We start from the raw sequence: 69,407 nt of genomic DNA on the forward strand, positions 1-69,407 counted from the left end.
TAGTTTTGATCATTCTACAATGACTGTTTGCCTCCCATGAAGGTATTCAGTGGGATGTGGTGACAGCACCCCTGGTCCTAGCCTGATGGTGATGTGTAGCCTCAATCACCATTGTCAGCCAGAGCTTCATCCAGGGAGAGGGAGAACTCTATATCCTGTTCTAGCTCACCTTCTGCTCCCATGGCTATGTGTGATCAGGAAAGCAAGTGCTAGGAATTAGAGTGGCTCTTGGTACTGTAACCAAAGGAATGAGAGGGAGGAAGGGAGGCAAGGAAGGAGGGAGAAGAGAGAGAGAGAGAGAGAGAGAGAGAGAGAGAGAGAGAGAGAGACAGAGACAGAGACAGAGACAGAGACAGAGACAGAGACGCAGATTAAGACTAAGAGAAACTGCCTAAAGAAGTGCTGTTTACCTTCCAGCTTGGTTAAATTCTTGACTTGCTTGTTCAAATAAAGGACAATGGGAAGTTGGGACCAACTGGGAAAAGGAGGATGTAACAGGTAGAGTGAATAAAGTTTGCGTGGAGAAAATAAAACTAGTTAAATAATCAGAGAATTTGTTATGGATGAAACTCAAGGTGGGATCCAGGGTCAGGTGGAAGAATTTTAAGGAAGGAATTGTCACCTTATTGTACTCTAGAAAGGTCAGTAAACAAAACAAACAAAAACCCCAAACAAAAAACCAAAACAAATGAACAACAACAAACAATTCTCTAAGTAAGAGGTAACAGTTGCCTGCAATACACACCAGTGCAGTGAAGATGAAAAAATAGCTTGGGGAATTTGAAGACATTGGAACACTTTGTTGTTGTTGTTGTTGATTGGTTGTTTGTTTTGCTTTTTTCTCTTATATAGCAGAGGAAGAATACGCGTTGGGAAACAAGAAAGGAATAAGCTTTGGGCTTAACCAGATAATCTTTGTTCTTCTCGCTAAGAATTAGACATTCCCACAGAAATCCTATCCCCAAATACTGTCCTTGTGATCACACTCTCAGAGCTCTGCCATCCACAACTCACTCCTTTTAGTAATTGTTGTGTGGTGGTCTCTTGTCAACAGGATATCACCCCTGTTCAACTCTACACACACTGTAGAGTAGAAGCCAGGAATTACACAGAAGCCAAAAATTACAGGCTGTAGACTCTCTCTGCTGCTGGAGTTCTAGGATAGCTTTTAAATTTTCAAATAAAAATGCATATTCAGAAGGACAAAGAGGAGATGTCGTTTTGAGATTCATTGTACCTTCCCAAGGAGCCTTCATAACCTTTCTCATTGTATTTGGGCTGACACAGTTGGGACAAACTTCTTGTCAGTTCTCTGGTGGAGTTCTTAGCAACACCCTTGAAAGATGTGGTCCTGATAGCATCAGTGTGGCTTTCTTGATTGCTACTGTACACTTCTAGCTGTTCCAAAGATTCTCTCAACCCTCAATCCCCATATTAACTTTTTATGCTCCAAGTACATTAAATGGTTTCTGTTTTCTTTGAAGAAAGTTGGATCGAACATGTGTCTGGGCCAAAAGTGTTTCAGAGAAAAAGGACAATAAAATTAGGCACAGCGAATGTTAGTTCTTGGATCTGTCTGGTATTAGGAGCCCAGTATCTATCGGCAGTGCAAGTAAATCATGGTATTCTATGTCATGGAATGGCTAAATGTTGCTTAAACTGTCACTTTCAACTGCCGCAGTCAAGTGTATACAGATAAGTTGGGAAAAAGTCCCAGCTATGGTAAAAGAACATCATTGTGTATAGAGAGGAGCATGGGAGTCAATGGCTGTATCTTCTTGAACTCAAGAGTATAGAGAGGGAGGCTCCAGCTAAACACTGCAGTTTTCTTCATTCTTACAGTCCCTCTGAGGTACAATTGATATAATACTATACATAGTTAAGGTGTACAGAATGGTGTTTTCAACTACTTACACACTGTGAAATGATTGCCATTATAAAACTAATTTACACATTTATAAGCACACACCGTTACTTGTGTTATTGTGGTAAGAGCATTTCACACCCACTCTCTTAGCAAATTTCAAGCACACAATTCAGTGCTATTAATTATAGTCACCATGTCCTCTATCAGCTCCGTGGCACGTCTCATCTAACTGAATGTTTGTAGGCTTTGACCTATGTCTTCTCATTTTCCCGTGGCGTCCCCTCCCTACTCTATCAACTATAATTCTAGTCTGCATCTTAAAGTTTGACTAAGTCCAAATTCCCTCCTATAAGTGAGATAACGTATTTATTTTGTGCCTGGCTAATAAAAAAATAATAATCATGTAATTATATTCTCCATGCTCATCCATACTTTGTCACACACGGCACACACTCTTGGTGGTTGAATAATATCTATTTACTCCATCTTCTCTATCCATTCACCTGCTAATAGATACCTAAGTTGAATCTATGTCTTGCCCATTATACTTTCTTCAGCCTGTTCTTGTGTCTTCAGATGCATAGAAGCTATTTAGTTTGATATTGTCTCATTCTCCCAGTTTTGTTTTTTGTCTGCTCATGCAAAGTTATATATTTAAAATCATTTTCACCTCAACACCAATAAGATATCACCATATATAGTGCCATATATATTTGAGGTCTTATGTGGCAGTTTTAAATATAACCTGACTTTATTTTTGTATGTGGTATGTGATGTGTCTAATTCTACTCTTCTGCAAGTGAATATCCAAGTCTTATGACACAGTTTATTAAAAACAGTCTTTTTTTCAGTGTGTGTGTGTGTTTAAATCTCCATTGGTTTTCAATGGGCAGGGTTTTTTTCCTTACCACATTGATTAAATCTATTCCTAAATATTTTATTCTTTGATGATATTACACATGGACTGTTTTCTTTTCCAGAAAGTTCATTTTGAGTTTACAGAAACACTACTAGCTTCATATGTTGATTTTGTGTCATGAAAATTTATTAAACTTGTTCCATTAGCTCTAAAGATTGTTTCTTTTTTATTGGTGAGATTTTTATTGTTTTCTCCATGTATGTTCATTGTCATTTGAGAACAGAGTTAAATTGACTTCTTCTTTTCCCAGTTGGATGCCTTTTATTTCTTTTTCTTTACTAACTGCTTTTACTGGAAATTCCAGCATTATAAAGTATGGAAGAAGGAGAGATGGGAAACCCTTGTTTTGCTCTTGATAGTATATAAAATCATATATGAACTTTTCTGTGTTGAAGAACTTCTGTACTTAATTCATTGAGATTTTTAAGTGTCAAAAGATGTTGAATTATTTGTTGGATGCTTTTTTTTTGTTTTCTGAGTCTCCTTAGATGACTATGTAGCTTTATATCCTGCATTTTGTTAATGTGGTATGTCACATTTTCAACTTGTATGTGTTGAGCTGTTTTTGAATCTTACAGATGAAACTCACTACATCATAGTGTGTAAATCTTTAATTCTGTTGTTGGTTGTGCGTTTTGTTGACATTTTTACATTTCCTCCTCTGGGATATTAACATATTATTTTCACTTCTTACAGAATTCATGCCTGGCTTTGCTATACTAGTATTATAAATAGTATAGGGTCAGAAGAAGCATTGCCTCAAATTTTTTGAATAATTAACTATTTAAATATCTCATAGAATCCACTATAAAGTCATTATTTCCTAAAGCTAGTGGTGGGAGGATTTTGATGACTAACAACCATTTTACTTATTACTCTATTTTTTTAAAAACTTATTTATGATATAGTCTTTATTTGTGGTGATTTTTAAAAAAATCATTTGTAATATTTATTTATGGCATATAATTAAAATGTTTTTGATAATCTTATATGAGTACTGGATTTACGTCATCACCATCTCCACCTCTTCCCTTCCAGATGCTTTCATGTATACCCACTTTCTCTCAAATTCATTTTTTCTCACTTAGTACTAGGATACTAATTAGGGGGCTTGCTCCTGGTGAAGACTGATGCTTCCTTTCTCAGTGATCACTGATTACTGCAGCACTTGATCTAGGGGTGAGAACTTGGGGAATTTTCCCTATGTATGTTAACTGGTGTTGGTCCTGCAAAGACTTTGTTTAGGATGTAATATTGTTGAAGTGTCATGGGTGCAGCTTTCCTGTCATATATAGATGACACTATCTCGCATCCGATGTCCTTGTTCTCTGTCTCTTACCACTTTTGTTCCATGGTACTTCCTGATCGTAAGTGTAAGGTGTCTGTTGTGGATGCATCAATTAGGCCAGGGTACCTCATGTCCAGTCAGTTGTTCTTAACAATTTGGCCACTTGTGGATTTCTGTATTGGTTTTGGTTTGACACAAAAAGGAGTTTCTGTGATGATTGGCACATAATCATATTTTCACAGTGATTAGTGATTAGATACATTTTTATTGTATCAATCTATTTGCACTTACTATTTTATTTATTTGAATCTGACATCTTTTTTTAATTCATAGTACTAAATATTTGTCAATTTTGTTTATCTTTGTTTCATTATTTTTATTATTTGTTTTAGTTCTTTGAGATGTAACTTCACGTTATTTATAAGGAATCTTTTATTTTTCTTTATGTAAACCTGTACCAGCATAAAATTTTGTCTTTAAAATGCTTCTTCTGTCTCTCATAAGTTCTAGTAGACTTTTTATTTTGTCTGTTTTCATTAGTCTTGAGATACTTTTAAAGAATTATTTTAATGTTTTTAATTGTGTGTGTACATGCGAGTACAAGTGCCTAGGGAAGAAAGCGGTTTTACACTCCCTGAATCTGGGGTTACAGGTAGTTGTGAACTGCCTGATGTGAGTGCAGGGAACCAATCCTTGGCTCCTCAACAAGATCAGCGTGTTTTCCTCACATTCGAATCATTTCTCTAGCCTGTCTTAGGATATCTTTTAATGTTTACTTTTGATTAACCTTATATTGTATTATTTGAGCCATTGATTGCTTATGAAGGTATTGTTTAATTTCTCTATACTTGTATATTTCCTACCTTTCCTTCTATCACTGTTATTTAGTTCATTCTGTTGTAGGAAAATCATTTGACTAAACCCAAATATTTAAAAATGTGTTTGAGCCTCTTTCATGACCTATTATTTTGTCTGTCTTAAAAAGCGTTCCATGTGTACTGTAAAAGAAAGTAAATCCTATTACTATTAAATGAATTTAAAAAAAAATAATATGTAGTTCTGGCCCATTGTTACTTATTAACTCTTGGTATCAATGGTCTATCTAGTGTTGACCTTGAATACCTGTGGTCCTTACCATTATTACGTTGTTGTGTATTTCTCCCTTCAGCTATGTTAGCATTTGTTTTATATATTTAAATTCTTCATATTGGGTAGATAAATATTAGCAATTACTATATGTTGTTTATTCAGTGTTTTATTTCTCAGTACATAATGAGCTGCTTTTCCTCCTGTGGTAGTTTAAATTTGAAATTTGCTTTTTCTTAATTGTCTTTGTTCCCTCCTGGCTACCATTTTTATTCTTCTCTAGCCTTTAGTTTTAGCCTAGGGATATTTTGAAGACCAAATAGTCTATTGCAGGCAGCATGGTGTTAATTCTTGTTTTTTTTTTTTTTTTTTTCTTCTGTCCCATGTCTTTTGATTAAAAAAAGAATCCATTTACATTTAAAGAAAGCAGTGACAAGGTTTTACTATTGTCATTTGATCATCCTTTTTATTTTTCTGTTCCTTTATTCCCTTCTTAGTCATTTACTGCCTTTCTTTATAATTTGGTAGATGTAAAAAAAAAATAGTAGTATGTCTCAATTCCTTTCTTGAAACAAAATAGAATGTGTTTGTGTGTGTGTGTGTGTGTGTACAACAAAACTTTTTTGTGCTTAGCATGAGATTTTCTTTATATTATACCTGTGACAATTTATATTATGCTGATTAAAAATACCATTAACTGAAATTTATAAAAAGAAACAGAGATAAACAGGAAAATCTTTGTGCCCAAAAAGTATACTGATGGGTTATGTTTAGAACCTGTCTGTTTTTATGATGTGCAGAAAACTTGGCACCATATTCCCGGAGAGATGGATATCATATCTCAGGCTTTCAGATGTAGAACAATAAATGGACGAGTGGTTATGTGGTTAGAGGTTTCCATCCCTTCATATTTCTTACTACTAATGCTACCATTTATATCTTTTATACTGTATATTCATTCCTAAATCACTATATTGATAAATATTGTAATACCCTTTTAAGCCTCTTATGCTAGAGTTAAATGTTGTTTTCATATGACCTTTACAGTAATAAGATATTCTGATTTTGCCTGTATTTTTATCCTTACAATGTATTTTGTTTTACTTGTTCTTATCTTGACAGTTCCTGTTACTTTGTTTCAAGCTGAAGAACCCACTTCAGCATTTATTTTAAGGCAAGTCTAAGGTGATGAGCTGCTATAGCTTTGTTGCCCAGTGAAAGATTTATCTTCCTGTATGAAGGACAGGGCAACATTCTTGGTTGGCAGGGTTTCCACTTGTCCCTAGGCAGTTTGAATATATTCATTCTTCTAGTTCCCCTTTGCCTTCAAATTTTGATGGTTAAATCCACTCATAGTATTTTGGATATTCTCTTCTATGTAAATGAATTGTAAATGAATTGTAATATCTTTTTTTCAGGTGTTTCTGCTATTCCTGATTTTTGAACAGGATACACCTTAATATCATGGATAAGTATGGGGGCCTCAGAGTTGACTGGAACAGGACAGCACTGTTGCTTGAGCTGTATAAGAAATTCCAGGGAGGAAACTCTTAGGTTGTCCTAATTCCTCTCTTGGAGCACCTGCTACTCTTAGAGGCCTTTTTTTCCTTTTCTAAATAACTCTATGATCACTTTGTTAAAAAATAAATAAATAAATAAAAATTAATGAAAACTTCCCCATATTGTTTCTTAGCAAAATACTCCTTTTAGTGGCATACTGTGCTTTGTTTCTAGTAATGACTAGTTATTTTCTGTCTAACCTATCACAGTGTCATGATGCATTTTATCTGGATATCTAGGGCTATGAGCACAAGCTTTTTTTCTGGCTCAAGGGTATAGGAAATGTGAATTAGCTGTAGCCCACTATGAAGAGTCCTGTATTTGTCCTTCCTGTTATTTGTATTCCAGTTTCATTGATGAGAGAAGGTATCACGTAGTCTATGTTAAACTCCAATTCTTTATGTAGCTAATCATGTTCTTGAAGTGCAGGTTCTTTTGCCTCTATCTCAGAAGTGCTGGGATTACATACATGCAGCACCATGTCTTTCTCAAATGCTCAGATGTTTAAAAACTCATTATTCTTTTTATCTATAAGGTTTCCTGAAGGTGTGTCAAGCCACAAATGCGGCAGTACTAATTCATACCCACAGACTGTTCTGTTGTCCAGTCAGTACACTGATATAAAGTTATAGCTGATGTAGACCTATCCTCATCCCAGAGATAACATAGTCTGTTGGACAGACAGAATCCAGATATGAAATTAGACACTTGGTGCAGGCACTTGAAACTGTACTCATGTGATGATTGTAGAATAAATGGAGCTTAGTCGATATATCACAGTACCTCTAGTTATGGTGGTGGGCTATTTTAAAATTATCTCCCTCTTAATTAAAATGCAAGGACAAATAGTACTGTATTTTAAAAAGTGTGTGTGTGTGTGTGTGATGTGTATGGCAACGTACATGTGGGTGTGTGTGCCAGTGTGCACTTGTGGTGGCCTGAGGAGAATATCAGGTATCATCTTTGATTGTTTATCACTTTAATGGCTTGAGACAGGGTCTGCCACAAATTTTGGAGCTAAATATGTCTCGTTAAGCTGGCCAGCTCACAGACTCCAATGATCGTCCTGTATTTAGGTTTTCAATTCTGTGGTCATAGGTGTGCATGGACCTCTTTGTGTGGATGCTGAGGTGTTTATGCTTACATAGCATGTTTTCCCATGGAGCCATTTCCCCTGCTCCCTCGTACCATCTTCGTGAAATATGTCATTTAGTCTTTTTGATTCAGAGCAGTGCATGAATGATTAAAAAAAAAAAGTGTCAGAAAGATCATCAGAACTTGGAGAACAGAGGAAAATCTCAACTGAAATCTAGAAGTTAAAGTCAGAGAGAGACCATTCAAAAAGAGCAAGCTCTGGAAAATAAAGTGGAGGCTGAGAAACTTATTTTGTTGTGTTTATGGGCCACATTTCCACCATCTATTCATCAGTTGATGGACATCTAGACTGCTTCTATTTGCTGCCTACTGTAACTAGAACATAAATGAATATAGGTACATTGGCATCTCCATATACCGTAGAGAGTGAATAGATGCCCAGAAGTGGATATACACAATGAAATTTTATTTAGCTGTAAAAGAAATTATGAGAAAATGTAATGAATGAAATTGGAAAAAATAATATACTGAGCAAGATGACTGATATTCATTCTAAAGCCAAGAAAAAAGGCAGGTTCAGAACTAAGTCTTTTAGTTAGGAGAGATGACAGAGGTTCTGGTTAGTCAACAAAATGATAGACTGGGTATTAGGTGTATCTTGCACCTTACTGACACAAATTGGTATAGTTATGCTCTAATTGTATTTTGAGAGAAAAGTTTTATTTTAACAGGAAGAGTGATATGTAGGAGGAGCTAAGGTGGGAGGAGTAGGAAGAGGAGGAGTAAGGAGAGGAGAGGAGAGGAGGAGCTAGGTGACAAGAGGGGATTGACATGGAGGCAGATGTTCACATGCTTCCGCCAGTCAAAGATAGTTGATATATCTAGGTTGAGTATTGGGTTACACTTCTGATTGTATGGGCATCTTGATATTGAGCATTACCAAACTTATAAAGCCTTTGATTAACATTAAAAAATTGTATAAAAGCAAAAAGGAGAAGGGGGTAGAATAGGGGTTTTCTAGGGAGGGGAAATAGGGAAAGGGGATGGCATCTGAAATGTATATAAAATATCCAATAAAAAATAAATTTAAAAAAAGAATTAAGAAATGTGCTTATAAAAAAGAAAAATGCTTTATGCTCTTCCTCAAATGTAGATCTTGATTGTACCTTTCAGTGTGTTTCTTTAATTTGAGGTATCTGTGAAGCCACAAAACTAGACATGTGAGACTGCCTTAAGTGAGAGAGCACAGTAGAGAATAGGTAAAAAAGAAAGCAGAAGGTGAAATATTGGTATTAGAAAAGTTTAAGCAAGGAGGGGTGTAGCTTTAATTTTTTTTAAAATCATGTTTTTAATGGTGGTGCGTAAATGATTTACCCTCACTGTTAGCCCACCACCTACCAGAGGTAGTGGAAAAGAAGGATACTAGGGAAATGGACCTGTTTAGAAGGGTTCTTTGGAGCAACTCCTGTCAGTGTTGTCTGGTAATTGGCAGTTCAGTTCACAGATCAGCAGCGGTAGGTCAATCCACTTGTGAACACTTCATGGATACAATAGCAGTCCAGCTCAGTAGAGTTGGGTTAGCAACAGTGGTGACAAGACATAACAGAGACAGCCAGGCCTCAGACTCAGCTCGAGTCAGCAGGAGAAACCAACAGGAACACCCTTGGCTGTCCATCTCTCAGGGAGGATGTGAGATCCACAAGTGTTGCACAGCTAGCTGTACCAGCAAGCCAAGCTCTGTCTCTGTCACTCCCTCGAGTCCTATTTATACCTTCCAAACATCACATGTCTTCCTTGTGCCTTACCTTAGCATGGGTCTTGCCTCAGTATGTGCATCCAATCAGCCCTGGTCCATGGAGTCCTGAAAAAAATGTAGCTCAACTATGAGATGTAAGGCAGACCAATACATGTGAGTTGTTAGCAAAGAATTCTTCATCACTTGTCCTTTCACATGCTTGCTTTAGCAGAACATCCTCTCTCCTGTGTCTGCTTCAGCAAAACATTCCTTCACCAGTCTGCCCTAGCCTTTCACACCTATATCCACTTTAAGGAAACATCCCTTCAGGTGTTTGCCTCAGCAAAACACCATCCAACTGACTTCCAAAGAACCCTTAAGTTCCCACTTTAGAGGGGGTGGGGATATTGGGGATACTATGGCACAAGTGTGGGCATTAACCAAAATAAAGGGTGTGTAAAACATAATTTGGAAAGGTAATGTCTTAAAACTCAAATAATAAGTACAAAAGGGCAACTGAAGGATGTTCCACTAGTTGACTAAATAACTTCCTCTCAGAGGCATTGAGCTACCAAAAACAATTTTCAATAAAACTTGTCAGGTACTTCTATAGAATTTCGTCAGGGAGGCTGTGGGGAATCCTAAGATAATAGAAACTCTTGCCAGTCTTCTTGGTTGTTCAGAAGACATAGGGGGTAAGATCCTATCAAAGAAAGCACAGTAAACCTCCATTGCAAGCTATAAAGAAAGTATTCTGAAACAGAGTTGGAAACTTGCCTGCTAATGACTAGCTCTCATCAGTTGAAAGATGCTGTGTAAGATGCAAAAGAGAGGAAAGCATCCAGCCTGAAGTAGAGGTTCTACTGTTGTGGGGGTGATTCTGCTCTGATTAGACTTGAGACCTGCTCCATGGGAAGGAACTCATTCTTAGTACTGGAAGTCCAGTTAACAACCCATGCCTGGGAAGATCTTAAGCCCAAGTAGGAGACAACTGTTGTTGTTTAAGTTGATATAGCAACAAACTGCCTTGTGAGGATTTTTGTTTATACTCATAGACAAAAAGCTTCTCCTAGTCTTAGAGAAGCTTTTCTGCAGTGAAAGACTGGATCAGAGATACAAAGCTGCCCAGGATGCTGAGGGTAAGTGATGGCTGAGGGCTCAGACATAAATGTGTCATTTATGACACCCCTCTCTAAGGTTTAGGGAACACTGGGAAAGAGAGGACAGGCAATATGTAAGATCTAGAAGGTGGGGTAAAGAGCTGCAATGTTCTATTTTGGGGTTCTCTTACTATCATGAACTCATGACAGCTGCTGTTATCTGCATTGGGCCCACACAAGACTTGCCCTGTTAACAACCATTTATGGGAGGGGAAGGGGCTCACAGGGCCTTAATGCTAAACTACTTGCTAGTGATGGACCAGACGAGGGTACATCATTATCTTTAGTTATCTATCAGTAGTATGCTACCAGGATGCAGTAGAGAGCTCTCAATTCATAGTCACATATAAAGCTCTAGTGTGTCACAGAATAAAACAGTAGACATGAAAATGCGGGCGAGAACTCCAGGCAATGAGGGCAGAAAAGGAGTAATCAGAGGGTGGCATTTGGGGGGGGGTGTCAATAATTATTATGTGCATGTGTGAAATTATCACACAATAAATTTAATTAATAAAAAGTTTGTTGATGCTGTTTCTGTTTGACCTGCATCTAATTGTCTAAGAGTATAAAGCCCTGTTTTCTTTTGTAAGAAGACATCAATGAGTGAATGTCATTATGTGTACATAAACTCCTACCAAGGTGACAGGTGACAGTGATTGACTACCTGCATGAGTATTCTGGAGAATGCTGAGTGGGGATGATGTATGCTATAGGCATGTGAGAGGGAACACAATTGTCCTTAAAGTCAGTCAGTCAATGGGTCTACTTTAAAGATAACTGTGTGGCATGATATGAGGGCACAACTATTTCAGGTGGGTTACTGCTCTGGGAGTGAGAAATTCAGAGGATTATAGGCAGGTCCTGTGGTCTTCTGATTATATTGTTGATGATGGAACAGTTGATCTATATGGTATCTGGAACAGTCTAAGTACCTCGTCAAATCTGCAAAAGATAAGCTGTTACTCTCTTCATGTGTTATGTGTTTACATATGAAATGAATGTGTGCTGTGTGGGAGTGTGTGCATGTGTTGTGTTGTACTGTGTGTGTGTATGCAGTATGTATATGTTAGTTTATGTTGTATAAAGATGAGTATATATGGTGTGTGTGTGTTATGGGTGTGTATGATATATATATGTGTGTGTGTGTGTTGTGTGTGTGTATGTGATATATATATTATATATGTGCATGTATGTGTTTATTTATGTGATATTTGTGTGTTTGTAGTATATGTGTTTAGTGTGTGAGCATGTGGTGTGGATGTGTGAATGTATGTGGTGTGTATATGAATAATATGTACAGTCTATGTGTATGTAGAGTGTGTACGTGCTATGTATGTGATATATGTGGTGTGTGTTTGTGTGTGTATTTCAAAGCTAACAGAGAATGACCAAGTAAAGCTCTAAGCTGGCAACATAAATGATTTAAGACTCAACGATTTTGCCAGGGAAACATTGAAGACAGATTCTAACCCTTTAATCTAAGCCAGTCCCTTTAAAGCGTCAAGCTAGGAGTTGACTCAGCGTGTCAGTGCCAAGAAGATCCATTGACCTGAGTTCAGTGCTGAGAAATTGAGAAATGTTCTTTTTAATGTCTATTCAATAAATACAGCATGCACCTTGCAAGGGGTGCACAATCCACTTCAAATCCATTATGGGATGTTCCTGTGGGCTGACAAGTTGTCCTGAGACAACAGTGACCATGAGATGAGGTTAACCCTTGCTGTGGAATGTAAATCATTGTGGGTACCACCACTGCTGGCTCCCAAAGACCTTGGAAAAAAAGATATTTGCATTGATATGAGGGGCCCTGCAGTATGCATTTCCCTCCAGACAAAGGCCTTCCCCTCACCCCCAGAATGGGTAAGCTCATACACAGAGACTGAAATATTACCATAAAACATAATTTAAAAAAAAACCAACACGAACAGAAATGACATGTTTCCTGTGTTCAAAAGTGGGTGCATGGATTAAATTTCTTTCGTCGTTTGTCACCTCATCTAGCACCACCTTTCATTATGAATATTTTGACTATATGAATTTCTCATCAAGGTGTGTCCTCTGAGGCTATTTAGATGGTTCATCAAATAGAGGTGCTTGCCACCAAGCCTGAAGACTTGAGTTTGGTGCCTGGAATTTACCTAGTAAAAGGAGAGAATTGCATCCTATAAGTTGTCCTCTGACCTCTACACCTAGACTTGTGGCATACACAGGCACGTGTGCATGTGTGTGCATGTGTGTGCATGTTTGTGTGTGTGTGTATACATACACAATGACTAAAATGTAACAAATTTTTTTTTGTTTTTGTTTATTTGTTTGATCATACATGGGAATGTCCTTATTTCAAAATACCAAAGTATACATTTAAAATATTACATTTTCTAAACAGCTGGCTCATAAAACTGTCACCATTTTTTTCTGACAAGTTCACCTATATTGATTTTAAAAAAAACTTTTTAATTGATTCTTCATGAATTTCACATCATGCACCCCAATTCCACTCATCTCTTAGTCTCTTTCTTCCCACTCTCCACCCTTAACCCACCCCCCCCCCAATAAAATCTCATTGTGGAAGCTGTAGTGTGTCACAGTGAGTTCCACAGTATACCTTTTTGTCCACAATACTTTACTTGCAAATGTTCATTGCAATTGAGTCATTGGGCTCAAGGCCTCTGGCTTCTGCTACACTATCAATACTGGGTCTTCACTAGGACTCCTCTCAGATATCCTGTTGTTGCCCTATGCATGGAGATCCTGCAGCTATGGATCTGTAGGTCCAGCCCCTTCACACACATTAGCAGTTTATAGATGGAATAGATGTTGGGGTGTGCCAACTCAAACCCTGGATCTGGGCCTGGGTGGTAGCTGAGCTGGTCAGCCAGCCAACTCTCCTTCACCCATACTACCAAGGCGAGCTCTCTAGTACTGTCCTGACCAGCTCAGTCTATGATGCAGTTGGCAAAGGGCAAAGACCAGTTCTATTGTGCTGGCACACAAAGTACAAGGCCTGCTCTCCTGAGTACTGCAGCAGGTGAGGGGCTGGGCCAGCCCTCCCGCTCTCATGCCCTCAAGGCTGGCTCACCCATGTCCTTGCAACCAGGGCTACCTCTACTGTGCTGCTCAGGTGTGCCTGCTCTCCCTGTAATGAAATATTTTTAACCAATATATAATCTGATTAACGGTAACTGTTAGTCCCAGGTAAAAAAGGAGATGTCTAAGATAGATATGCCTTGGATGAAGACATCAATTAGAGTTTGCACATAGTTTAGTGATTTATTGTTTTCACCTGGGAAACAAAATTGAAAATGAGGACATGAGGACGATCCCCCCCCCCCCCAAAAAAAAGTGTGATGCACAGTATTTTCATCTAGGGCTGAGAGTTGGACCAAGTTAGAACTGAAGTTCAGCTCAGTGCGCAGGCTGTCTTGCATTACAAGTTCTTTTATGTGAAACCATTCATCCGAGTGTACGTGTTGGATGGACATTTGTGGATTGATAGGTGAGTTGGTTGCATACAATCTAGCGCTAACCGACACAGACATAAAGTAATTGTCTATTATTTGTGAAACTGTTAATCAGTTGTGCAATTCACAGATGTAGCAAATATTTAATAAGCACCGTCTGCCAATCGAAGACCCACATAACAACTTATACAGAATTTCGGGAATTTGGGAGAATCGAGACTGTTTTCCTCATTGACACAATGGCTTCTTAAAAACTAGTTTCAGAGTTATTTACAAGTGTTATTTGGAAAATGGTTTCTATTGTTAAATTCTTTTGGGAAGCAGTTGTCAAAATACAAAGTTATTTTCCTGGACTCCCTGTAATAATCTCATGGTAACTGACAAGCAGTGGGTCATAACACGTAATATGTTGCCAGCCTTTGACCATAAAACATCCTTTTTTTCCCTTTGCAAATGTACATACCTTGGAAGCATTCTCCAGGGCGTACCTTGAAGAATGCTCTCCTCCGCGTTCAAGTGGGATGCCTCCACAAAGCAACTAGAAGAATTTTGCAGTCAACCTTGATTTTCTCCTTTGTGTCTGAGAAGGTGCTAGCAATTTGCCACAGTGGACTCGGAGGAGGCCAGATTTATGCTTCCCCACAGAGTAAAGTGACTTCAATGTACAGATTGCTGGGTGTTGAGAAATGTAAGCTCTGGGGATAAGGGGAGGGGATCTGCAGCCGGGGGATAGCTCAGAAGAAACAGATGAGCACAGGGCTCTGCCCTCTTCCATCGCTGGCGGCTGTGCTTTCCGGCATCTGCTTAACTTGGGTGTGGAACATTGTACCCTAGGTTGGCTGCCTCTGTGCAAATGCAGAGCAATTTCTCCCCCATCTTTCCACCTCCACATGCCACTCACTGCACAAATCCACACCCACTCGAGGAGTCATGTTAACACTTCCTTAACTGGCCGGTTTTTCCTTCGCAGAGGAAAGAGGTGTCTGTGTTAGCTAAATTAGTTTTACTCAGTAAACAAATGTGGGCAAGAGTGGAGAGCGGAAATTTATTAGAGTTGGTGTTTCCAGCACTAGGCATCCTATATATTGACCTCAGGGGCTGGAACTATTTCCTTCATCACAGAATCAACATTAACATATATAACTTGCCCAGGAGCCAGAAGTAGTAAATGACAGATGTGAACTCGAATCTGCGTCTCTTAGATGTGAACTTGAATCTGCGTCTCCTGACGACAAAGCTCATTGGGTCATTTGGCAAATGCACAGGCAGGAAAAGAGACCCACACAGATTATTTCACCTAAATTCTGGAGAGGTGATTTTAGATTAAAAAGAAAGAAAAGAAGAAAATGTGGCCATTTTGTCTCCAAGAGCCGCAACAAGTCAAAGGCTCTGGGGAAGTGACCTCATCTAAGTTTTGGCCTGATGATCCAGCTTCAAAGCAGAGATCTCTGAGATTATTTTTATGATAATCATTATCATAAATTCAGGATAATTTTTGGATTCAAAATAATCTCTAAGTAGCACATTCCCACAATTCTTTTTTTAAAACTTCTAAAAGCAGAATTTTAATTTTTATTATTTTTTGTTTACTCCAAAGAAGGAATATAAGGCCAAATGTGACTGATTTATCACTGTCAACATAGATACAATCTTACAGTTAGATAGCCTTTATTTCATTTAATCCCTGATGATCCTGTGAGGTTAGATGCTATATATTATTCTAACTGATGGAGGATGATGATAAAGTTTACAGCGCTTAACTAAAGAGGGCTGGTCCTTACCCTTTTCTGACCCTAGAGCCCCTGCTCTCATGCCACTGCCATCCCCTCAAATTAAGACTCCGTCTCAAGACTTCTGTCTCTCATTCCCATCCTCTTTTCAATATAGTCATGAACTGTCAACGGATATGGATGTAAAGTGAGAAGAAATCAATACCCCAAATTTCTTAGCCACGAGAGAAGTCACATGTGCGCATGTCAAAACATGCGTGAGTCAGGTCATAAATGGAGACACCGCAGACTGCGAGCGTCCTAAGCAGCTCATTTATTTCTGGCTGTAAGTTGGTTTTGTGTGTCCCATCGCCACAGCTTTTGCTCATGTAGTAGTGAAATCCTCTTATAAGTCAATCTCTGAATATCTGAGTAATGGTGAGTTGTTTTTTTTTTTTTTTTTTCTTCTTCTCCTGATTGATTAGGATGGAGTATCTGTACCTCCATCAGAACTGCGTATTGTGAAAGGTGTGACAACCCCGTGTATCACCCTGGGACTCCGTCATTGCAATAGCTGGAGTCCCAGATTGGATTGCGACTGAGCATTGACAATCCAGTATTGATGTTCATGTGACACCGGGAGCCACTGTAACAATCTTTATTTTATCTGTGGCTTTTGCTCTCAGGCTTGGGTTGAGTCCCCACAGGGTTACCACGATAATCAACACCTCTAATTAGCACTTAGAAATGTCTGACTCCCAAGGCTGTCATTAGAAGACAGGCTTGGTGTGCAGAATACGGAAGCCCTTGCATTTCCCGAGCAAAATCTTCCTCCCAGGCCTGTGTCATGGATCGTGCTTTCAACGCTCTGCCAGCAGGAGGACCCCCTCCCTGCTCCCTTCATTTAGGAAGAGCTGAATTCAGAGGATGAGGTCCGCCTGGGCAATTGGGAGGCTGGAAATTAGACATCATGTCACATGCTGGATTCTTCTGCTCATGAAAGCGGGTGTCTGATGCAGGGCCTCCTCCAGCTCTCCACTGCAGAGACTGAGATGATTATGTGTGTGCGGTGATCAATGCAAGGGAGAGTAACAGGGGCACTCCCTTCCCTTTGATCTCATTTTCCTTTTACAAATGAGATGGGGGAGGAAGAGCCCAGCGCTTGCTCATACCTCTGTACTCAGCAGGCCCAGGAGATCACCGAGACAGACAGACAACGTCTCCATCTCTTCCAACCCTGCTCTGAGCAGGGAGCCAAGTGATGAGAGGCACAGAATAACTGCTCAGCTGATGCTCCTGTGGGTAGTGAGGGAGTGGTCCCTGGCCTAGAGGAGCGGCCTGGCTGATGTCCTCCACGAAAATCAAGTCAGCTGTAAGCTAATACTGAGTACAGTTATTATTATTATTATTATTATTATTATTAATTGTTATTTATTGCTATTGTTATTTCTTGTTAGATAAACAGGACCTCCAGAGAAACTAGAGAAAGGGTTAGACACTCAGCTGCATAGGGAGAGTGTTAGGCACACAGCTGTGCAGAGTGGCTTCGATGGCCTGCTTTAAACATGTATAGCTCTGTAATCAGCTGAGGCTTAAGAGAACCTGTCCCTGACTTCTTAGGGGCTTGTCTCTATGTAACTTTGTTCATTTATTTTGAGAGACTGGCCCAGTGAGAGAGATGCAAGGGAATGGGGCAGGGGTATGAAGAAGAGAATAGAGGTAGGTGAGGTTGTCGTAGACATCCTCCCCCCACCCCATAGAACAAACACGTTCTCACCAGGACCCCCAAACACTTCTCAGGTCTTGCATCCATAATGAAAGGCTTCTCCCAGAGCCAGATCTGGGGCAAAGTGCTGCAGACAGAAGGTCGGAGAAGCCATTTATGACTGGCATGACTCTGTTAGGACCTCTGCTAGGGTTCTCAGCTCCTCAGAGCTGCACACTTGCAAAGTTGCTGTAGTGTCTTTTCCTTTTGTTCTACAGAAGTAATAAGATCTGCAGGCTGGAGGCAGCATGGCCTCTGAAGGTTCCCTTCTAGTTGAAGGATATCAGAACCTAAGGTCTGGTACTTTGTCTTTTTTTTCTTTTTTTCCCTTTTCTTTCTTTTGTTCTTTCTTTCTCTCTTTCCTTCCTTCCTTCTTTCTTCTCTTTCTTTCTTTCTTTCTTTCTTTTTTTTTTTTTTAAATAAAATTGGCTTTATTTCCATTTCTTTGCAGACTTGGATGGCCTCTTACCCATTTTCCTGTTTGTTCCCAAGGCTGAGAAGTAAGCAGGTGTTAGTAATGTATAGATCTCTCTCTAACACACACACACACACACACGCACACGCACACGCACACGCACACGCACACGCACACGCACACGCACACGCACACGCACACGCACACGCACACGCACACGCACACTTTAATTGAGATCCAGTAGTACTCTGACAATATTTAAGTCAAAGGTATAATAGCCAATTGTAGTTTTTTTTCAGCTTAGCTCTTATGAAGAGAACCAAATTTATACAAAAGCAAACCCTTTAGCACGTGTCAGGAACGTTTGTTGGCATTTTCATGCATATCTATCATATTTTTTAAGGGTAATTTAAACCCCAGGGTCAGTAGCTGGGACTGTCACTATGTATTTTTATGTTAGAAAGTTGACACTTAGGCTAGAACTTGCCAAAAGTCACACAGCCAAGTGCTTTGCTTTTCTTCTAGTTAAACACACTGAAAGTGGTCTCCTTCCTTCCTTCCTTCCTTCCTTCCTTCCTTCCTTCCTTCCTTCCTTCCTCCCTTCCTTTCATTATTTTTTTTCCACTGAGGCTGAACTGCCCTCCACCTAGGTGTTACCTGATGCTAAGCCTGAACTTCCAATGCTCTGTGTATCTGGCCACTAGCACAGCAGACCTTGGATACAGAGGGGGAAACAGTCTGGACTTCAAGCCAAGACAGTACAGCTGAGGACAGGACCAGTGCCATCTCAGTCATGAGTTTTCTCTGTAGAAATGGAAATGTATACCTGTTAAAATCAATGACAAGACGCCTCGGCACAAGCAAATAGACACTGTGAGTCACCCCCTTCTTTCTCGCCAGAGCAACATCAGTTCTCAACATGTATGTCATGTCATGATCCCTGACTCCTTTGGAAGTCAAATGTCCCTTTCATAGGGTCACCTAAGACTACTGGAAAATACAGATATTTACATTAAGATTCAGAACAGTAGCAAAATTTCAGTTAAAAAGTAGCAACAAAACCAATTTTATTGTAGGGGTAGTTGGGGTCAGTACAATATGAGGAGCTGTATTAAAGAGTTGAAACATTATGAAGGTTGAGAACCATCAGACTAACGTAAGCTTACCTAGCTTTCATAATGGAATTGCTGGGGCAGAAGAGATGGATCACCACTCAGTAAAATTACAAGCATGACGACTTAAATTTGGATGCTGAGAACCCATTTAAGAGCCAGGCACAGCGGCTGTGTAGGCATGTAATCCTAGGACTTTGAGAGGTGGGATTACTGGGGTTTGGTGGCCAACCCTCTACCAAATTCCTCAGCTTCAGGTTCTGAAAGAAACCATATTTCAAAAAGTAAGACAGAGAGTGACCAAGAAAGGCATCTGACATTCTCCTCTGGCCTCTACTCCAGCAAGTGAGAGGAAACACAAAGATTTTAACGTATAAAATATCTTTACGCCATCTTTCCTTTGCTACTTAGGCCTTTCTAGGCAGTAAATATAAGGTATAGTCAGAGATTAAGTATTTTTGTATTGTCACCTATCAAGCAGTTGGCTGAGAAATGATGACTAAGAAAGAAGGAATAAAGCTGACAGGGAAGTGAGGGAGTTGGTGCTTGCTTGTGTTGGATGAGTCCCTGGGAAAGCCTGAAGATGGAAACTGGCTTTCTAGCATTTAGATGCGGTTTGGTTCCACACCTGCTTTGTCAGTGTGACCAGGATGACTCCTGTTTGGTCTGTTTACTTGCTGTTTACCCAAGTCTGCGATCAACAAGAAAACAGACCTCGGCACCTCACTTGGCAAGAGGAAGGATTGAGGCAACACAGCAGCTGTCGTATTTATTTCAGTGGCAAAGCAGGTCAGGAAAATTGATAAAATTAATCATATAAACTACAAAACATCAGGAGCGAGAACAGGAGGGGACAGATGAGTTTTTGCCTCCTCATTCCAGGCTGCACCTGCCCTTCGTTCTAATGGCGTCTGTGCAGTCAGCTGACAGAAGCAGAGAATCAGAGAGGGGGCAGGGGCATACTGTGGCAATGGAAATAAAACTGGAAGAGAAATTGGAACATGAGCAGTTATTGAGGTAGGTCTTAGTCTGTAGGCCTGTGGTGCCTGTGAAACTCTATTAACTTCTCCGAGGCTGTCGGAAATCCATCATCAGCTGTCCTGTGAGGAGAATAAGTTCAGGGCCTCATATTGGCTTGGATCTATGGCCCAGAGATCCTAACTGGTTTGGGCAACATTTCTTTCCTGTTACAAGAAGCATCGTGACCTTTCCTGATTCCGTTCTTGACTCTGGGTGTGCTGTGACATCACCTGGAGAGCGTTAAAAACTACAGGTACTTAAGCTGAAGCAGTGGCTCCGTGGTAAGGTGCTTGTTGTGCAAACATGAAGATGAGTGTTCAAATCCCCAGCACCCAAAGAAAAAGCTGGGTATGTGTTGGATGACACTTTTCATGGGGAGGGTGCAACACAGTTTGATTTTTTTAATGACAGACCCAAGTAAATATCACATTAAAGTCCACCTTGGTAACTTACAGGAGTATGACGTAGTTACAGAGCGTGAGGGAAGCCCACCATGGCATAGGTGATGACTCAGGGAAGCTCTACCTTTGGAGTTGTCTATAATTTATAGGCAGCTCCCCAGGTTGGAAAGCCTCTTCTAGTACCCTAGCTGCTAAGTGTTCATTCCTCCAGCTTTGTTTCTGCTTCTACAGCCTTGGGGAGGGGCCTGTGAACCTTAAACTTCAGCTTTCCCATACACATGATTTCTATCTGTTCTTCAGTGAGTCTCAGGAGCCTCCCTCCAGGATGGGAGGTGTCAGCTCAGAGAAAATTGCTACCCACAGTGTGACAGTGTGTGCCCATCAAGCTAGCTCTAGGGATGGTGGAGACAGGCAGACTCCTGGAGCTTGCCCTAGCATAATTGATGAGCTCCAGGTCCGACTCGGTCTCAAAAAATAAAGTGGAGAATCAACCGAGGAAGACACCTGACATTGATTTCTAGCCTCTCCTGTACATGTATATAAATGTGTTCACAACACACACACACACATACACACACACACACACACACACACACACACACACACACACACACACACACACACACACATACTACAAATTCCAAACTTGAGCTTAGGAGAAACAAATCAAATTGTGTCTGAGTTCCAGATACTGAAGATTTTTGCAATTGCTTCAGACTGAACCTAAGATGAAGTTAGTTCTGAAACCAATGGCCTTACAGTGGTTATTCTCAAATATTAACATTTGTCAGAATCACCTACAGAAGGCTAGTAAAGCTGGGAGGGTTTACTCCCAAGACCAGGAGTTTTCATTTAGCAATTCTGGGATGCTTGCATGGGTATTCCTAAGATAACTCTTAAGAAACCCCTGGCTTGAGGAAATAGCACTAGAGTCTTGTTTTCACCCTGTCATTTATTGACTGTAATACTTCTGCACATTGTATGGAGATTTCAACCCACAAGAATTTTATTTGTACTTTGATAATTTCATATAATATATTTAGTCATATAACATATTTAGAGATCCACCCTGATTTCATACCCATCCAACTTTGTGTCTTTTCCCCACATCAAGAATAATTTGCATTATCCAAATATGTCCTTCCACTGATGCAAGGTCTACATACTAGGAGTTATACTTTTAGAAAAAACTCCTCCACCTCCCTCTCCCTCTCTAAGTTGCTAACAATTGGCTACACTGAGATTACGTGACTTACTCACCTCTCCATTCTCAGATTTGGTCTGGCTTGAGTTTGCATTGATCTTGGGCATGCTGTCCCAACTACTGTAGGGTTCATGTGGGAAACTGCCCTGCTACATCCAGAAGACATTGTTTCTCTTTAGTCATCCACTGCCTTTGGCTCTTATAGTGTTTCCACTCCATCATCTGCAGTAATCACTGAGTCTGAGAAGGAGAGAGTACAGTGTACATGTTCCATTTAAAGCTAAGCATTCTGCAGTCTTTTATTTTCTGTGCCTTGACCAGTCATGGGTTGCTATGTTGATCACCAACTACTACAAATAGAACCCTTCTCTGATGAGGGTTGAGAGGTCCATTAATAATCTAGGAGTATAGTGATAAGTCTTCAGGTGTCAGTTTAATACTGTGTCTATTGGGAATCATAGCAGTAAATTTCCATTAGGGGCTCCGATTTCTTTATGCATAGACTATTGGCCTAATAATGGTTCCAATTACAGGTTTCATCTTTTGGAACGGGCATTACCAGAAAGTAGTTGATTATTTCTGTGACACCCTTACCACTATTGCACCTGGGAGCACATCTTTCCAGGTCAGTCACCACTTTAGCTCCCAGGGTTCACAAGTGAGAAAAAAATGGTGATTATTTTTTTCCTCCAGTAACATGCATGTCATCTTCCAACACTATAAATGCTAGACAGTAGGGATAACGAGTCTAGGTCAATACCAGCATCATTTTTCTACGTCTTCAGCAAGATAGTTTTATTGTCAAGTTATGGAGGATACTTGGCAGCAGCGTGTTTGGGGTCTGTGAGACTTCATTGGCCAACAAATTCCAAAAGAAGTAATCCATTCTTGATGTTGGGCTTTTTATTTATTAGTTTTTGATGTCTTGTATGGGCATTGTTGCCTCTTTATAGGGTAACTTCATTTTAACTCTTTTATGTAGATATGTAAATAAACACTTGAGTGTCACTTATCCCTCCCCATATTGCCTTCTCTCCCTTGTTCTTCCCTCTTTCACCCAAATGTGTTGCATGTCTTAGTTCAAACTTTGTTAGGGGGACAACTGAGACAGTGCACATTGAAATACTTTTCTTTTTCGAGACAGGGTTTCTCTATGTAGTCCTGGCTGTCCTGGAATTCACTCTGTAGACCAGGCTGGCCTTGAACTTAGAAAATCCACCTGCCTCTGCCTCCCAAGTGCTGGGATTAAAGGTGTGTGCCACCACTGCCCAGCTTGAAATACTTTTGTAAACTATAAAACAAAGCATGACAATGTGTTTTATTAATTTTTATTTGGCTTTATGCTTTTAGATCTTGTTATAATTTTAACACTTTGCAGGTAGGTCATTCTTTCACTAAAGTAAACTTACAAATACATTACATATCGAGTCTTGGGTTGGATATTTGGATATAATAAGCATTTTGCCCCCATGAAGCTTGTATTCTGCAACAGACCCAAAATCCACCTGTTTTCTATGCCCTGGGAGCTAAGTGTGTGTGTGTGCATGCGTGTGTGTATGTGTGTGTGTGTGTGTGTGCATGCGTGTGTGTATGTGTGTGTGTTTGCACTTTATTACTAAAACATGAATATGCTTAGTTGTTGCTCACATGCTTCAATGACAGAGTGGAGTAGTGGTGGTGACACAGGTGAGATGGAACACAGGGTGTCATCATATCTACCACCTGGTCCTTTAATAAAAAAAATTGTATGATCTCTCTTCCAGTAGAAGAGAAAATTTACATAGTCAAACATAAGGCTAGGTAGTGTAAGGGCATGGGAGTCTGCTTTGATATGAAGATTCCCCCAAAGTTATGGCTTTATACAGAACCTAAGGAATGAAAGGTGGCAGTGATTGTAAAGAAGGGCAGGGTAACATGATAAGTCACCTCATTGGTCAGTGCTTTGAGGTTCTGTAAAACAAAGCAAGTGCACTGGAAATGTAGATGTAAGGTGATGGGTTCTTACTGGTCCAGCATGAGGACTCGGGGAGGTAGAGGATGCATCCACAGGGCCTTTCATTACAGATGAGGTTCATTTTATTCTAAGTACAAAGCCATTCTTTTTAAGACCTTGTTGACCAAAATAAATAATTTTAAGAATAAAGGGTAATGGAAGATTTAGGTTGAGGCAGGAGGATACTAATTTAACTCTAACCCGACCTAGACAATGAGTTCAAGGCCATTACAAGCTTAATGGCTAGACCCTGGCTCAGAAACAAATAGACAGACAGACAGACAGACCGACAGACAGACAGATAAACAGAGAGACAGGTGTGACTTCATGGAGAGAAGCTGCCTGGCATGTGTAAGGCCCTGGGTTCCATCCCTAGGACCACAACTAAGAAATAAAAAGAGCTAATTCTGATGTCGTGCTTCATTACTAGGTATTATTTTAAAGCTACTACAATCTTCGAAACCAAACTAATAGTTGTTATTATCCTTATTTTATTGAAGATAAGGGAAAGGTAGAGAGATGCTAACTGCCTAATGTTACCCAATTGGTAAAGTCAGATATTAGATTTAAGTCCATACACTGTAGCTTCTTAATTACTTTGAAGATACAGTAAGAGGAGAAATGTACCAGTTGGGACCTGGTTAACAACTAAACAAGAGAGTATGTGTACTAGTCTATGAAGTGGAGAGGTGATGAGTGAAAGTCAACAAGGCTGCGATATGGACCTGTAATGGTGAGCGACAGAGGAGGGCCAAGAACTCCTTACAAGCTTCAAGTCAAACAACGGGTTGAGCTGCTCGCTGACAGTGATGCCATATGTGATAGACTTCCATTTGGGCCAGGAAAAGCAAAGGCATATGGATACATATGTATCTCCTACTTCTTCTAGAACCATGAAGACCCTCTGAGAGCAGAGACAGGCTCCTGTATCCTTCTGTTCCATCAGGTAATACAGTAGATGAAAATTGAATTGTTTAATGCAACTTTCAAAAGATTGAAAACATTTAGTTTTTATACACATTATACACATATGGCTTTTTAAGGCTATGCTGATTTAAAATTTAACCAGAGAACTTTCATTTTTATATGTGCCAATATGTCTGTGTGTGTGTGTATATGTGTGTGTTAAGTGTAGAGTATGCTCATGTGTATAAGTGAGTGTGCCTATGTGTGTACTCACAGTGGCCAGAGAAGAAGTTAGGTAGTGTCCTGCTTTGCCACTCTTGGGCATACTCCTTTGAGACAGGTTCCCTCAATCAACTCAGAGCTAGGCTAGGGGCCTTAGGCCTCAGCAGTCCTCCCGTCTCTGCTCTCCTAGTCCAATCCAGAACAGAGTTGTTACAGAGACACATCACAGCTAGGCCCAGAATTTTACACAGGTACTGGATATTCAACCTCATGTCCACAAGCTTGTGCAGCAAGTGCCTGTACCCATTGAGCTGTCTCCCGAGAATTACAAACTATTATTTTGAGAGTTTGAGCCGTGGTAGTTAAGTGAATTCATGTATTTGGGTGATTTTTTTTTCTCTTTCATTCTTTGGCTTTGTAATTTAAGTTCTTTGGGATTGGACTTTTTCTAATTGTGGTTTTTAGAATTAAATATTCTTTACCCATTTTTATTTTTTTAATTACATTTACTTGTCTTCTCACTATGCTTGTGGGGGTCAGAGGGAAGCATGCAGAAGTTACTTCTCTCCTTCTGTTATAGAGATTCTAGGAATTGAACTTAGGTTCTCAGGCTTGGTAGCAAACACATTTACCCACTGAGCTCTCTCGCTGCCCCTAAAATACTTGTAGATCTTACACTAAACAAACAAATAAACACCCTAAAAGTAGCCCAGGAAAAACTTTTATAAATGTGTGCATGTACAAGTCCTTCAAATTCATCTAACAGATGACAACCAATATTCATTTGATACAATCAAAATGAACTCTGTAGAGACCTTTTTGAACCCTTTGTGCTTCTGTGGATTTCTTGATTCTGGAGGAATGACATCATTAGATGCACTGGATCCCTTCACCTTCTTCAAGATGGCACCCATATGCTGCCAGCCAACAGTGACAAGTGTAGACATCACCCTGCAGTCAGAAAGCAGTGGTTGTCATCACACGTTAAGTTATTATTACTATTTAACAAAATAATGGCTAAGGCTTTCACAGAAGCACCTTCTCTGGAGCAAATACTCATGTAGACTTCCCAGGAAATGAATTTATGTTCTTTTGTTAGAGCAATAAAGTCAAGTCTATGGAAGATAGAAACTGTCTACAGTAGGGTGGAAGGCAGCACAGTGCTAGACTGATGGAAAGACATTTCGAATGGTCTTGGTCAGAATGTGCAAATTATGCATTGAATAGAAGATACAGTTGCTGAGACTACCACTGTTTTGGAAAATTCTTGAGCATCTGCTTGCAGTTTAGTCATCAAAACCACGAACTTTTTTTTTTTTTTTTTTTTTTTTTTTTCTGAGACAGCGTTTCTCTGTGAAGCCCTGGCTGTCCTGGAACTCACTCTGTAGACCAGGCTGGCCTCGAACTCAGAAATCCGCCTGCCTCTGCCTCCCAAGTGCTGGGATTAAAGGCGTGCGCCACCACCGCCCGGCAAAACCACGGACTTAGAAGCCCACTTTTAGTAATAAGGATGGGGCCCTTCAGAATCAGTGTGTTCATTTCTCAGTGTTTTTTTTTTTTTTTTTTTTTTTTTGTTTTTGGTTTTTTTTTTTTTTTTTTTTTTTTTTTTTTTTTTTTTTTTTTTTTTTTTTTTTTTTTTTTTTTTTTTTTGCCAATAGCTGCTGAGTTAACACAACCAAGACTCCTTGAGCATGGTTCTTACTGACAAATATTTCCAAGTTTCTGTTGTTAATATAACAGATTTATTCTGTTGTGCTCAAAGCTTAAATTTATCAATTGTTCAGCCAGTCAAGCATCTATTAAGCTCTTCGTCTTTAAATAGTTTTTCATTGTGACTAAAACGCTGACATTATAACATAACTATTTAACTGACCTTTATCTAATGTGTTCGAGACCATACTGAAGATAATAGTTACTATTTAGTGAACTCCTACTATGTGTCAGGCAAAACTATAAAACACAAAGAATCTTGTTGTTGGAAAAGTTTCATTTAGATAGGATGTGTGCACTGTGCATGTGAGTACACAAGTATGCCACGGTGCATTGCACGGTGTGCATGTGAGTACACGAGTACGCCACTGTGCATAAGTGGCGGTCAGTGGGCAACTTTCCAGAGTCAATTCATTCTTTTTCTTTTGTTTTTTTTTTTAAGGCAGGGTCTCTGTTGTGCATTGTCGCTTCAACACTTACTTCAGTGTAGCTGACTCGGAATCTTTGAGACAATTCTTCTGTCTCTGTTTCCTTTCTTGCTCATAGGAGCACTGAAATTAGGCAGCATAACTGGCTTTTTATGTGGCTTTATGGGATGGAATTCAGATTCTCAGACTTATACATCAAGTACTTTTACCCATTAAGCCATTTTCGTGCTTCCAAAGTATAATTTTTATATGATATTTTCATCCTAACTTTGTTTTGATTTTGACCCGTTATTTGAGCTTAGGTATAGAAATTAACACATTTCTGATTTTGGTTTTTTTCCACATTATACATTTTAGGGCCCTGTCTGTTTATAATATGTGTGTACAGTGTACAGAGCAATGAAGAAACTAAAGCTGAATGAGAAGGAAGAAGTCAAGTGTTCCAATTGTTCCTATTATAGATGCAAAGATACAGACTTCGAGTCCAGGGAACTTTCCAGTTCATGATTTTCTATGAAGGACAAGATCCTTCAATAATATCAAGTTCTCAGTATGAATTTAAATTTATAATTCATTAAATGTGTCCCCTCTCTCACCACTGTGCAATATTCCATTTTGAGACCAAGACAAATAACTGGATTAGGAGGTAAAAGCACTATTATATCTCTGTGCTTTCTGTTTCTTAATCTCTTTTATTCTGCTGTGATAACAGAACACCTGGAATTAGATAATTTGTAGACACTATTAATTATCTTAGTTCTAAGAGCCACAAAATCCAGCAGCATGGTTCTGGTACTTGGGGAGTACCATTTTGCTACCTCCTATCATGGCGGGAGGTATGTGCAGGAAGAGCAGCCAACTTCCCTTTGTCAGTCCTGTGTTGATGGCATTAATCCACTGAAGACCCCAGAGCTCTCCCAACATAGTCACCTCTTGAAGCGCTCTTTCCCAGCTCTTTCACGGTGGATTTAGTTGTCAATATGCAATTGGGGGGGGGGGCATAGCCAAGCCAGAGTAATAAATAAAACCATATGTCAAATTACCACAAGCCCATTCCATTTGACTAATACTGATAACATAATAAAACAAAACAAAAAATCATAAAACAAAAAAAACACATTTGATCCTGCAGCACTAGTAAAAACAACAAGAAACAAAAACTTACTTCTCTTAGTGTCTTAGGACTCTGAGGGGAGAAGAGGCACTAATTAAAGTCTTTTTAAATTCTGCTCCATTTCTCTCTACATCCTTCACCCTGCCAAATAATGCAAAATTGAAAGTAGAGAGTAGACAGACATCACTGCAAATGCAAAGACATAATTCTAATATTAAAGCCAACCAGGAAGACACAACCACTAACAAGCATTAAGAAGAGGCAGAACAAACCCTTGTATAGAATCTTGCTGACAAGTACTATTAAATATTAATTCTATAGACCGTGGAGACATCATTAAACAAACATATATACCCTGATGCTGAGTGCGCTCTGGTCCCAGCATTTGTTTTACATGTGGATGTTGGCTGGGTGTAGTCTTTTGTGTTGTTTTACAGGCAGAAGACAACCTCCCCCTCTAGGCTTCTGTTAATTGTTTCTTTCCCTATCACTGGGATTCTAGTTGCCTTTCTGGCTATTTGTCTTCTCTTTGCCTTTCATTTAATTGGGAAGACAATTTTTAGGGAGAATGAAAGAAATTGACCATTTTTAAGGCTCTCCTGCAGGAATAAAAGCTCATCATGTTTAGATAGGCAACTAGATTTAAAAAAAAAACAAATAAATAAAACAGCACTACTTATCCAAAGGGCATTAGAGAAATGACAGCCCTGGATGACCCTTTCCAGGTAAATCTTGTTTTCTAATTTCTTGTGTGTGTGTGTGTGTGTGTGTGTGTGTGTGTATTATATAAAGTATTATATATATATATATAATGTGTTAGCTCATAGAAACTAATAAAATTCATCTATGATTGTTACTTCTAAAACATGTATAAGGTATGGGCTCTCTGAATCCACAGTGGATTGATACCAGAATGAGCTCTTATCCCAGATACTCACAAGCTCAGGTGCTCAGGTCTCTATATAAAATGGCTTAGTATTTGCATTGCCCAATTCTCCCATAGACTATAAATCATCTCTAGATTACTTATAATGCCTAATACAATGTAAATGCTATGTAAATAGTTGTTAGACTGTATTGTTGAGGGAATAATAATGAGAAAAAAGTCAGTATTTGCTCAGTACGGATGTAATTGTCTTTCAAAGATCTTTCTCTCTCTCTCTTTTTTTTTTCATCTGCAGTTGATTGAGCCTGCAGATGGGGTACCTGACAAGCCTTTAAACTGTGGCAGAGAGGAAAACACAATCATGGAGCTGAGGAGGAGTTTAGGAATTGTCTAGAGGTTCTTAAAGGTCAGTGACATCCAAAGATCCCCCCCTCAATTGGAGACTGTTCATTTCTTTTCCCAGAGTTTCTGAGTCACAGGGCAGAATTGAGGCCTGAGGGTTTGGTCAGCTAACCTGTTGGCTACACTCTCGGCATCGATGGTCAGGTCTAATGATTACATTTTACAGGGTAGGAAATAAAAATGAAGAGATGGGCAGTATTCCAGGCCCTGTCTCTGGCCCGAAGCTGTTCTGGACAGAGACCCGGGTGTAGATGCTGCTTTTCTTGTGGCAGGGTGGAGACCGGGTGCACAGGTACTGTGAGAAGACTGCAAGCAGGTCTCAGGAAGTCACATTTATTTGTCATTCCCTCCAGGAATCCGTGCGATTATGGTGCAAGAGCCAGTGAGCTGGGCTAAAAGGAATCTACCAGGCCTACTGATGTCTAAAGAGGGAGTCATTGAGCTCCCAATATAACATGCATCACCAACAGCAACTTTTGGAATCAGAATCTCCCTTCTCAGGGCTGGCTAGAGCTTTTCCTGTAGGCTCCTCAGAGGAGGTCACTTTTGCCTCTTCACTGCAGGATTCTGGAACCAACTAGAAAAGTGATGCCACAGCTTGCCTACTCTCAAGAGTTCATCCAAGCAGGACCATGGACAGAGAATCCACTTCTAAACCTCCTACCTGTACATCCCGCCTTACCAAACCTTTGTGGGTATTCCCTTTGATATCAATGAAACCTTTCTCCACTGAAAAATAATAAACATTTTTTTAAAGTTACAGCATTGGCAAAAGTAAAAAAGAATTTAGTCTTTCTTCGTAATTAAATATACATCATTATTATTTCTTCTGATTAAAAAAAATAATAAATGCAAGGGTTTTTCTGGTCGGATCCACTTTTGGTGGGAACCTGTGATGCTTGGGTATGAGGGTTAAATGTGCCCTGAGTAGTAACTGGTAATGTAGCTCCTGACTTGGCGTTAAAAAGAAAAAGGCCTGCGTGGTCCCAAGTTGAGACTGCTGACTGTCTCCAGGCAGCCCAGGTGGCCCCTGGCACAGGTGGATGCTGGAAGTAGGGCGGTGGTAAGGCGCTGACAGTCCCTAGGGTGCTGGGATGCCAGCGGTCAGGTGGTCCCCAAGCTGTACCCTGTGTGCATCAAGGAGGCCCGCCCAGGCTCCCTGGACACGGTGCAAACAGAGGGGAGTTCTGAGTAGCGTTCTTTTGCATACAATTACAGTGATGGCATCATTTTTTTTGAAACAAACTGTCCATAAATGTCACTGAAAATCCGGGTCTCCTTTTATTAAAACTGAAAAATGTGTATAAATGTAAATAACGGATGACTGATACAGGGATAAGAACGCCACAGCGGCTGCCGGCGCCTCTCTCTTTCTCTCTTTTTTTCTCTCCTCCTCATGTAATTTGCATTAATAAAGAGGCTGTTCCTTGTCGGAATGTGTTTCATCCGGTTTAAAATCCCAGGGCGATCCGCTAGGAAGAGCTCTGGGAGAATCCAACTGTCAGAGCCGACAAGACAAATGAATCCCGGTGTCAGGAGCGTGTGGTTCAACGATGACAGATTGAGAAGAACTGTCCCCCTCTCGACAGGCGGGCTTCATTTTCAAATTAATAAATCTGAATAAAATATTTTTCCTTTCATTACGAGCGGAGCCTGTTTGACAGTTGCCGTGACAGGAGGAGTAGCAGTGTTGATGAGAACAGTTTGCATGAATCCCACCTGGGCTTTTTCTGTTTTATTTTTACCTGCAATCTCTTCCCTGTTTGCCTCTCTGCTTACCCCTCCCTCACCTCCCAGTGTCTTCCTTTCCCCTCCCTTCCTTTCCTTCTATCTTCACTCCTTATGCACATCCCTGCCTCCCCATCCTTGCTTTTCATTCTCCCATTACTATTTCCACTCTGGGAAATCTCTCTCAATCTCTCTCTCTCTCTCTCTCTCTCTCTCTCTCTCTCTCTCTCTCTCTCTCTCTCTCAATCTCTGTCTCTGTCTCTCTCTCTACCTGAAAGCCAACATCCTGATCATCATTTTTCTTTAAAAAAAAAATGCCTACAATGAATTATTTTGAAATGTATAATTTACCTGTATGGACTGTGGTTACAATCCAAGTCCAGCACAGGACACAGTAAAATTTCTGTAATTTCTATTTTCTCCTTAAGAGACACTCTTCATCATTTTCTTTTTACAAAAATCGAAAAAAAAAAAAAAAAAAGAATGAGTAAATAAATAAGCAAGCAAGCATTCCAAATGAACAGGAAAACATATAGAAAACCTTTGTTGTTTATTTTTTTCCCAATGCTGAAAGAATGAGATCAAGTGCACAGTCAAGTCTTAGTGTGTGGGGTGACAGGCTGTTCCTCCTAAATAATTGAGGAGCACTTCCTGGGAAACAATATGTGATCATTAGAAAAATACCATTGAGAAAAACGACTTCTTGATAACAAAGGGGCCTTTGGTTTTGCATTTGGTAGAGAATCTTGTCACAGCAAGCAAATTGCAACGACCTACTTCTCAGTGGAAGAGTCACAGAGCTAGACAGAAATCACTCTGACTACAGTACTTAAGTGACTCCTGTATTCCCAACACAGAATACAGCAGTCTCTCTCTCTTACCTCCTGAACAAGGAAAGAAGGAAAGAGGGGGAAAAATGGAAGGAAGGAGGATGAGGAATGAAGGAAGCAGGAAGGAAGAAAAGAAGAAAAGAAGAAAGGAGAAGTAGAGGGAAGAAGAGAAGGCAGAAAGGAAGGAAGAAAGGAGGAACGGAAGGAAGAAAAGAAGGAAGGAAGCAAGAAAGGAAGGAAGGAATTCTGCAAGAGTCCCTGGAATAAAGTGGTGTGGACATTACAAGACCCATAATTCCAGGGTCTGCTCTCTGTACCTGATTTGCTACACTCCACCCATCTGTGGTAGCTCTTGTCTCCTTTCCCTCAGGGTTCTGACTCTGCAATATTTGTATTCTAACTTTCTAGGACAACTCTAGTTCCTATCATTTTGCATACAATGGGCTTTGTGCAAAGTCAGCTACCCACGCCCTCACTAGTCTGACAATGCAGCCACAGAGATACCAGTTATGCATGTTCGGGTGCATGGATGTGAAGTCTTCAAGCAGCAGGTATGAGAATGTGCAGCCCTGAGGGGAAGTCGATCTATCTGCTTCATGTTTTGGAGAGGTTGCTTTTTAGTCATTTTAGGTGTGGAATTTTGGTCTAGATAATAAATGTACTGCTTGCATTTCTCGGGTAGGTGAAGCCCACATTTAAATTTGATGAATTCCGGAGGTAATTACTCTGATAGAATATCCAGCTACTAACACATCAAAAGCAAGACTTCATTGCTAAGATTGGACCAAGCTCCACAGTGAGTGTTAAGACTCTCGAAATTCTTACCTGGGTTGTTATAGTTCTTTAGCATACCTTTCGGGATTTACAGTTTCCCATAGAAATCAGAAATACCATTCTGCTAATACTGTCTACTGGTAGGCCCCAAACTCAACTTCAGATGAATTTGATTATAATGTTTAAGTGGTTATTGTGAACATATAAAAATGAAATTAATTTATTTTTTTGACAACTTTATAAATGTCAGCAATACATTCGGGTTACTTTATCTCCCACCCAGTTCCTCCTAGCAAGTCTTCATCTTTTTATTTTATTTTATATTTTTAGCTTCATGTTTTATTTTACTTTTAGCTCCGTGAGCCATTGGGTTTAACCATGGCCACATGCACAGTCTATTCTAAGATGTTATTTTTCATACATTGATGATTTTGAGTTTTACAACAGGTTTGGGAGGCAGGATGAATATTATAACAACCATGTAAAGAGTTTATAGGCAACCATTAAGATCAAGCGACTTAAAGATATAATTATTTGGGTCTCAAATAGAAAAGGGGACATGAAATTTTTCCTGACTTTACTTAGCATAACATTTTCACTAATTGATGTCCCCCTGACCCCCTGCTCCATGTGTAGAGAAGTCTTGGGGCAAATCATACAGTAACAGAGAGGATTTACTATTAATTCTCTAATGGCTGGGAATTACTGCTCCTGACTCACTTCCAGCTTGCAGAATAATTTATAGCTGCCTCTCAAAATCTTTTTATTTTCACATCCTGTCTCTTTTTAAAAAGTTTTCGGTACTATTCAGTGATTAGGAAAGGGTTGTGTCAAGACCATTACTGCCTTAGGCAAATGGTGATAATGATTACTAATGGGAAAACCTACAGAAATCTGAACTCTTCACAGTAAAACGATATGAAGATCATAACGGATAAAACGGTTTCTGTATTATTTTTTTTAAGATGTAGTTCACTTGAAATTATGTGAAGATTGGGAATTCTGCTGTATCACCATGGCTCGGTGAGCTGGTTAGTTATCGAGTACTGAATTTTTTGGACAATCACACTTCCTAGAGCTGTATTAATAAAAACGGATAATAATTATTTTTATAGGAACACTTCAAAGACACTTGAGGATAATATAACACCTTACATTTATGCCTTAATAAATTCAAACTATCACAAGACATCATCGCTTTTCGTATGTGAATCAGACAGTTGTGGATGAATGAAAGCATACATGTATACGTGGATACATTACCTTATTTTCATAGAGTAGCGAAATAAGCATGGTTATTCCACTTAGCTGATAAATGGGAAGACACAGAGATGAAGTGCTTAGAATATAAAGCAGAACCACACTGAAACCCAGGTTATTTAAGGTTTGTTTTTGTTTTTTGTTTTTTGTTTTTTTTTTTAACTAAACCATAGGCACCCTAAAAGTCCCATTCTGGAAGGTTAGAAAACCTTTCACCTTGTGATTGGCTCTCTTATGTTACTAGAATAAACAAACTGTATGACTTCCTAGACATGGCATTGAATTATTTGGCATTAACCCATGCTGGCTGATGGGTAGGTATTGAAAAGATAGAACAGGTTATTTCAATTCATGAGTCCATCAACATCAAGAAGATTTCTACCTCTTAGAATTTAATAAATGCAATTCTGGTTTAGTAAACAGTTGTGTTTGCAAGTTTGCTAGGCAGTTGTAATAATGTGACCCCAAGGCCACTATAGCATCCAGGAGAGTGGACACTTTGGGGTCCATGTCCAACAGAAGCCATCCTAGCCCAGAGCATGGTATTTCTCCTGTCATGTATCCTGAGTGTTGTTAAATAAAGTCTAACCACTATGGCTTCTCTTGTCTCAGGACATGAGGAGAGATCAATAGCACTGGAAAGCAAAGAGCTAAGTCAGTTAATGTCACATTTTGTGTGCACTGTTCCAAGAATAAGGCTTCAAAACTCAGAAAAACTTATAACTGTTTGAATGTGGTCAACAGCAAGACTCAGGGTTGTCTCTGTTAAGATCCTTTCATGGGGTATGGCCATGGATCTGATAGTTGTGTAGGGGGTTCATCAGAGTTTGCTTTTTTGCTTAATTTAGAACAGTGAGTGGAATGAGTTCACTACAAGGGACACATTGTGCATGGGAGGGATGTCAAGGCTAGTTTTAGTCATGTATTTCCATTATTCATTTATATTCATTATAGAAAGGTAATTATAAGAGTGGGCATAGAGTGGCTAACAATGACCTAAATATAATATACACATTTTTAAAAATATCATAATAAACCCTTATTTATGCAATTATATGCTGAGCATAATAATAGAATTGATTTTCTTTGGCAGTAATGATTATTGCCATGGGCACTATCACCTTATTATTCTAAACACCTACTGTGTATCACACATTGTTTTATACTTTCAATATGTTTTGTGTTTAACTCTTGCAATTGTTTTTTTTTTGTGTGTGTGTGGAATTAGGTCTCTCTTCCATTTTATAAATGAAAAAGTTAAAGTTTAGAAGCTAAGCAACTTGCCAATCATATGATTAATAGAGTGAAAATCCAGGCAGTGAGATCATCAGCTCAGAAGTCTCCACCAGTTAATGACAAGGTATTCCTGCCACTTATCTTGTTGACACAGTGTCTTCCTGACTTCCTTGTATTTACACTTCCTACAGATCTTGTGAAAATCTCACCCAGGGATCGTGTGCATGCCCATTCCACAGTGAAATCATTCCTGACTCTCTGATGCTCTAAGTAACACTGTCTGCATCACTCACATCTTTGACTTGGACATTAAGGTGATCATTTTAGGATGACTGTTTCATCACGACCCAAGAGCCAGTGCTCCTGACTTCAAAATAGACCTGATACACTCAGCCCCTCCCTCTAAAGATATGAACTTCTAGTCCTCCTTAAACCTCTCCAGGAATAGAATATCTACAGTCGAAGTGGCCCAGCTCCACATTTCCTCTCCTTAATCTAAATGCATGCTCCTTTGCTTGCTATTCTGCAGCGTTAGAGACTACCTGCTCATAGATAATGCATCCTGTGAAAGTCTTCCCTGGGCTGGGATGCAGTAACCAGGCAACCCTTTGCCTTCCCTTCTCTCACTAACCTTTTGCAATTCTTGTGACCTTTCCTCCAAAGTCTATTTTTCATCCCTTTAATCTTTTTGTCACTGCCCCTTCTAACCTCTAGCATCAACATCAAGGAGACCAGGTTCTGACACACAGAAATGCCACTCGCAGGTGGCAGGCAAATTGGCATGCTCAGCACAGCCCCGTGCTCCCTCTGGGGATTAATAATAAATACTATTTGATGATGAAATCGGAGTGCATTTTCTTTTCAATGAGACAGTGTCAACTGTTTTCTTCTGAAATAGAAATGAGCAGAATACAAAATTGAACAGCCTTCATTTCTCCCCACTCAGGAGGCTGTTATTACTGATCTGGTTGGCATTCCTCCTGGCTGAACTCAGACAGAAAGAGGCTTAGCAGGTGCCACTGCACCTTCCCTGGATAACTAGCTATTATTTATGAGAAATTGGAGATGAGTACTTTGGGTTCTTTGTTTTCTTGCCCTCTATTTCCTGATCTAACTGGTGCATCTTCAATTATTAAAGCAGGTGACTTTAACCATTATGCTACAGTACCAAGGCAGAACAGAAAAATCATGTGATATATATATATATATATATATATATATATATATATATATATATGGTGAGAGAGAGAGAGAGAGAGAGAGAGAGAGAGAGAGAGAGAGAGAGAGAGCGCAACTAAGCAAATATTTGAAAGATTAATTCTCGTGTCATTTGGTGGCATTTCATATATTCTAGATTTGAAGTGGTTTTAAAAGTGAGTGTGGTAAGGGAACAGAAAAAATAATCTAATCCAAAATTTAGTGAAATGAGTATGGTAAGGAAAGAGGAAAAATAATCTATTCCAAAATTTTGTATTTCCCAAGTAAAAAATTTGAGGTTTTGAGAGACTGAAATACACACACACACATATATATGTAACGCATACACACACACACACACACACACACACACACACACACACACACATTTATACATGTCCTGAATTTTCAGCGAGACAGTGTGGGTCAGACTTAGGTCTTACTATATTCATCCTGTGGTTTAAATGTGAATGTCCTTGTAGGCACATGTGTTGAATGCTTGGATTCCCAGTGCTAGCAAACTGTTTTGAGGACATGGAAAAATTAGGATTAGTGATTACCTGGAAGAAATTGGACACTGGGGACATTCCCTTAAGGCTAACCTTGGTCCCCAGTTCCATCTCTGCTGTTCCAAGGGATGAGCAGCCTCTGGAATACATACCCACTGCCTCACCTTGGGCTCAAAGATCATCAGATCCAGTGGCTGTGGGTGGAAATCTCTAAACTTCAAGTTAAAATAAGCATTGCTTCACTCCAGACATACTGATCACAGCTCACTTCCAGTTTGTAGCTTGCATTGACGTACTAACTCGTCTGTGCTCAAAAGGCACTAGGTCCTCTATGGCAAAAGGCAAAATGAAATGAAAATCATGAAACCCATAGAGTAAGCCCCCACATATGGTGAAATGAAAGGATACATTTATATTAGGAACAGAAGTCAGTAGTTTTGCCTTCCTCACCCCATGTCACTCCTTCCTGTCCTTTAAATATCCCAACTAAGAACATTGAAGACTGTAGAGCAAAATCAGTTCTTCATTGGGATGAAAAGAAGTAGAAAAAGAAGAAGAAGAAACAATGCTCATGTTGTATCAAGGAAAATCCACAGTAGTGTTAAATTTCAGAAAAAGGTAACCAGTAATAAAACCAAAGGTAAGTAAGCCACTGAAGTCTACACTAAAATATGAATGCCTTACTAATTACCAAATGAATGACCACAGAGGAAAACATACTTTTAGATATATCTACAAGAAGCTGTATTAAAGCCAAAAGTGAGGGAGGATTTCTGTGGAATAATACAAATAAGAAGGTTTAAAATAAGCCAGGTTTGGTAGACTAAGGCAGGGAAATCCAGAGTTTCAGACCAGCCTATGCTACACAGCCAGACATGTGTTTGGATAATAATGAACAAATCATTGGTTGCTGGAATACTTGATAAGGTGACTTGTCAGGGATAAAGAGGACACTGGAGAAGCAAGTTAGGATCTTCCATAGAAAAATGCTCAAAGTTAAACCAAGGAAAACTGAATTTATTTAATGCTTTGAGGTGTTTCAATATCACCTAGTAGCTCAGATGATAACATCCACATAAGCTCTCAAAATTGGCTTAAGTAACCTTCACAGAGACCCAAATTTGTCAACCACACGTGGCCTCCAATGCTTGTTCTAATTAAGTTGTGTAGTTTTCAGGAGTGAGCCTTTCAGCCCATTTTATTTCTATGCCATCACAGACATCGTCCTAGCCAATGACCACAAAGCACTGACTGCCCAACCTTCCACTCACTAGGGGATAACATGTGACAAGAAGAAATTTAAGCCAGTCCCAATGGAACATCATAAGCAATTCAAGACAAGTCTTCTCATCTTTAAAATGGATAGTCAGATTGTATACTCTTAATCTGTGGACATGTGGCTGTTTTGATAGAAAAACCTTAAAGGTAAATGCTATAGGTAAGATAATCAACAAGATGAGAAGCATTTATTGGAGGAATCCAGGACTCTCTGATATGTTATGTTAAGATATATTATGTTCTACAAAGTAGCAAGAAAGGCACTAATATAAAATTAGAAACTTCTAAATCTACCTATAATCTAGGGAAAGATATAGAAGATGCTAGTCTGGCCTAGAGAATTGATCAGTAACTCCAGAGGCAAGGAAGCAGGTTTAGGAAAATCCCTCAATCATGATCTAACCTGACTGACAAACTGGCAAACCCTGGGCTCAAGTTATAGATACCATCTCAATATATAAAGTGAAGAATGACCACTTTCTCTTTACAGGATGGCTTTCTGGAGTATTTTCCATGTAGCTCTGATTTTCTCCTGCATTCTAAACAAAGCAGTTGGGCAATTTTCACAGTATAATTCTTAAATAAATGCCAATAATTTTATTTGCACTATTTTACCATTTATTAAATGATTTCACCAAATCCCCATGAAATAACAGTAAGAAAAACACAGTAAGAAGATTTTTTATATCTTAAAGTAAAGAGACAAAAAAATATCAGCAGTCCATAGATGCTATGCTCAGATCTTGAATCTAATTATTAAGTTTCCAAATTCTCTGTGCTCTTCAGTCTATCACCTACCCAGTGTATCATGCATAATTCACGGCTGATAAAAAAATGGTAATTTTTAGTTGGGATTCTTAGCTTGTTCCACAGCTCGAGGATGAATGGAGAAGAGCCATCAACACTCAAGGAGAATTCACAATTTTCTTACCTAGGAATAGTGTCAGGGAATACCAGTAAAATAATATACAAAAGTCCTCAAGAGGTCAATGGTGACAAATGAGAATCAATGAGACCTATGGATAAATTCATAGTAAGTGAAAATCACTGTTTATAGTTTAAAAGACCTAAATGGCTTTGTTTCCAAACCCTACCATTTTTTTCAATAGATTATATGTTGTCTGAGCAGCCAAGGACAAGACTGAGGTCGTTTATGACATGTCCTATCTATGCAATAGCATCATGGTACTGGCCTTTAAGTCCAGGACCTGTGACAAGAGGTGTCAGAAAGCACACACTGTACCTTGGCATAATGAAGGCATGTAAAGTACCATCATCAAGATGCCTAATATGAGCAGAGTTCTCTCTGAGGCAGGCAGCCTTTCATCCCTCCACAAAGTCCTAGGAGAGAAAAGGCTTCCAAAGAGAAATGGCCAAGAGAGTAGGTAAGTGGCCAACCACCATGCAGGGCAGGGTGACAATCTGCCAGCTGCTGTTGATTTATGTTTGTCTGCTGGAAAATTAACCCAGTGAATCCAGCTCACCACTAGGTACCACCATGGAGACAAAGGCCCTCTTTTTGCTATCTAAAAGCCCATGATTTCCAGAGAGGGATTTAACCTGATCTTTCTACTTTTCTGTAGCTCACAGATCACTTTCTCCCATACTTTCTGTTGTGGTAGAACATGCACACAGATGCTGACTCCAGAGTTTCTGGGCATCAGAACAGGTTTAAACATCGCAGAAAATATTGGTTTTTTTCAAGACCCTCCAACATTTTTTTAAAACTACATAGTTTGAAGAAAGAGAAGGCAAGGGCAGACAAGAGTGTAAAATGTTTCTTTTCAAGGGAAAGGGAGGTAGGATGTCTGTGTTATAGAAAAACTGGGTGTGAGCAGAGGTCTGGTTCAGGAGCAAAAGCAGAAATGACAATATGGAAGTGTATGTATTAGAAAACTAGAAGGCCTCAAATCAGTCACTTAATCAACCTAAGCTTTGAAATTTCAATTGGGAAGGTACATGAGATTTTTAAAAATACTTCTATGTTTGGTTTGTTTCCTAAAATACGCCATGGGACCACAGACTGCATCAACGAAATCTTCCTCATTCTGCAAATCTGCGTACAAGACTTCCCACACGGAAATGTCATAGTGGGAAAAGCTTCAAGCTTGGCACCCCGCGAGTTCTTCACTCTTCTTTCAGAAGTTGTGGAGCCACATGTTCTCAGGACTTCTTTCTTTCCCCATTATTTTTGTATTTCAGTATACAATGTTTAACTGCTATGGACAGAAAGAAAACTGAAAATATACTTAAATAACATGAGCTTTTTTAAAATGACAAATTGTAGTTATTTTGCCATAGTTTGCTTTTCTCATTCTTACAATGAACTTAGAATACTTTTGTTTGTTTGTGTTTGTTTGGTTGGTTTTTAACAACAAAGATTTTGCCAAAGATATAAAATAAAAAGTTTCATTGGGACACATAAGTTATATCACATTTTTTGTACTTCAAAGTATTATAAAACTGGTATCCAAGAAGAAGCTATGAACTGTTACTGAGTACAAGTGAGTAGGATGGGTGTCTTTCTGTCTGTGTCATAGACATATGTACAATATTATAGACACTCTGCATCTTCATGTTCACCCACTTTCCCTTTTAAGTGGACACCCAGGCTCTGTTCTCAAAGCTGAATCTCAAGATCAGAGTTCCCTTCCCTTCATTTCTCTTCCTAATTCTCCTACCCTGACATCTTCTCCTTCCCTTCTGTCCATCCTTTCTTTCGTTTTTTTTTTTTTAAAGTTCTTTCCCCCAAGGCTAAATTCCCCATGATGAAGACTAAAGGAGATTCAACGTGGAGTTGAGAATCCCAGAGTCTCTCATTATGTGAATCACAGGAATTAGAGGAGTTGATTCTGTTCCTTGACCTGAGTTTCTGTCTCGATCAGCTCATAGGCCAACAGCGTCTTTTCCTCTACCTTGTGTTTTTATTACATAATGATCTCAACAACACAGGGAGGAGAAGAGATCAAACCAATGACTTCTAAGATAATCACTCAGCTTCATGGAAAACCTGGTTACCTGAACATTTGCTTGACCTAGATTATTTGCTTTAAATAAGAAGAAATCTTCAAATAAGTAATAAAATTGATCTGACTTTGACTAGGCAAAACCTAATTCTCTGACTTAAAGTTATTATCAAAGAGCCCATTACTCATGCAATACAGCTAACTTAGTAATAAGGATTTAAATATTTGAAGCCACATAAACTGGGCTCTTAAAGCACCCACTTCTGACTGCTCTCTGTCTAGAAGGGTAACAATTCATGATTCTTACTGATGATTCTTAGGTAAATATTTCAGGTCATTTCCTTTTCTTTTTTTCCCTAGAAACAACTGAAATCTATTTTTTAATTTAAAAGTGGTACTATCATAAAAATCTACTAAATTTGCTGGTGCTTTTCCTCTTCTGTTTTTAAATGAATGATTTTAAGCAGAAGACTGGTTCCTGAAGGGACAAAAACTGAACCCCGTGAAACTCTTGAATTTGCAGCTGAGGTCCTATCTTACAGATGGCCGGTGCCACCCCAGTATAAATGTATTCTCATGATCTTCCTTGCTCGTTGTGGAGAATCACCAGTCAAGCTTACAACCAAAAACTCTAATTTGCCTCTCCAGATTATTCTGCTTTGCTTCGGGATAGCTATTCGTCATTTAGAGAATGTAAGGGCAACTTTTGAGTCCTAAGCACTTCATAGGTTGGGAGCAAAGTAGTTTGACGTCAAGAAATAGGGGAATCTGGGTTTTGATTTATTGTGACGCATTCATGTAGGTTTTGTTTTAATTCTTTAAATGAGCGACTGTTTTGATCTGCCTGATGATTCTAGAATTATTCATCTGTAGTTACTCAATGCCCTAAATATTGATCTAATGGAATTAAACAATTGTCTGCTATACCTCCACAGACAGCCCCTAGAGACTGCATGTAGAAAAGTTTCACTTGTCTCATGTTCCTACTGTATTTATCTGTGCATTTATTTTCTCTAACTGTTGTTGAACACGAAATGCTTAAAACTAGGCTACTAATTTCCTTGCTCCTACATTAAATGGGGACATCTTATGTCCCAGAAGCTCTTTGGCAAAGGTCTTTCTAACTCCATGTAATAACTATATGAAAAATTATTGGTCAGGCAGTGATGGCATACATCATAAATATCAGCACTCCAGAGGCAGAGACAGGCTGATCTCTGTGTATGAGGCCAGCTTGGTTAACAGAGTGAGTCCTGGGACAGCCAGAGCTATACATAGAAGAAACCCCTGTCTTGAAAAACGAACAAACACATAAATAAATAAATAAATAAATAAATAAATAAATAAATATGAATAGTCTAACGTAATGCGTCCAAAGTAAGGCTCAGATTCTTACAGGAGGGGCATGGCACCTTTTTGTACCATACTAAGTCTTACAGCATAGTGTCTGCCATATTCAAGATGATTAAATAAATAAATTCTTATCCAGGATTCAAGGTAACAAAGAGATGGTAGCCTGTCCAGATGGACAGGCTCAGAGTCACTAGGGTGAGGCCAGAGGGATTCTGTTGCACAGAAAAGACCTGGTCTACCTCATATCAACAGGGTCTTTGGACTCAGAACCAGAAGACACCATAGGTGTTTCTCCTTTGTTGGGGAGTTATTTCCTCTATTCAAAAAACCTTCTGTCTTCGAGGGGAGCAAGGAAGCTCACATTTAGGTAGAAAGTGATCAATCAGATAATTTAGAAAGGCCATGAAGTTATATCAGATAACTTACAATAGAAACACCTGAACTTTACAAGGCTTTGGAGATTCAGAAAGTGGCAAGACTTGGACAGACAGTAAACAATTTCTGGGTAAAAGACACTCCTAAAGCATAGAACACCTTTAAAGAACAACTGAAGGGGGATTTTTATGGCTCAGATACATTTTACTTTGAGGAAATATGTTATACTTCATTGTGTGCTATCGCCTTGCTAAAATATCAAGGCAAGTGGTGCCACAAATATTTATCCACTTAAGGAAATTGACAGGTGTTTCTGTACAACTAAAACACGGTGTGTGCGTGTTGTGTATATCTGTGAGTATGCATGTGTACGTATATGTCTGAGTGGACATAGACGTGTATGTGTACATATAAACGTGGTGTGTGTATGAGTGCATGTGTATATGGCACATGTGTGTCCATGTAAGTAAAAGTGGAACTAGATTAGAGAGGAGAGATTCCTTTCTCCCAGTTTAAACTCTTTGCATTAAACTGATGCACCACTGCCCTGGCTGTCCTTGGGCTTCACTATGAGGCTGATCGCTCCTTTATTGGGTAATAGCATGAGGCTGTACCATCAACATGTACACCTAAGAAGATCTATTTCTCTTATCCTCGAGTCACAGTGAAACCATTTATGTTTGCTCTACTCAAGTACCCTTCCCTACAGCATGGAACAAGTTAGGAACTGGAGAAAGTTACCTGCAACTCTTCTCCTGCACAGATTCTCCTGTGACAGTATAGACACCTAGGATAATTGCCAGGTGATCGGTGTGAGCTTTGAAAAAGAGATGTCCTATAAATTTAAGGCATTATCATTATTTCTATTGCTGGATTAATTAGGTCGTAACACAGTATAACAATAAAGACATTACCTAGATCTGTTTTCATTATCTGTTTTGAGGTAAAAATATGGCAGGTGTGCAGATATCTGATTTGATGTCAGAATGTGACAATGTGGCAACTTCTCCATGTATGTGGAATCACTTTAGTCATGGAACTGCTGCACACTTGCCTACTACTCTGCAGTGCCTTTTTTTGTTTTTGCTCCCATCGTTATTAATAATATATTCTCATTAAACCTCTCAGCATAGCTATTGGGGAACTGCAACTTAAAAATATCTGTTACAATTCACTGTTTTTATGAAGCCAATATCTTTGCTTTTCAGTTCTCATCTGAGCCACTCCACCTCCTGTGCAGGGCTAGGTACTCTCTCCCAGCATGCATGGGTCTAGTATGACATAAAACTAAGATGATTGTTTCTGGGTCTGTAGCAGAGAGACCAGGTTATCCCTGGTCTGAATCACCCAGTATGGACTTTATAAATAACACAATCACATCCTTGGCTCAGTCTGGATAATTCCAGGTTTTGCCTAGCATGTCTACATCATTATTAATAGAGACGCTCCTTCTGTAGTGTGAGACATTCTAGGCAAAATGGGACCCGTTTTTGCTCTTGCTTTTGCATCTAAAAAGGTAACATAAACTGTCAGCTTCTAGTAAGTGTTCAAGAAACTTAAACACTTTAATAATTATTGCATTTATTTATTTTAAATTTGTGTGTGTGCACTACACTCACATTGTGTGTATGAAGGGCAATTTTTAAGATGATTCTTTCTTTCTACTGCATGAGTCCCTGGGATCAGACCTGGGTCATCAGGTTTGGGGTAAACATCTTTACCTGATGAGCAATCTCTCTGAGTGAGAAATCCACTGCAGTGTTAATATCCAAGGCCTGTGAGACAATTACCTTGTTTGTTTGTTTGTTTTTTGCATGATAGCATGAGTGTTGAAGAATATGTACCTGACTTCATCCTTAGGGATACTTATCTGACTGTTCATCTCTGGTTTAGGTTGACAAGAAATGAGGAGATTTCCTACTTTACAATTCTCACTCTTGGCAGACAAGCACTTCCTCAAACTCAAATGGACACTGGGGACTCAGCAACAGTCTCCCCAGTGTGTATTAGATGGATTTCTTCCAAATATCCACATCATGCCTTTAAAGATGTAAGCTCTCACATTAGTTTGCCTGCTTCTCTTCTTCATAGTGGAGTGAAGTAAAGTGGGTCAAAGTAGCTGTACAGTACAATTGCACACTCTGTGAATGGAGGCGGAAACTTTAGGGAAAGGTACTAAGCTGGGAGCCAGCCAATATGACGGCTTGTAAAGAAATGGAAAACAAAGGCTAGATACAAACGCTAAGTACGAAGGGCAAAGGCAAGACCTAGGGTGACATGCAATCGGGAACTTACAGTTTGATGGATGCTTGCTCAATGGGTGAACAGTTGGGTGGGTGATTGTTGTAAACAACTCTAAGATGACCCACACTTTATAACTATGATCTAAGTACCTGGGGGTTCTGTGAACCTAAAGGAGGAGTACTGAGTAGATATGAAGGCTTTCTTGGAACCACACTGGCCCTGTGACAGTGTCAATCAATTTACTCTTGATTTATAACCTCTGACTCTTGTTTGGCATATGGCTTGTTCTTCATTCCAATAAATTGTCCAAGAACTCAGGCTGTTGTCTATGATCCTTCAGTGCTGTGTCCTTCTAGACTTAAGCTGGTCCTGGGAAGTAGTGTGGTCACTAAGGCCAGACTAGAAGCCCTCATAGAGAAAGAATTAAAATTTCATGCGCAAACCAAAAAGGATTTAAGATGTATAGTCTCACACTACCATTCAGATTGTAAAGATGGACTGGAACAGGGTCAAGTCTGTGTCTAGGGGGGATTTTCTACATGCTGCCATGTATATCAACTACATTTTATTTTTTAAATTTTTATATTTTGGATGATATGACATCTGTGACCTCGCTGACCATGAAGAAACTTATCTAAAGGGTTTAGCTAACTCTCAGATACAGTGGACACATTACTTATAAACATGATTTAAATTTTCAATCAACTATTACTTACCTTGACCTTTGAATATGCTTAACAGTTAGCTTCCAGGAAATATACGACACGTGACCTCAAGAAAGCATAGAAATAACCACAATAGGATGGGGCTAAAACGGGGCATTTTATTGACTAATTGGATGGATAACTTACTTTCTTTCTCTCTCTCTCTCTCTCTCTCTCTCTCTCTCTCTCTCTCTCTCTCTCTCTCTTTCTTTCTTTTGAGACAGGATTTCTCTGAGTAGCCCTGGCTGTCCTGGAACTCACTCTGTAGACCAGGCTGGCCTCAAACTCAGAAATCTGCCTGCCTCTGACTCCCAAGTGCTGGGATTAAAGGTGTGTGCCACCACTGCCGGGCTGATTTTTTTTTTTTTTAACACCTGTTAAAGGAACACTTAGTAGACTAATGATTTGTTTTAACTATGAGCCTTGTGGGCAAATTTGCCACTTTACTTTAGAATCTGTAAATAGTGATAAAAATCTTTGACAACTTTCCATTAGTAAAATTTTGCTACAACAGGTTTAGATTGCCAATTTAGTTTTGTGATCTTGGTCATAGGAGTCTAGTACAGCTACTGAAGGCTGCCATGGCACGATGGATATCATCATAGATAAGACTAGTCTATGTTCCAATAAAATATTGTTTAGTAATTATTTTTATTACATTTCCTAAATGCATTCTATGTGGTAGGATGTTATACATGTTTAGGTCAAAGAATAGTTTGTTGGCGCTTTCATTATCTGGGTCCCAGGGAATTGAACTTGGATTGCCAGATTTGGCAGCAAGCCCCAGTATCTTTGCCAGCCAATCCAATAAAACACTATCTTTAAAACAGCTGTCAGATAGACATGTGTCAGCTTGGGTTTGTTCATTGTCTATGGTTAGCCAAAAACTGTCTTTGGAAACTTAATCTCTATGCTTGCATGCTTGTACCAACCAACCAACCAACCAACAAACAAAAAACCAAACAAACTCACAGTCTATGTCTTAAAAGAGAAAAAAAAAAGTCTTTTTAGTCACTTTTATTTTCTATAGTTCTTTCCCATTTCTTTTGGCCACTTCTTCAATGTGTCAGGGATGTGAAATATCTCATTATTTAATAGAAAGGCAACATTTACTGGCTTTGTCAGCGAAGCACTGTTGTAGATACTAGAGAGAAAAAGTGTCTCAAAGAACAACACATTGCAATCACCTTATGATTTATCAGTGTTTAATCATGGGTCATCAATACGGCTCAGAGGATAAAGACACTTACCCACAATCCTCAGGACCTTAGTCAGTTCCTGGAACCTACATGGCAGAAAGAGAGACTTGATTTTTACATGTTGCCCTCTTTCCTCCACACCTTCAACATGTTACACACATACATACTTTTTTTTTAAATATTAAAGAAATGAAAATAGGTATGTGTCACTTGGAATCCTTTTCTACAGGTTCCTGTAATATTACTGGTGAACATGTGCCTGGCTGGTATGGAGATTTTTCAAATCTCTCCTCTTAGCTATTTCATGTGTTTATTTACATATGGGCAATTAAGTTATGAGCTGATCAAATAAAATTAGTGAACATTGGTAACTATTTACATATTAGTTTTGGATTAATACTAATTGTGTATTTGTGGAATACGTTGTGTATTGGTTGTGCACGTGTACAATGTATACTGACTAAGTCTGGGTAATTAGGGTATGTATTTTACCATTATAACATTGTATTTGGAAACTTTTAGTCCCATTCTGTTAGTAAAGCTTTGTAATAGAGTATGGAATAATCCCAGCATCCCAATAGTTCCAGCATTTCTCAAAGCTTAAGTTCAAAGCCTTCTTTGAGACTCACAGCAAATTCTTAATTATGAGCTCCTGCAAATTTAAAAACAAAAACAAAAGCGAAAGACAACAAAAAATCAAAGTAAAAATCATGTGCTTCTGACATATAATGGTGTAGGGTGAACATTCCTGTTTCAAAAGGTAAAAAAGTAAGAAATAGCTAGGGGAAAAAAACAGTTACAAGACCAAATCCCACTAAAACAAACAGTGAATCCTTTAGCACCAAGAATAGCATCCAGGGCACATAGTAGAGTAACATGTACTTCAAGAGACTTTTCCAGCATAGAGTTCTTGCTGATTGTAGTCCACAAGGTCTCTTTCTTGGGCTACTTCTGCATGCTGCCTATATCTTTCCTTGACAGATACCATGTTACTGACATCCACAACTGACCAGAGTCCCTGCTACAGTTTCCACTTCACTCTATCTGCTTAACACACCATGCGCTTTGTCTTAGTTAGGGTTTTACTACTGTGAACAGACACCATGACCAAGGCAACTCTTATAAAGATAATATTTAATTATTAGGGCTGGAGTTTCAGTTCATTATCATCAAGGCAGGAACATGGCAGCATCCAAGCAGGTATGGTGCAGGAGGAACTGAGAGTTCTACATCTTCATCTGAAGGCTACTAGCAGAATACTGATTTCTAGGCAGCTAGGACAAGGATCTTAAAGCCTATAAGTGACACATCTACTCCAACAAGGCTACACCTACTACCACAGGGTCACATCTTCTAATAGTGCCACTCCCTGGGCCCAGCATATATAAACCATCACATTACACTCCCTGGGCCCCATGGGCCTATTCAAACATATGAGTCTATGGGGGCCATACCTAAACATAGCATAATAAAAAATACATTTAGTCCAACAACTTCCAAAGCCCCCATAGACTATAGCAATCTCAACAATGTTAAAACTTCAAAGTTCAAGGTATCTTCTGAGACTTGTCCAATCACATAACTGTAATCCCTAAAGCAAGACAGGAAACCACCTGGGCAAACTCCAAATTGGCATCTCCATGTCTGATATCAAAGTGGTCTTTATATCTTCAACTCTTTTTTCATCCTTGCTGACTGCCACAAACATTTTTCTCCTGGGCTGTTTGCACTTCCTGTTAGCAGCTTTCCTCAGTAGATAGACCACAGCTCTGGCATCTCAAACATCTTGGAGACTCTCCAAGGCAACCTCAATGTTACAGCTTCTTGTTTCAATGTCTGGGATCTGCACATGATCTTCTGGGCTCTTCCAAAGGACTGACTTTTCACTTCTCCAGCTCTGCCCTCTGTAGCAGTCTAAGCTCAGGTTGATCCACTCCACTGCTGCTGCTGCTGTTCTTGGTGATCATCCCATGTTACTGGCATCTACAATATGCTAAGGTCTTCCACTGCAACTAGGCTTGACCAAAAGCCTCTCATAGGCCCTCTTCATGGTGTCAAGTCTCAACTCCTTTGCATGACTCCTTCAGTCCTGGGTTGTTAACTGCAATTGAAGCTTTACCTTCTCCAAAAGCTTTCCATGACCTCTCACAGTGCCAAGCCTCAGCTGCTCTTCATGGCCCCTTTTTGCCTTCAAAGCCAGTACCACCTGGGTGACTCTTACACATTACTATCTGTAGTCACAGGATTTCATCCTCTTCTGGTACCCATGTTCTGTTAACCAACTTTTTATCACTGTGACCTTGTGAGAGAGTAATGGCTTCAGAAGGGGAAGAGTTTTAGTTGAATTATGTTTTGGGCCAGTTTCTACATATAGTCCCCTTACTCTGTTGTTCCTAGGTCATGGTGAGGCAGAGCTTTGTGGTATCAAGCCTTTGGAAGTATAGAGCTGTTCACCTTATGATATCCAGGGAAGCAGATAAGTTGAAAGAGGAGCCAGACCAAGATATACCTTTCCAAGTGCCTATTCCTAACATCCTACTTCTTTCAATTAGGCTCTACCTCCTGTTAAACTTAATCTTGAACTCTGTAATAGGTTAATCCATTAATGCAGCTAGACCCTAATGTCCCATCAAAACAAAACAAAGCAAAAAATACAAGCTTGCAAACAAACCTTTAATACATGAGCCTTCAGGGAACAGTTTTAGACCCAGACCACAGCACTGTGTCTGATGAACTCATGTTTTTTTTGCAGACATCATGGTTACTATAAGAGAAGGAGGTCTGAGTCGGCCCTCTTGGCTAAGTGTACTCTTTAGGCATATTGTCACACTAAGTATTTCCCTAAGCAAAGTTCTTCAGTGTCAGGGCTTGATTGGAAAAGACCATGGTTTCCGAATCCGTGGACTCTTCTACACTGCACTATTGCTTCTGCACCACCTGCTGGATGTTCCCTTCTGATGGATTTAAGCACTTGTGACCTCTAATGTGGACATGTATTGATCAAAAGCATCTTAGCTCATCAGAAAGGGTCTAATAATATTGAACTGCATGATAGAAGCAGCCTACATCGCTCGCTTTCTCCTTTCTACTTGTGATCCTAATCCCTGTGTAAAAGGAAATTCCTTCTCTGTAGAGTGGGATCCTGCACATCCAAGCACAGTGCCTTCAAAGCATAAATGAGTCCCTTCCCTTCTTTAGCATACCACTGATGGCCAGATTAATTTTCTGTTAAACCTTGAAGGGAAGGAATTCACACATGTCACAGAATAATAAGGTTTTCTTTTCAATGACATTTTACCTGTTACCTAGACAGAGAAGTATAGGCAGCCTTTAAATAACTACTTCTGTCTCTAGTTCATGACAAAATTGCCCATTGTTGATTTGGCTTTTTATTCAACTAAAATGTAAGCCAGTTTCTTTAACTTCATATTTATAGATACAACTTTTAATGAATACACACATATAGACTTGTCATTTCATTTGAGTGTAACTTAGCATTCTTAACTTTGTTTATGACTGTGTCAAAATTATTGCCTACATGCTGAAGTAGTCATCTGATCACCTTGCTTCACTATCGTGTTTTGAAAGTGCTTTGAAATGCTCCGTTTGACAGAATAACAGAAATCCAAATAATGATTTCTTCTGTCATTTAAAAAAATGCCCCCCCCCCATTTCATTTATGCAGGACTTAATTGACAAGGCACAGAACAGTGCTTCCTTGCTCAGTGACTATTTTCCTGTGGACACAGAACAACTGTTGAGGTTGTAACAGTTGTGGTCTTTGTGCTGTACATTCCATTAACTCCCAAGGCAACAATGTTTCTCTGTGTCTTTCTCACCTCGTAGCATATTACAATAAGAAAGGAAAAGTAAGAGGATGTGAAGACAACTGAATGGATGCTCAGGGAACGGAAGCGCACCTACTTCCTGGAATGAAAAAGAGTGCAGAAAATCTCAGCAAAAGTTAAAACACTGAGAAGGGAGCAGCTGTTCAGAGGGAAGAGATAAAAGCCATCGGCTGAGAGGCTGGAGGGAGCTGAGGATGGGAGCAGAGCGGACATGAAGGCTTTGAGTGATGGGCTCAAAGACAGTCAGACATTAAAGAAAGCTTTGAAAGCACCTCAAACACAGAAGAAAAAAGGCTAGTTAAGCAGGGCTTACCTTATCTCCTGAAAGGGCTTGTTTTATTTATGTATATATAAACAGAAATAAAAAGGTGTAACACTTCACTTGCTTTGCTCTTGTTAGGAGCAGTAATATTTCAGAAGGATAGTCTCTTGGTCTGATGCAAGTAAAGCATGTCTTAGGACTCTAAATTGGTCCAAAGAAATACTTGAAACAGTAAGCCAGGAAGTTGGGAGTTAGGGTGCTTTGAAAGAATGGCACCTACTCTGTTGTTCTCCACTGTGTAGAACACGTTCTTAGCTAGAGCTAAGAATGAAGGAAGAATCTGTGTAAATGAGGGGCATGTATAGAAGAGATCAAACACAAGACTTCTCCTTTCCCCCAGCAATGTCTTTCTGGCTTCCAAGCATGCTCTACTATTTTGAACAAATTCTCCAAATGGGACCCCGCCCCCACCAATCCCAAGTGTATGTCTTGCTTTTTGTTATAAGGAAGGGAAAATATGTGTTTGATTCCAACCCTCAAACAGAACTCTTTCAAAAACTGAAAATGTGTTATACGTGTACATTTTTATTAATAAAGTTTAAAAGCTCTAGCTGATTAAACAAGAGTCTGGTTTTGTCCAAGTGTTAAACTGGTCTTGTGTTTCATCTCACTAGTTCGTACAGAATATTAACCCATAAATTAATATAATTACTATCGTGTTATGGAATCACTATTTTATCCTCTCCACCTGTCTTAGGATTTCATTGCTGTGAAGAAACACGATGGCCAAGGCAACTGTTATACAGAAAACATTTAATTGGGGCTGGCTTACAGTTTCAGAGGTTCAGTCCATTATCCTCATGGTGAGAAGCATGGCAGTGTGCAGGCAGACATGGTGCTGGAGGAGGCAAGAATTCTACATCTTGATTTAAAGGCAGCCAGGAGGAGACTGACTTCTCTAGGCTTCCAGGAAGAGACTGTCATCCACACACTGTGTAAAGCCTTAGTATAGGAGCCTGTCTATACAGTAACACACATCCTCACACAAGGCCATACCTACTTCAGTAAGGCCACACCCCCTAATAGTGCCATTCCTCATGGCCAAGCATATTCAAACACATGAACCTATGGGGACCGAACCTATTCAAGCCACCACACCGCCATTACAGCTTCCACTACGATGACAACCAATATCATTAAGAAGCATTTATTGAGCATTTACTCTGTGGCAAGAACTTTCCGTGAATTATCTGATCTAAACCTCACAGTAACCTTCTGAGACAGACGCCACAAACGATCTCTTAGACCTTAGATTTTGTCTTTGGTCTGACCTTTTATTATATCATGCTTCTTGTATTGAATATCTTTTTGGTTTCACTGCTGAAATCGCCTGTTCTTGGTTCTCCTTACTCATCACTACCATAGTATCCCATCTACCTGTCAAGTTGCTTCTCTGAAATCCTGGAGACTTGGATGTGGGAGGTTTTGCTTAGAAGACGAGTTCTGCCTCTGTGTTTGAAGCTAAGGAGTGTGAGTCAGTTGTACAATGCTATCAATCCTCTCGGAGGTCTTGATATTCCCCTTTGGTTATAGTGTACTGAGATTCACGATCTGTACTCCAAGGCTATATTGGCTACTCTATCTGGCCCAAGGTTAAAAATGTCTATAAACACTCTCTACTAGATCAGTAGCTCCTATGACCTACCTACCAAGCTCTATGCTAAAACACAATTCTGTTCCAATGGTAGCTGCTTCTTCTCCCTTACTTTTTACCTCAAATGTAATTCACTAAATTGTTCTGACTCTTTATCCTACTGTTTGGCAAAATGATGCCTATGGGATTGAGAGAGGGGAATAGAGTGGTATGCCTAAGACATGCCAATAGTAAGTAGACTTTAGCTGGACCATTGTACTTTGATGACCTAGCTTATATGTGTAGCTTTCTGTGCCAGTGTCTTCTCTACATCCCCATTTAAGGGTACCACACATTCTTTGTAGTCATTCACTGCTATGTAGATCATTACTTCCCTACCTACAAGTCATTGGTACATATGAAGATGATGATACATCTTTGTTTCATCATGTGACCTTAAGACAAAGTCATCCATTTTAATTTTCTTTCCAGGTATCCTATTCCACAATTAAATCAGGCTCCTCAGATCATGTGCTCTCTTTTTGGGGGAAACAATTCCATTACATTTTGCTTTAAACATGTGAACCCCCAGCTCCTGGAAGGTATGAGAAAGACAAGCTAGCTGTGTATCAGCAGGGTTCACACTTTCTATGTGCCCATGACAGGACTCCATTGTTAGTTTCCATCAGTTAAACTGGTTTCATATTAACCTAATGAAGTCAGAAGTGAGAGTGTTGCTCTAGATCGACCACAAAGTTTCCTGTGACATCTTGGGATATATATCCTTACAAACACAAACATATATATGCAAAACCAGGTGCATGTAGCACTTGTACTTAGGCACCTCCCATTTTTTTCCCTCGAGACAGGATCTCTCACATGGCCTGGAGATTGCTAATACAGCTAGGTTGCATGGCCAGTAAACCTCAGAGACCCATCATCTCTGTTTCCTCAGTGTTACGGATTGCCCACCTTTGTTTCTCACGTAGACTCTTGGGGGGGGTATTTCTTCAGATCCTCATCTTCATACATTTTAATAAGAGTTTTGGTTTTACCAGGATAAAAACAATAAAAGAGAGGAAAAGTGGAAGCCTGGAACTGAGAGGAAAAGAAGAAAGGGAAAGAGAACAGGATAGTGGGAAAAGGTGGGATGGGCGCCATCTCAGGGTTTCCATTACTGTGAAGAGACGGCATGATCACTGCAACACTTATATAGGAAAACATTTAATTGGGACCGTCTTACAGTTCAGCCTTTAGTCCATTATCATCATGGCAGGACACATGGTGCGTGTAGGCAGACATGGTGTTCAAGAGGTAGTAGAGAGTTCTACATTGGGATCTGCAGGTAGCAGGAAGAGAGAATGAGCCACTGAGCTTAGTCTGAGCTTTATGAAATGTCAAACCCCACCCCCAGTGACACACTTCCTCCAATAAGGCCACACCTACTCTCACAAGGCCACACCTCCCAATAGCTCCACTTCCTGTGAGTCTATGAGGGCCGCTTTCATTCAAACCACTACGGGAGCACATAAAGGAGTCCATTTGGATAGTGTGAGAGTGACGGCAGCAGTGAAGTCAGATCTTGATGCACAGAGGCCAGATCTTGCACACTTTCTGGCTTGTGGCTCATGAAAGGAATATAAACGATGTGACAGAAAAACAGGAATAGAGATAACTGAAAACTGACATTGCAGTTAGCATCCCTAAAATGTGCCTCTTGGGCTTTGGACATCTAGTTTTTGGACATTACCATTTCTTTCTCTTTCCGAGAAAGTTTTCTTTGCTTCTTTTGTTCATTTTCATGTGTCGCTACCCACGTCCAACCAGCAGAATAAGGCAACGGCAACCGTGTTCTTCTTCAAGTGGTTTATTCAGCTATCCCTGTACAGCCAGCTTCTTCTCTCTGCTTCTTCTCCCCAGCTCCCGGAGCCCCTTATAAGCATTGCCTTCATCCTATCAGCAGCTGCCACGAAGTCACTGGAGATTGTCCATTCTCAATGATGCGAGGTGGGGTGATCAGGTAACCACACCTCTCAGCGCATACAACTCCATATATGGAGTTGTCTTTTCTCTCAAGCAATGCCTATGCCAAGCGCCACCTTGTAATGGCGAGAGCAGAGCCGCTTCCCACATTCATGAATTTCACCAAAAGGTACAGTACCTTTTATTGCTCGATTCAGAAATATGTGTCTTATGGCTCCTTCCTAAAATATTTTAAAGATTTACTTTATTTAAATATATATTATACATTATATACTTATTAAATATATTGTTATAATGTCTCTCTCTCTGTCTCTGTGTATGTGTTGTATGTGTTGTGTGTGTGTGTGCTCATATCCATGGAGCCCACAAGGTGGTTGGATTTCCTGTAGCTAGAGTTACCTGTAGCTGTCGTAGCTGCCCGGTGATTGCTGAGAACCAGACTCTACTTTTCTGTAAAAGCAGCAAAGTTTCTTAAACAATGTGCAGTGAGCCCAGTCCTGAATTTTAAATATGTACACATCATTTTCCATAATCTCAGAATATTTTGCCAATAATTGATTATGTGATCAATTAATGACATTGTATTTCTGTTACATACTATATTCTACTTATTTTTTGTGTGTATATTTTGTGCATCTACATGAAAGTGTTTCTGAGGATTAAGAGGAGGTTTTATCCATTCATAGGGTTTCCTGGTGTTTTATAGGTTCTGGATGCTCAATAGTTTCCATAATTATCACTTCAGTATAGAATTCTAATCTATTATGATTTACATGTCACTGAAAACTGAATAGCAAGCAATGTTCTATATACTAAAGAAACAACTCATTAGAAACCCCGTGACTCATGGTTCTAAGGCACAGTTTCTATTATTTTAGGAATGAGGTAATACCGGAGCTGCAACTCCCATTTTGTTAAATATTAACATCTTTATAGACCTGTGGGCTTTACAGCTCATTAGACATTAATCGTGCCAGGGAAGGCGGTCAACTTTAGTTCAAATAAGCTAATGTTTAGAGATGATGGTAGACTTTTAAATGCATTCTCATTTTACAGGGATCCGTTCAGTCCTCAAAGCATTGCTTTTTGTTCTGTGATCTCTAATCTCTGTGCATTTTTACAGGGTCATTTATGGGGCTTGGAAGAATAGTATATCCTTAGAGTTACCACTGTGGAGAGATGCAGCAGCGAGTTGTTAAGAGGCAAACTTCCTAGCTCCGTTTTGTTTTTTTTTGTTTTTGTTTTTTTCCACCTTGTACTTCTACTTCTGCCTTGCAAACTATTTAGGATTTTAGCTCAGGGATTTCGGGGGAGAGGCGAGATCCCAGACGGAACGAAGCTGAGAGCTGCACAGGGAGGAAAGTGGTGACAGGCTGAGGCCTTGCAGGCTTGCCAGATAGGTCTGCGAGAGGGATATTATTTCAGAAGCTTTAAACATTATTCTAAGGCCCCTCTCACTTAAAAAGCAGAAAGCAATGCCTGGCCTGAAGTGCTATTTCAATTTAAACGTGTGAATGGGGGCATCATGTGTACATCCTATTAATTTGGAAGGTGTGGTGTGAAAACCTGAAAAAGTCCTCTTTTCCTGTCCTCCGGAGGCTCCGAGTTCCTTCGTCTATTTTTAGCTTTTGTCCTTTCAGCTCCGCCAAGAGCTATCCTGAGACCAGGCCTATGGAAATGCGCTGGGCTCTGAACCGAGCTGTGAAGAATGAAGGTGAAGCTTTGAGCTGCTAGATTCATGGCTGGGGTTTTTACACGCACATAAAATATGAATCTCCGTTGTATACAAAGCTGAACCCATCGTGCCAAAAGGATCCCGGTCAAGCAGGCCTGTAAAATGAAATCCTCTTGGACTAATTTAAGGAGACCTGAGTGATATAAATTGTGGCCTGCTCAAATGCAGAGGGTGAGAGGAGAGTCCTGTTTCTCTCACTTTCTCTCACTTTTCTCTCACTCTTTTGGCAGCTTTGGGGTAGAAGAGAGGGCAAGGAAACCCAGATCTGGAGGTTCGCTTTAGTATTGTTTTTTTTTTTTAAACGTCGCGCAGCTCACTCGTTATGCTGGTCTGGTGAGCTTAATGAAAGCCTCTTCAATGAGAATTTAATACGGAGATAAAGTTTTCAATAAATAAATGGCTCAGAGTTGGCTGAGGCCTGATACCTTTCATTCTGGTGTAGCCGCATGCCTGGAATTACTATGCATAGAAGGAAAAGGGCTCATAAAACTGGACCTGATAAAAGAATTAATTCCGCGCAGAATGCTGAGCTGAAACCTCTGCACATCAGACATGGAAATTTCTCTATTTCATTCGATTCTTCAGTAACCATCTCGTAGGTCTTTTGTTATCTTAGTACAAACACTCAAGGTCCCTCTGACCTTAAGCAAGCACTTACAGTGCTACAAGAGCTATTAAAGGTGGTTTGATGTAAAAAAAAAAAGTTTCAATACCTGTTTGGAAGTTTTCAGGCAGAGCCAGGTGAGTGACAGTGTATAACCTTGAAGATATATCTCCTTAACAGTTCTGAGACTCCTCTGTGAGAACGAACTGGCTAGGATTTGGTGGAGGGCACGGTACCCCTGCATAAGGAAGATCTGTTAGTTTTGAAAGAACATGAGAAATAATCGCCCCAATTGACACATTCCTGCAGTCCTTGGAAATGATACTTCCACCAGTAGTTCAATTATTAACTTAGAGCATTGTTTTCTGTCGTTTTTTTCCTTCTTTTTGTTTTTGAGGTAGGATTTCTCTGTGTAATCTTGGCTGTCCTGGAACTGACTCTGCAGACCAGACTCCCCTTGAACTCATGAGACCCACCTCCCTCTAACTTCTGAGTGCCGCCATTAGAGGAAAGCACCAGCAACAGCCAACTAGAGTCTGTTTTTCATTAACAAGATTTTTAACAAATACTTTTGGAGTATTAGCCAATGTCTGAGGTGTGGTAACTTTTCCAGTCTTGACCTTTTTCACCTTGAAGTCATCACCATGTAGTCAATATAGGATTGCCACGAGCATTTTGTCAAGATTTCCATTTCTTTCCACTTCTTATGGTAGAGCTGGGAATCTTAAAAGTCCAAACACACATGACATATTTCACAGCGTCACAAAAATCTATGTGTACTCCCCGTGGTTTACTCCTGTGGCTTATTTCTCAAAATAGGAACTTTGTTTTTCTCATCTCAAGGGATTAAGAAGAAGGAAGAATGGGATGAGGAATCACTAGCTAAGTAGTTGATTAGTTTTAAGTAAAAGTGTAACAGATGATTCAAGGGTCTTTGCATGAATCATCGGGGAATGTATTTCCCACAGAGGGACTCAAATACACACTGAATACAGTATGGATTTATTTGTTTGTTATTTTTGTGTGTATGTAAAAACAATTAACCAGCAAAAATATATAAATTTCCAATGCATCATCACTTCAAGTTATCTTAGTAATCAAATAAGAATTTCCAGGAAGCACCCTTATTTCTCTCTCTCTCTCTCTCTCTCTCTCTCTCTCTCTTTCTCTCTCTGTATGTATGTATATATATTTCACATACCAATTCAAAGAGAACATTAGAAAAGATCATCTCAAATGTAGTTTTTGATGGCATCTCAAATGTTCTGAGTGTTTCTCTAAGAGCAGTTTTATTGTTTATCATCTCCATAAGAACATATTTTATTTCTTGGTATTCTCATTCACAAGTTAATTCTAGTAATTACTGTAAATCCATTCTAAATGCCTACAAACACAAAGCACTGTGCTCTAGGCAAAGGTTGGGTGTGTCAGGTCTAGCAAAATTGCTATCAGGACAAGGTTGGTCTTGTTGTGGGGACAGAATGGTACCTACCTGCTTGTGGGGTGGGGTCACCAGGGGCTCATACAAGTCTCAAAGTCCAGAGTATATCTTGTCAAGCTGACATAATTCTGTAATTCATAGAATTTGTACCTCTGCTGTATGCTTTATTTAGGGATAACAATACATTTTATCTACTTCCCAATATTAAGACTGGACACTGGGAACACGTTTAAGACTTTTAAGCTGCTAAGGAGATCACTTTTTTTTTTTCAATAAGGTGACACGATTGCTTACCAATGCATGTAATATTTCAAAGTTGAGATGTTTATAATTTTTTATAACATAAAGTGTCAGACTCCCATAGAAAGTTACTCTATCTACAGTTTGGTAAATTGTATCCTTTTTGTTTGTGCACTTGCGGAAGAACTGCTCCATCGGCTTACACATGCACATGTATCACCCTTTGATTTGCGTTTTACTGACAATGGGGAAAACCTATTACTGTTGGTTGTATCTATTAAAGCATGTGACCCAGTATTTTGATGGGCTGGCTATTCCATAACAATTGAGCTTTTAGTGTTTTATCAATTGTGGGTCAAAAACTACTGGGTGGGGAACTGCAGGGTTTCTCACACCAGGCTGTGTGTAGTTGGCTGGGAACCCCCTGGGTTCCTCCAGCTGGAAGTTAGGCCCGGCTGCTCACTGAAGGCCTCTGCTCGGCTCCTCACACGAGGAAGTCCTTGGGTTTCCAAAACCGGTTTATTGGCATGGCATGGCATGGCGGATGGTGGATGGATCTGGATGTGCTCCTCCTAAAACCCAAGGCAGACCTGAGTTAAATAGGGAGGGGAAGAGGGAGGAGGGGCTGGGGATGAATGCTTAATTGACTCCACCCTCTGGCCTTCAGGTACCTTATTAGTATGTAAATCTCTCTAGGGCCTGGGGCCTGTCTATCATGCCCTCCCTCCACCTGTGTATGTGACTGAAGCTTAGACCTCCTGTTAGGCCCAACAATCAACCTTAACATCTCTTGAATAAACAAAGCACCATCGAGAATCATTGCCTTTTTAAAAAAATATTTTTGAATTTTATATATTTTATACAGGGATTTTATATCATAGTTGGCATTGACCTATTTTATAGCTACACATTTCTTATTTAGTATGATTTTTACATAGTTTTGGTGTCAATAAATAAATAAGTTAGAAACTGTTTCTTCTTTTTTTAAATTATATATTCTTATTTTGTGTATATGAAAGCCGGCCTGTAGGTGTGTGCACTGGGTGTCTGCCTGGTGCCTTCAGTGGCCAGAGGATAATGTAAGAGCACTTGGAACTGGTGTTAAGTACAGTAGCAAGACACCAGGGCATGCTGGCAATGGAACCCAGACCTTCTGTAACAGCAGCAATCATTTTAACTGTGGAGACTTCCAGCCCCTAGGAACTTTTGCTTTTATTAGGAAACTTAATTTTAATGTGTAACATACTGGCTTTTATTTTAGGACTTAGAAAATTTCTTCAGTGATGGTGCTATCAGAATCTGGAGTTCTCTCTGAGTGTGAAGTTACATTCCTCAAATATATCTTTCCACTTCCTTTGAAAATTTAAATATATTGGCACTTTATTTTGTATAATGATTCCTCACTATTAAACTTCTCTGAGACTTGCAAGACCTGCGCTGGCATTGACCTTGTATATTCTGATGCTGATAATTTAGACTTCTTCCTGTCATTTGTCTTGCTAAGGGTTTGCCCATAACTGATAAGTTTCTTAAACAAACAACTTTCATCTTTGTGTTTTTCTACACATTTACTTTTTAATTTTTATACTCTCTTTCTTTCTCTCTCCAGATTTTTTCTCTCTCTTTTTTACCCCTGCTTTGTCTGGAGATGGAGATTTGTCACATCCACACATGTTGGAGAACTTATATTTCCTTTTAATTACAGCTCTAACTTTAGGCTATAAAACTTGACTTGTTAGGTTTTAATTTTCATTCCGTTCAAAATATTCTTCAATTTCCTTTCAGGATTTGTGTTTTTGACCCCTGGGTTAAGGACACATGTACTGTCTAATTTATAAAGATTTGGGGACTTTCCAGTGAATCCTATGTCAACACATACTTCTACTTTAATGACACTATTATCAGAGAAAGCAAGCTGTATGATTATAACTTTGAGGGTTTTTTTGAGACTTGCTTTATGGCCCAGAATGTGGTCAATACTAGTAACTGGTCGGTTTGCATTTGAAAAAGACATGCCTCATGCGCTACTAGCCTGCATGACTCTATTAATGTCAAGTAGGTCAAGTTTGTTAGTAGGTTTTTCAAACCCTCTAGTTCTCTGCTAATGCTTTGTCTTCTTTTTAAACCAGCCACTAAAAGAAATATGCTACAACTCCTGGGAACAAGTATATGGTTATCCAATTTTTCTTTGTTTTTTTTTTCTTATTTCAATGATTTATGTATTTCATATCATATGATATTTTTGTTTTGATTACCTTAGGTAAGTTTCAAAATTTGTTTTAATTTTTTTATTAAAAGACTTTTATGCAATTTATTTTGATCATGGGTTTTCCCTTCTTCAACTTCTAGATCTTCCCCATATCCTTTCCTACCCAACATGTTTCTGTCTCTTTCCTCTATCTATCTATCTATCTATCTATCTATCTATCTATCTATCTATCTATCTATCTGTGTTTCAAAAAAATCAGCAATAATACATGTACTAGCTGGCTTTGTGTGTCAACTTGACACAAGCTGGAGTTATCACAGAGAAAGAAGCCTCCCTTGAGGAAATGACCCCATGAGATCCAGCTGTAAGGCATTTTCTCAATTAGTGATCAAAGATGGGAGGGTCCATTGTGGGTGGTACCATCCCTAGGCTGGTAGTTCTGGGATCTATAAGAAAAAAAGTTGAGCAAGCCAGAAGAAGCAAGCCAGTAAGTAACACCTCTCCATGGCCTCTGTGTCAGCTCCTGTTTTCTGTTCTTGAGTTCCAGTTCCTACTTCCTTTGGTGATGAACAGCCCTGTGGAAGTATAAGTTGAATAAATCATTTCCTCCTCAACTTGCTTCTTGGTCATGATGTTTGCACAGGAATAGAAACCCTGACTAAGACAATATAAAACAAAAGCAAATCCTGCAAAAGGTCAGAATCCAAATTCTTCACAAAAACAAAACTCAAAACAAACAGGCAAAAGACCAATGAGAAGAACAATGCCAAAACAAAGCAAAAGAAAAGGATAATCCCACGAAACTACTGGAGTTAGTTTTATGTTAGCCAACTACTCTTGGGCATGGGCCTACACTGGAATATAATTGACACGCCCAGTGAGACTCCATTGGAGAAAACTGATTTTTCACTTAGCCAGAGGGTATCAATTTCAGATAGCTTCTTTGTTGGAATAGGTCCCTGTGTCTATTTCTCCTTCTCAGTGCTGGAACTGCCATAAAGCTTGGACCTGTGCAGGTCTTGTGCATGCTGCCACAGTTCCTGTGAGTTCATATGTGCATCTGTCCTGTTGTACATAAAGGTACTGCTTCCTTAGAGTCATCCATTACCTTGACTCTTAGTAGCATTCTGCCTCCTCTTCTGCACAGAATGTTGAGCCTTGAGGAGATGGGATTGGCAAAGATATCTCATTTAAGAGTGAGTGCACCAAAGTCTCATTATCCCCTTGTCTAGCTGTGGGTCTCTGTGTTAATTCCTATTTACTACATGAAGAAGTTTCTCTGATGTGAGTTGAGCAAGGTTCTGATCCATTGAATAAGCTTGGCCCAGGGAGTGGCACTAATACAAGGTGTGGTCCTGTTGGAGTAGGTGCATCACTGTGTTGTGGGCTATAAGACCCTCATCCTAGCTGTCTGGAAGTCAATATTCTGATAGCAGCCTTCAAATGAAGATGTAGAACTCTCAGCTTCTCCTGCACCATGTTGCCTTGATAATAATAGGCAAAACCGCTGAACCTGTATACCAGCCACAATTAAATGTTGTCCTTATAAGAGTTGCCTTGGTTATGGTGTCTTTCATAGCAGTAAAACCCTAAGACATCTGGGTATACCAGTATGTCATTAGGAGTCATTTTATTGCTATGTTCCTTTAGGAGAATAATAGTATTAGTGTGTTTGCTTGTTTGTTTGTTGTTTTTTAGGACAGGTTCATGATCTATCTAGTCTTGGGTTATTGATAGCTTTAACACTGTTGGTACTGTGTCTCTTAAATTTAAATTTAGTATTGTTGGGATGAAGCTCCATTACCAATGCAACTTGGGGAGAAAAGGGTTTATTGGGCTTACAATTCCTCATCACTGTTCCTCATCATTGAAGGAAGTTGGGACAGAAACTCAAACAGAAACCTGGAAGCAGGAACTGGTACAGAGGCCATGAAGGTGTGCTGCTTACTGGTTTGTTTCCTACAGTTTTCTACAGAAACCAAGATCAGAAGTCCAGGAATGGCACCATGAGCAATTGACTGGGTTCTTCTACATCCATCACTAATTAAGAAGATGCCTAACAGTTGGATATTATGAGGCATTTTCTCAGTTGATGTTTCCTTTTTTCAGGCAATGCTAGCTTGTATCAAATTGACATGAGATTAGCCAACATGGGGTCCATTTTTTGAGTGGTCCTTAAATGTAATAAAAGCAGGGTTGGTTACTCTCTTAATATTAGTGCCACTGTTGCACTAGTATGACTCACAGGCAGATTGCTGTTGTTTGTAATTGGTCACAGCATTTGTAGTTGGATGATATTGATAGTTACCTTTCTATTCCTTCAGTAACATCCAGAGTACCTTCCAGAACCATGAAAACTAGCCAGTAGGAGGTAAAGCTTATACTTAAGCACCAGCTTGACTTCTCCATAATTGATCACACAAGTAAGTGATACTTTCAAACTTAGGGCTTTATCATCAGATTATGGAAAACAACTGTGTTGGTTTGAATGAGAATGACCCTCCCATAGACTCATGTTTGAATGCTTGGTCACTAAGGAGTGGAACTGTAAAGATTGCAGTGATTAGCATGGTATCTATCTATCTATCTATCTATCTATCTATCTATCTATCCATCTATCTATGTCACCACGATTCTACTTATGAAGATAATATACTAAACTTTTGAAACTGTAACCAAGCTCCCAATCAAATGCTTTCGTTCATAAAAGTTTCCTTGGCCATGGCATCTTTAGACATCAAGAACAGTGACTAAGTCAGCAAACAAGCCTTGGGATTTGAACTTTTGGTAGAATTCACTAGTGAAGACATCTGGTCAGTGATTTAACTTTGGTGGAATATTATTATATTTCCCCAACATAATATTAGTATTAATTATTAGGAAATTTCATACAATGAACTCAGATCACACTCGCTTCCCGTTCCTCCCAGGTCCACCCTTGTACCCTTCCCTCAAAAACAACAACAAACAAACAGAAACACTTTGTGTTGCCTATATACTCATTGAAGCATGGTTAGATTCCCAGTGGCCATCCCCTTAAAGAAAACTGAGTACTTCTTCCCAGCACCCCTCCCAGAATCCATTTACAGTGATGAACTATACTGTAGCATCTTTATCACAGTTTTTAAGGAGTCTGTTCAATAGCTTCATGTTTGGACTGTTTTTTTTTTCCTGTTGGCAGGGAACGTTGCCACAGAAGCCTTCAATGTCTCTCATTTTCAGGTATGAATCTGTAGTCATTGATACCATTGCAAAAGAAGCTTCCTTGACTCTAGAAGCTGCTGGTAGCATGGATTGTGAACTTCAACATGGTTTCTGGTGGCAGCTTAGATCATGGACATCAATGTGGTTTTTAGTGGCAGCCAGATTACAGAAGTCTTTCAAGAAGACTTAATCCAGAAAATAAACAATTTTTGATTTTAGATATTGTCTTAGTTAGGGTTTCATTGCTATGAAGGAACAACATGGCTAAGATAATTCTTTTGATTTTCATTTATTTTTTTTTCAATGTATGTTCTGTCTGCATGCACACCTGCAGGCAGGCAAAAGGCATCAGAACCCTTTATAGAAGGTTCTGAGCCACCATGTGGTTGCTGGGAATTGAACTCAGGACGTCTGGAAGAACAGCTATTCCTCTTAAATGCTGAGTCTTCTCTCTAGTCCAACCAAGGCAACTCTTATACTGGAAAACATTTCATTGGTCTGGCTTACAGTTTTGGAGGTTCAGTCCATTATTATCATGGTTGGAAGCATGGCAGGATGCAGGCAGATTTGGTGCTGGAGGAGCTGAGAGTTCCATGTCTTGATATGTAGGTGTAGAAGGGGTCTAACTTCTGCAGGCAGCCAGGAAGAAGCTCTGTTCCCACATAGAGAGGAGGTTGAGAATAGGAGCCCTCAAAGTCTGTCTACACAGTGACACACTCCAACAAAGCTACACCTACTCCAATAAAGCCACACTTACAAATAGTGCCACTTCCTGCAGCCAAGCATCAAATCTATGGGCGCTAAACCTATTCAAACCACCACAGAGTCCCTGTTGTTGCTTAGAGTCAGGGTGATCTTGCAATTGGGCCACGTGTCTGGGGGCAGGAACTGCGTAAGTGCCAGAGTGCTGTGCACCACCTTGTTCTGGATGCTGGTAGCCTGGGTACTATCATCATGTTTGTAGCACACTGCCAGCACTGTGGCCCTTTGCTCTCATCCCCACAGCGGGGCAGAAGCAGCATCAGTGGCTTCATGCTGTTGGCATAGCTGAGCAGTATCACTTGCCTAGTGGGAGGCAACAGGGTGAGGCAGCCTGTTGGTGGCCTCCTGGTGACTGGAAGACTGGCTCTACTTGGCAATCCCTTGGCTCTTTTCAGCAATGACGCGTGCTCTGTCCTCTGCTGTGCCTATACTCTCATACATGTTGTTGTCTCCTCATCTCTATGTCCACTTCTCTCAACTGGAAGTGCTCCTTCATTCTGCCATCTTTTTTTTCTACCTCACCTCTCATGTCTGCTGGAAGATTATTGATTGTTCATTAAATATCTCTATTTCAAAGAGTCTGTTGTGATTTTTTATTCTTCACTCAATGTTGATAAGTTATATATTTCTAAAATTTGTGCATTTAATCAGAATAAATTTATTAGTCTGTATGAGTTCCCAGTGTTTGTTTATAACTCTTTCGATTAGCAAGTTTGTTAGTAATGCCACTATTTCGATTTGTGGTGTCAGGAATACACATCACTCCCCTCTTCTTTTGCCCCATCTCTCATCCACATGTCACTCTTCTCTTTTCATTATGACTGACACAATATCACATTGTTCTGTTTAATCTGAAATTTGCAGCTGAGGTTCTTCGAAGAAAAGATCGGCTACATTTTGATGTACTCAGTCTTACTCACATGGAGGGAGAGGCCAAAGTGAGGAGCATCACCGGTGTGTGCATTATCATGAAGCTTGTAATCTACTAGGATGTTTTTCTGGCTGGTGCTGACTCTCCTTACTAGACAATAGTCACATCTGTCCTTGTATTGTTCTGGCCTGAAATAGAAAAAATTGCCTGAATGTTCATCACTGTTTGTGTCATTGTCTCTCGTTTGCATCCATCCATGAAAGTAACTTCAAGTTTCACATTGGGAGAGATTTTCTACAGTAAAGAGATTTACCACTGTGATGGAATTAATGGAATGCTTTTGAAAACTCTATAACTTGCAGATAGGATTAACTAAAAATTTTAACATTAAAACCTCTACAAATTACAAACAATCGGCATATATCATTTGCATGAATTTTGATGGACGCAAGCCTAAGTGCAACTTCATGGAGAGGAGCTAAAAAAGAGTAGAAACTAAGCAAAAAAGTTTGTAGGAGAGAAACTGTAGAAACATTCACAGAAATGATGTAAGTAACCAATATTCATGTAGAAACAGGTTAACTGCTTAAATCAGAACTAATGTAAAGAACAGGTCAGAACAAAAAATCAGTTTTATTATAAAGTTAGTAAAGATTTAAAGATATAATGATTGCTTTTGGCGAGAGTATAAAGATTGATGATTTTATAGTCTAAGCTCTAGATAAGATGAAGTTTTACAACAAAAGACAGCATAGTTTAACTACAAAAGGAGACATACCCACTCTCCGGACAACATCGAGATTCATGCTTGTACAGAAGTTTGAAATCTAGTAAAATAGTCACATTCTATTCATGTAGACTCTACCTGTATAGAGTTTCCTTAAAGTAACTTTATCTTTTATGTCTTTGTTTCAGGGATGATGTATACTAGCAATATATTTTGGAAAAGTAACTTTCTCATTTTCATGCTTAAACAATTGATGCTTGTATCTTTCAAATCAGAAAAAGTTATTAAGATCCTGAAAAATACAGAAGCACTCATAAAAATAAAATAACTATTGTAGCTAAATGACGATGAAATATTTTTATTAAATTTTCCAAATTTTCTATAACAGATACATGATTTCATAAAGAGATAGTACCCTTCATGGTCCCAATCATATATCTATCACCATAGTCCTGGTGCCTTATAGGTGCTAAAAATTTTCATACATTTGGCTTTATAATTTCTGATAACTTTTATCTTGTATATTATGAAATTATAGGGAGGCTTTATTCAGGGCAGTGGCTGACAGCACCCGCAGATCTGAGGGGCCTCTTCACGTCCCAAGGAGGGTTTGCAGGGTGACAAGGCAGATCTTTTTGTTTTTATTGATTCTTTGTGAATTTCACATCGTGTACTCTGATCCCACTCATATTCTTTTCCCTCCATATCTACCCTCTGCCTTTGTAACATCCTCCAAAAAGAAAAGAAAACAAAAAATAAAACAGCAAAAAGAAAAATATAACATAAAAAAATTTTAAAAAAATCTTGTAGAAGCTGTGGTTTGTCACAGTGTCACACAACGTATACCCCTTTGCCAAATAGCTTTACCAAACAGTTCACTTGCAAGCATTCGTTGCTGTGAGTCACTGGTATGGTTTGAGGCCTCTGACTTCCTCTACGCTGTTAACACTGGGTTCTCATGTGAGCTCCTCTCATATACCCTGTTGTTGCCCTGAGTCATGGAGATCCTGCAACTTTGGTTCTGCACAACCTGTACCTTCAAGTGCTTCAGCAGTTCATAGATGGTGTCAGTGTTGGGGTAAGCCAACTCAAAGTCCTGGATCTGGGCCTGGGTGTTGGCTGGATTCAATTCACCAGCGCTCGCTCCTGTTTGTGGCAACTGGCAAGAAAGGAGAACTAGCTCTCCTGCACCCAAGGCACCAGAGCCAGCTCTCCAGCACTTCCTGGGCTAGGGGTAGGGCCAGATCTCCCACTCTCGTTAGCTAGGGCTGGCTTTCCCACACCCATGCCACCAGGGCAAGCTCTACTGCACTGCCCAGGCAAGATGTGTGCCTGCCTTCTCAAGCACAGCAGGGACTGAGAGGCAGGTCAGCTGTCTTGCACAACTCTGACCAGGGGTGAGGCTAGTTCTCCCACAGAATGGCAAGAGGAGAGAAGAACTAGAGATGCAGAAGCAGTGGCAGGGTGTCCTGAAGTCTGTGATCCCTGCTGGTGCCAGAGGCTGTGCTGGTGTCTGTGGTTTATGTTTCTGCGTGGGGAGGCCATGTTGAGGTCCACGATCTGTGCTATCTCAGGGTGCCATGTAAGTGTCTGTGGCCCATGCTGCTGCTGAGGGCTATGTTGATGTCTGTGTGATCCAGGAAACTATGTTAATGTCCAGGATCTGTGCTGCTATTGAGGTCCAGGTTGATGTGTGAAGTGTGCATTGTTACTGGAAACCATGTGGAAGTATATGGTCCATGTGGCTTCAGGATGTTAGGGGCAAAGAAGCTACCTTTGTCATTGTATTGATGACTGCAGACCCATAACTGAGAATGAGAGACATTGAAGGCTTCTGTGACAGCCTCTGCCCCCCCCCCCCCCAGCCCCCTCAACACAGAAAGAAAGAATCCAGAAAGGAAGCTATTGAAGAGAGTCCTTGAAAACTGTGATAAAGATGCTAGCTAGCTCTTCAGAGTTGATGGTTTCTGGCAAGGATTGTGGAGGATTGGGGGTTCTGTCTTGTTTAAGGGCCTGGTCCTTGGGAGTTTGACCATGTTCCAGTGTGTATATAGGCAACACAAATTAGACTTGGTGTTCTATTGTTTGTTTTTGCTTGTTTATTCATTTATTTACTTTGAAGGGGAGGATGTAACTGTGGGAGGCTAAACCTGGGAGGATTAGGAAGCAAGTGATTGAGGTGCATTGTATAAAATTCCCAAATAATTAATAAAAATATCATGTTGGGGAAAATAAATGGTACAATCATATGCAAAAAAACCCCAAAAGATTATATTTTATTATAAGAAAATTTAAGTTTTGTATTTTAACTTAAGTATTGTATATGTGTTATGTTATGCTTAGACACTACCAAAATTTATACAGAATTATTAAGTTTCTTGACTTAGGGTGTAATTAAAAGCACAGGAGTTTATGCATGAATGTAGTAAGTATTCATGTATTTGAGTTGTTAGCAACTTAAAGGCATGTATTTCCTTCATGCACATTTTTTGTTTGTTCTGCTTCTTTTGTAGTCTATAAGAATGGGACAGACAGGAGCAGAGAAGTAAAACGGAGTAAACATATGTCTGTACGACTATTTTGCTCTACTGAGGGAACGGGCAACAAAGGCCAGCTGGCACTTGAATGGAAGCTACTAGGAAGTCGCTTCGCCTCCACCTGGATGGAAATTTCAGAGCAGTGTTGGGAGGAGGGAGTTTGACATAACGTAGGAATTTCAAGGTTGTGTAGACATTGAAGCTAACATTCTGGAGACTGGCTCTATGATTTTTTTCAGC

At 39.6% G+C, this 69,407-nt stretch overlaps 1 long non-coding RNA gene across 1 annotated transcript; it reads left to right on the top strand.

The window, feature by feature from the left end:
• Positions 1-10,598: 10,598 nt before the first annotated feature.
• Positions 10,599-30,210, top strand: LOC143443813 (uncharacterized). Its single transcript, XR_013113105.1, has 3 exons — positions 10,599-10,689; positions 29,352-29,462; positions 29,812-30,210. It is a non-coding gene; the product is annotated as an uncharacterized LOC143443813 (long non-coding RNA).
• Positions 30,211-69,407: the final 39,197 nt, after the last annotated feature.

Source organism: Arvicanthis niloticus, chromosome 10, assembly GCF_011762505.2.
Source record: "Arvicanthis niloticus isolate mArvNil1 chromosome 10, mArvNil1.pat.X, whole genome shotgun sequence".
NCBI classification, from domain to species: Eukaryota; Metazoa; Chordata; class Mammalia; order Rodentia; family Muridae; genus Arvicanthis; species Arvicanthis niloticus.